The 71,790-nt window shown below is 45.3% G+C and overlaps 1 protein-coding gene across 1 annotated transcript; it reads left to right on the top strand.

Annotated features, from left to right (window-relative positions):
• The first annotated feature begins 38,740 nt into the window (after positions 1–38,740).
• On the top strand, positions 38,741–67,028 carry FAM170A (family with sequence similarity 170 member A). The gene is made up of 6 exons (XM_062189965.1): positions 38,741–38,810; positions 41,720–41,866; positions 42,637–43,414; positions 43,623–43,762; positions 44,359–44,439; positions 66,901–67,028. Exons 1-6 carry the CDS (start codon positions 38,741–38,743, stop codon positions 67,026–67,028), a joined length of 1,344 nt encoding a protein of 447 aa, XP_062045949.1.
• Positions 67,029–71,790: the final 4,762 nt, after the last annotated feature.

Here is a 71,790-nt window from a genome sequence, read left to right as displayed (position 1 = left end):
GCTTCATAATCTCAGGTCTTAAATTTAGGTCTCTGAATAAGATTGAGTTGATTTTTGTTTATGGTGAGAAGTAGGGGTCTAGCGTCATTCTTTTCATGTATACCTCCAGTTTTGCCAGCACTATTTATTGAATAGATTATCCTTTCTCCAATATAAGATCTAGGCACTTTTAGCAACAATCAATTGGCTGTATGTGTATGGGTTAATCTCTAGGTGCTGTGCTATGTCCCAATGACATATGTCAGTTCCATGCTGTTTCAAATACTATAGCTTTGTAATATTCTTTGAAGTCAGGTATTGTGATGCCTGAAGATTGATGTGTGTGTGTGTGTGTGTGCGTGCGTGAGCTTAGAATCTCTTTGGTTATCCTATGTCTTTTGTGATTCCATGAGTTTTAGAATTTTTTTTAATTTTTGTAAAGAATGCCTTTGGTATTTGGATAAGGATTATATTGTAAACAGCTCTTGGTAGCACATTTTATTTATTTTAGAGTTACAGAGAGAGGTCCTCCATCTTCTGGCTCACTCTCCAAATTGGCACAACAGCCAGAGCTGAGCTGATCCAAAGCCATGAGCCTCCCTGGGGTCTCCTGCATGGGTGCAGGGACCTGAAGACCTGGGCCGTCCTCCACTACTTTCCCAGGCACACGAACAAGGAGCTGGACTGGAAGTGAGCAGCTGGGACTCAAACTAGTGCCCACAGGAGATGCCGGCACTGCAGGCCAGGTCTTAACTCACTGCACCACAGCACCGGCCCCAGCTATAGAGGTTTTAATGATATTAATTCTTCCAATTTATGAGCAAAGACTATCCATTTTTTTGTGTCCTTAATGATTCCTTTCATCACTGTTTTATAAAATTTTAATTAAAAATCCCAATATTAAATTTATTGCTATTTGATTTTTTGTGCGTCTCATTCATAAATTTCTTTCTTGATTTCTCTTTCAATGAATTAATCATTAGAGTATAAAAAGACTTTTTTGTATGTTTAATTTGTAATCTGCAACTTTACTGAATTGGTTTATCAGTTTTAACCGATTTTTGGAGGAGTGTTTTAGGTTTTTTCCACATACAAAATCATGGGAAAAAGTCATTTGCAAAAATTGACATTTTTGACTTCCTCTTTTCCAATTTTGATGTCCTTTATTTCTTTCTCCTCCCTATTTGCTCTTGCTAATATTTACAATAGCAAATCTAAATAATATGATTGCATCAAACTCAGATGTTTCTGAACATCAAAGGAACCAGAGTGATAAAGACATCCACAGAATTGGGAAACATTTCCAAGCTACTGTCCCACGAAGGGTTAACATCCAGAACACATCAGCAGCTGAAAAACCTCAACAAGAAAATCAATCAATCAAGAAATGGGCAAAGGGTACTGACAGCTCTCAAAAGAAGAAACACAGTCCACACACACATGAAAAAAAATGCTCTACATTACTAGCCATCAGGAAAACACAATTCAAAGCCGTAATGAGGGGGACCAGTGTTGTGGCATTGTGGGTAAAGCTGCTGCCTGCAACACCAGTGTCCCACATGGGCACAGGTTTGTGTCCCGGCTGCTCCACTCTTGATCCAGCTCCCTGCTAGTGGCCTGGGAAAAGCGGCCTAAGGTGGCCCAAGTGCTTGGTCCCCTGCCACCCATGTGGGGACCTGGAAGAAGCTCCCAGTTCCTGGCTTTCTTCTGGATCATCCCTGGCTATTGGAGCCATATAGGAAGTGAACCGTTGATGGAAGACCTCTCTTACCCTGACTTTCAAGTAAGTAATTTTTTTTTCAAACCACAGTGAGATATACCCCAGTCCTGTTAGAGTGGTTACTAAACAAAATGCAGAGTAATGAATGTGGGTGAGGATGTAGAGAAAGGGCAAATTTCATATACTTTTAGTGGGAATGTCAATCAATGCAGCCAATGTGGAAAACAATACAGAGATTTCTTAAAAAAACAGAAATAGACTTGGCATTTGATCCAGCAACCCCACTACTGGATATATGCCCAAAAGACAAGAACATGGTATATCAAAGAGATACCCACACCACTGGACAGCAGCAATGCTCACAATAGCCAAAATATTCCATCAACCATGGTGTTCATCATCAGGTGAATGGACAAAGAAAATGTGACAAATTAGTTTGTATACATATGTATACACACACACTAGAATAATTCTTTGCAATAGCTGAATAATAAATTCTATCATTTGCATCAAAACAGTTTCACTTTGGAGAACATCATGTTTAGTGAAATAAAGCCCAACGCAGTAACAGGTACCACTTGTTCTCCCTTATATGTGGGACTCAAAACAACAACAAAAAGCCTCTTTATCAGTTTTGCTGCACATGCAGTACTCTGCCAATTTTTTAAAGATCTATTTTATTTATTTCAAAGACAGAGTTACAGAGAGGTAGAGTCAGAGAGAGATTTTCCATCTGCTGGTTCACTCCTCAAATGGCCATGATGGCTGGAGCTGAGCTCCTGTGAGTCTCCCACATGAGTACAGGACTCAAGGACTTGGGCAGTCCTCCGCAGCTTTCCCAGGCACATTAGCAGGAAGCTGGATCAGAAGTGGAACAGCTGGGACTCGAACAGGTACCCATATGGGATGCCGGCACTGCAGGTAGAGGCTTTAACTCAGTGAAACACAGTGCTGGCCCCTCAAACGTTCTTTTAAATCTTTGTCAAATTCTTCTTCAATATTTAAGTTTTTAAAATTCATTTGAGAGGTACAGTTAAAGAGAGATAAAGAGACAGACAGAAAGATCTCCCATGTGGGAGACGCTCAAGAAGCTCCAGGCTCCTGGCTTCAGACTGGCCCAGCTCCAGATGTTGTGGTCATTTGGGGAATAAATCAGTGGATGGAAGACCTCTGTTTCTCCCTCTCTATCTGTAACTAATCTTCTTAGATAAACTTTTTTTTTTTTAAAAAGAATGATGTAGTATAGTTTTAATGGTCTGTTACTATTTTAATATTTATTGTATTAGTGAAATTGACATTTTTTCCACTTGATTACTATTTACAGTCCTCACCCATGTTCCTGTTGAACTATGGTCTTTTAACCATATTTAATTTTTTTATTTGTTGAACTCCTTAATTAGTGCAGCATTAAACCTTTGATTATAAGTAAGTTAAAAATGTTGTCTCAAAATAGAAACAGGAAAAAAACCATGTAAAACTTCATTGCTTAAAAAAATACAAAATTTGGCAGGTGCCGTGGCTCACTAGGCTAATCCTCCACCCGCGGCGCCGGCACATCATATTCTGTCCCGGTTGCCCCTCTTCCAGGCCAGTTCTTCCAGGCCCGGGAGTGTAGTGGAGGATGGCCCAAGTGCTTGGGCCCTGCACCCCATGGGAGACCAGGAGAAGCACCTGGCTCCCGCCATCAGATCAGCGAGTTGCGCTGGCCGACAGTGGTCACTAGGGAGTGAACCAACGGAAAAGGAAGACCTTTCTCTCTAACTCTGCCTGTCCAAAAAAAAAAAAAAAAAAAAAAAGCAAAGTTTATATGTCCTTTTCTGTCCTTTTGTTTTCAAAGACAGTCACAATGTTTGATTATGACAAAATAAAACTAAGAGGCAAAAAAGGTATACTCTGGCAAAAATAAAAAACAGAACAAGAAGCTAAACTATCACCAATACATGCACCTAAGAATAAGCCTTTCAAATCATAATTTTGACTGAACTTTAGGCAGAGGTAATAAATCAAGACTTGTAGCTGGACACTTTTTCAAGCTTCCCAGCAATACACACCTTACAAAGACAAAAAACAAGAATAAAAGCAATTATGTGCTCAAAGTTTTAGGTATTTATTGAGATCCATACTCACAGGACATTCATTCCTTTCAAGGCCTCACAAACATTTACAAACTAAGGCTCTAGAAGACCATAAGCAAACCCTTGATAACATTCAGAAAATCAATAACATATAGACCATACCCACAAAATACAGCGATAAATTGAACAAGAATGGCCGATACAATTCTAGATGTATGAAAACTTAGTAACTCAGCACTAAGTAACATGAGTGAAAAAAGGAAATTTTAAGAAATGAGAAACTCTTAGCACTTAGAAGCAGCAAAGCCTTCATGGAGGATGCAGCTAAGTAATATTCAAAAGGACTTTTGGGCCTTTAAAATGTCTTACGGGAAGAAAGTGAAGTTTTTTAAAAAGCTAAGCATTCAATTTCATTATCTAGAAAAGGAGCAAATAACAAACCCTCCACAGTAAGTAGAAAGAAAATAACCTAGAGAGAAGCCAACTTAGTAGAAACACACTCACACACCAGACCACAGTGTGACAGAACATGGGTGACCAGAGGTGCCCAGTGTGCTTCCCTCCAAGAAGAGACACACACACAAAGCAGAAATGAAGAAGCCTACCCCACTGCAATGTTCCACAGCAGAAATGCCATGGAACACAGACACCCAGGATGGCCTCAAAAAAAAAAAAAAAAAAAAAAAAAAAAAAGGAAGCCAAGGTAACAGCACCAGCACCAGCACTTCGTCTCCATCCTCCACCCCAAACCAAGAACTCTGCCCAGCGGGGAGCAGGTGATCAGGAGCTCCCTACCGGTCACCATGAATGTCATGGTCAACCCACAGGCATCCCTGATGTTGATCACAACTGAACAGAGGTTACACGTTCTATGCACCTGAAACCAAAGCCCATGCAGTTTATTTAGTCAACACCAGGAGGAATTTTTTTTTTCTTACAAAAGCCACTCTATACAACTGGTAAAAGCATGATTTTCCAGTTATGTAAGTATTAAGATAGGGACACAAGAAATACGAAAAGGCAAAGTAACAAAACACTTCCAAAGGAACATAATCTCTCCAGCAGAAGTCATAATAGAAAATTGACAAACTGAAAAACATTCAAATTAATGATTTCTAAGACAAAATGACAGGGCCGATGCTATGGTGCAGTGCATTAATGCCCTGGCCTGAAGTGCCGGCATCCCATATGGCCGCCGGTTTGAGACCTGACTGCTCCACTTCCGATCCAGCTTTCTGCAATGGCCTGGGAAAGCAGAAGAAGATGGCCCAAGTCCTTGGTCCCCTGTAACCATGTGGGAGACCTGGAGGAGGCTTCTGGCTCCTGGCTTTGGATTGGTGCAGCTACGGCCATTGCGGCCAATTGGGGAGTGAACCACCAGATGGAAGACCACTCTCTCTTTCTCTCTCTGTGCAACTCTGACTTTCAAATAAATAAATTTTTTTTTAAAAAGACTAAATGAAATACAAGAAAATACAAAGAATCAGATAAAATCTAGAAAAGAATTCATTATCTGGAGGATAAATTTAGTAAAGAGACATAAAGAGAACCTAACAAAACATTTAGAGCTAACCTCAGTAAATAAAAAGTACAGTTCAAGAACATCAACAATAGATTAAATGAAAGAAAAATATTTCTGAGCTAGAAGACAGTTATCTTCTAAGTAAAAGATAGAAGAAAAGGAAAATTATACAGAATGAAGAACGTCTGTAAGACTTATGAGAAATTACCAAGTGAGCAAGTGTTTGCATTATGGGTTTCCCAGAAGAGAGGAGAGGATGCTCAGCAGAAATCGTGTGGGTCAGAAGAGGCTATTACATCTGAAACACAGTAAAGGGAAAAAACCTGAAAGCTTTCAACCAAGCAAATCACGATGGCGCTTCAAAAGTACATAGAAAATGCTCATTATAAAAACCATCCATGGGTTTCAAACATTTGACAACAAACGCATGTATTTTTTAATTCTATTTTCAATGCACTTTTTGAAGCCCCCGTCTTGTATACTAAGCAAAGCTATGCTACAGAAATGAAGGAGAAATAAACACTCTCCAAGGCAAGAAAAAACTTAGGTCATTTATCACCACATCTCCCTAGAAGAAATTCTTGAAGGAGTCAGATATCTAGAATTCAAGGGACAACTACTCCCATAAGAACATACAGGAGGGGGGCTGGCACTTCAGCGTAGCGGGTAAGGTTGCCACCTGCAGTGCCAGCACCCTATATAGGCACCAATTTGACTCCAGACTGCTCCACTTCCCATCCAGCTCTCTGCTATGGCCTGGGAAAGCAGTGGAAGATGGCCCAAATCCCTAGGCCCCTGCAGCTATGTGGGAGACGAGGAGGAAGCTCTTGGCTTCAGATTGATCGAGCTCCAGCCGCTGCAGCCATCTGGGGAGTGAACTAGCAGATGGGAGACCCCTCTCTCTGCCTCTGCCCTCTGACTAACAATAGCAGATACATGAAAGCGAAGAGACTTACAGCTTATCAATACATAAAACCAAAGACAGAGGAAGAAAGGAACAAAGACATAAAACCAGAAAATTTAATAAAATGAGTAAATCTTTATAAAGAACCTTGAATGTAAATTGATTAGGTTCTCCAATTAAAAGATTTAGACTTGGGGCCAGTACTGTGGTGTAGTATGTAAAGCATCTGCCTGTGGCACTGGCATTCCATATGGGTGCTGGTTTGAGTCCTGGCTGCTCCACTCCCTGCTTATGGCCTGGGAAAGCTGCAGAAGATGGCCTAATTGCTTGGGTCCCTGCACCCAGACGGGAGACCCAGAAGAAGCTCCTGGCTTCAGATCTGCCCAGCTTCTGCTGTAGCAGCCATTTGGGGAGTGAATTAGGGAGTGAAAACTTGGGCAAAAGACCTCTCTCTGTCTCTCACTCTATCTGTGATTATGCCTCTCACGTAAATAAATCTGTAAAAAAATGATGTGGACATTAAACAATGTATAAAAGCCTAAGACTCAAAGATAACTGCCCACAAAGGTACTCCACTGGTAAAGACACAAATGGATTCAAAGTGAAGGAATGGAGAAAAAGATTCCGTACAAATAGAATTCCAAAGGCAGCAGGAGTAGCTATACTCAGATTAAGAAAATAAAGCCTCCTTAATTTTTAATTAATTTTTAACAGACTCAAAATGATTTGTGGATACAATTTGAAGAACATAATTATATTCACGTCCTCTCTCCTCCCAGCTTCCCTCCCTCCTCCTCTCTAAATCCAAAAACTGTAAAAAAAAAAAAAAGTCACTATGATGAGAATGACTTCAAGAAGAAATGGTTGTAAATATATGTGCACCCAGCATTAGATAATACAAATACAGGGAGCAAGTATGAGATCTAAAGGGAGACAGAATCCAATACAAAATAGTTGAAAACTTCACTCCAGTTCCATCAATGGGAGGATCCTCTGACCAAAGGCAGGAAGCCCTAATAAAGAAACGTGGGAGTTAAACTGTCTAGTAGGGGCCAGCGCTGTGGCTCACTTGGTTAATCCTCTGCCTGCGGTGCTGGCATCCCATATAGGCGCCGGGTTCTAGTCCCGGTTGCTCCTCTTCCAGTCCAGCTGTGGCCTGAGAAGGCAGTGGAGGATGGCCCAAGTGCTTGGCCCCTGCACCTGCATGGGAGACCAGGAGGAGGCACCTGGCTCTTGGCTTCGGATCGGCATAGTGCCGGCCGTTGCGGCCATTTGGGGAGTGAACCAATGGAGGGAAGACTTTTCTCTCTCTTTCTCACTGTCTGTAATTCTCCCTGTCAAATAAATAAAAATCTTTAAAAAAAAAAACCTGTCTAGTAGACCAAGTGCACCTAATATAGACATTTTCTTAAAGATTTATTTATTTGAAAGGCAGAGTTACAGAGAGACAGAGAGAAAGAGAGGTCTTCCATCTGCTGGTTCACTCCCCAGGTGGCTGCAATGGCCAGAGCTGAGCCAATCTGAAGCCAGGAACTTCCTTCAGGTCTCCCACACTGGTACAGTGGCCCAAGCACTTGTGCCATCTTCCACTGCCTTTCTAGGCCATAGCAGAGAGCTGGATCGGAAGTAGAGCAGCCGGGACTCAAATCGGTGCCTACATTAGATGTGGACACTGCAGGCAGTGGCTTTACCCACTACGGCACATCACCGTCCCCGTAATACACATTTACAGAGCAACTCCAAACATCCAACAGCTGCAAAATTCATATTATTTTCATTTGTACATGGAACATTCTCCAGGACAGATCCTATGTTAGACCACAAAACAAATTCAACAAATTAAAAAAAAATTAAATTATATCATGTATTATCTCTGACCACACTACAATAAATCTTGAAGTTATCAAGAACCACCTTAGAAATTATGACCCTGAACGAGCACTGTGTCAATGAAGAAATCCAAAAGGAAATTTAAAGCATTTCTTCTAACATGAAAATGGAAATATAACATGTACCAAGATCTGTGGGCTACTGAACAGTATTATGATGGAACTGTGTAGCAACAAACATCTACATAAGTAGAATGTTGTCAAATCAATGACTGAAAAATGCAATTAAAATAAATCTAGCAAAGAAAAAAAGTCAAACCACAAATGAGTACAAGAAGAGCAGAGCACAGAGAAATGAACTACAAAGTAAAATAAAACAGCCAACAAACCAACCACAACAACAACAACAACAATCACGGCTGGGCAAACAAAGTCTCTGCTCAGACTGAGCTGAAGTCTGCTTCCCAGGCTGAGGGAAGGGGGTGTTTCCTGAGAACATGATCAGCATGAGGTGCTCAGCTGTGAAGCTAAGTCTGAGTGGCTGAGTAGAAACAGGGCTCTGGGTCTTAGAACTTGTCACTCATCTAAGCACCTGAGCACGTTCTGGCTGTACCCAACAGGCACTGGAAGCAGGTGGAGGATGGACCAATAGAGTAAAGGGTCTTGACCAGAGGGGTGAACGGGCAGCCAGCTTAGCTTCTGCGCACAGAAATTGCTGTGGCTGGGTAGTACATGCTATTCATGTGCTGGGCAAAACTGTACAGGTTTCTTATCATACTCATAATTGCTCTATTAGTCCAAAAAGTGAAACCTACATTACAGATTGACTGTAGGCATTAATTTATTGTAAAATATACATGCTGTCCATGGAGAAAAGCTTTATGTAAATAAATGGCAAGGCCGATGATCTGAATGCAGAGAGATATTCCATGTTCTTGGATGAGATGACTTGATAGAGATTCTTCCTATACAGAATAATGCAATCTCACAAATAATAAACTAATCTTATGGCAAACAGAAGAAATCAACCCTTATCAAGTTATTACAGAATTATTAACTGTAAGCACAGCATTATCCAGCAGCTAAAAATTTTTCCATAGGGAGTCAGTCTTGCAAAAAAGCAAGTAAGATAACTTTCCCTAGCAGATAGTAAGACCCACTGCAAAGTCCTAGTGATAAATCTGTGATATTGGTGCAAGGAAAACCCAACCTGAGTAGATCAATGAAACAGAACAGAGTTCAACAACAGATTTACATACCCATCGGAAGTTAATACAGTAAGAGGTAGGTACCTTAAGTCAATGGAGAGGGGGAGGGTTGTGAAGCAGATACTATTGGAAAAATAGGCTCATTACATGGAGAAAACCAGGATTGATCTTGTGGGAACCTTTCAAGATCATAAAGGTGGACTCTAGATGAATTAAAGACCTAAGTGTGAAAGTTAGAACTATACAGTTAACCAGAACACAATGTAAGAGACTACCTTTGTGACTTTCTGGTAGGGAAGGATTTTTTAAAAACTCATAAGAAGTTGATTTCAATTACATCTGGGCAATGTTATTACAACCATCAGAATGTCAGTCGATTGAAAATAAAACTTCTTTTTTTTTTTTTTTTTGACAGGCAGAGTGGACAGTGAGAGAGAGAGACAGAGAGAAAGGTCTTCCTTTTGCCGTTGGTTCACCCTCCAATGGCCGCCGCGGTAGCGCGCTGCGGCCGGCGCACCGCGCTGTTCCGATGGCAGGAGCCAGGTGCTTCTCCTGGTCTCCCATGGGGTGCAGGACCCAAGGACCTGGGCCATCCTCCACTGCACTCCCTGGCCACGCAGAGAGCTGGCCTGGAAGAGGGGCAACCGGGACAGGATCGGTGCCCCGACCGGGACTAGAACCCGGTGTGCCGGCGCCGCAAGGCGGAGGATTAGCCTGTTGAGCTACGGCGCCGGCCTGAAAATAAAACTTCTAATGCCAACAACAGACTAATATGCAGAACACCTACATACTACATTAACAAGAAAAAAGTACAAAACCTAGTGAAAAAACACCAGTGTCCAGACAAAGTTCACTGAACATGCACAGTATTTTCCAAGAACACACACAAATAAGAGCATACATGATCACCTCTGAGGAGCAAGGGACCCGCATGTCGAGTCCGGGGATTTCAAACACAGACACACGAAAACAACTCAATTAATAAATGAGAAAGGTTCTGTGTGGATAAATGAGCCAAGTCCCATCAGCGGAGGAGTGTCCTAAGCCTTCTCCATGGGAGACCCAAAACACACAAGGACAAAGACAAAGATGAAGCCATCTGTCCTTGGTAAGCTTCAATCCTACCCTTCTCTTCCTGGCTTGATCCATACATACACCCTCCGTTGAGTTAATTAGACAACCTCAGAGGCTATCATGATTGCCTGAAATAATGTATACAGGCCATCTGGTGTAGAATACAGACTTAAATGCCAGTTCCTCTTCCTACATTTTAATGTTTTTTTATTCTGCCTGCTTTCCGCCAACAGTTCTTTATTTGAGACATTTAAAAATCCTCCACCACTGGGCTCCTCTTCCTTTTCTCTGTGTCTCTTTGGAGGTGTATCTGCTTCTGGAGACGAAGGTCTTGAACATGGCCTAGCTGCCCCCGCAAGTTTCCTCCCTACTGGGATTCTATCAGCAGCGCACGCTGCTAAAGCCCTTTCTCTCCCATCTGCAGGTGCAGCAGTTTCTTATCCGTAAGGGAAAGGAGATGGACACCTGCTGGGTTTCATTAAATCTGGCCGCAACCTGTCAATTGCCCGCAGCCTGTCAATTGTGCTATCTCAAGAGTCCCACTAGGTCTCTATCATTCCAAAATGCGATACATGTGTTGTGTAGATTGCTCGGGCATACCTAGGTGGGAAAAAAAGTATAGACAGACAGGTTTAACCTGAAGTCTGAGAGCCCCCCCAGTGAACTAGCAACCGTTCCCTAAAGGGAAACCATGGGGAGCTGGGGTGTGCATTTAGTGTGTGCTTCTCCCCAGGAGGCCTTACCCTGACCACAGCCCAGTTCCTGGTTTTCCAACCTGTGATCAGAGGGTCCCTCACACAGGATCCTGGAGGGTAGCATTGTGGCTCTGTGTCTGCCTGCTGCTGCCGCCTGACCCCCTCTCTGGAGCCAACACTTCGACCTTGCGGCCCCAGGAAAAGCTCAACTTGGGGCAGACCCTGGTTTCTCAACAGAAGGCACAAACTCGCACTCAGTACCGGGGTAAACAAGCCCAAAGCTGGTCACTTACAGGTCGTGGCCGCCATGGCTCAGAAACTGAGGTGACCGGGACCAGGTCTCCGGGGCAGGCGAGCCGGGGTGCAGTCCGGCAGAGAAAGAGAGCCGGAGACTTGAGCTCTGTGTAGGGTTCCAGGGCGTGGGCCCCTCGAAGCGCTCCAGCAGGGCCTCACGGGGGTTCGCAGGAAGCCCCAGGGAAGATGGCACCCAGCCCCCTGAGCCTCTCACTTCTGTCTCTGGCCGGGGTTTGAACCATTTGCCGGTGGTGGGGATTGTTGAACCTGCCTGATGCCCGGTGTTTCTTGCCCTTAGATATTTTATTTAATTCATCTGAGTGCCTTGGTATCGATCCCCAGGTGAGTCCAATGTGACCCCATCTCAGAGAACGCCTATGGTAAAAATAAATAAACAATTAAGCCCAGGTGGGAAAGTTGTCCTCCAAAGAGACAATTTTCTATGGAATTGGCTGCTTAAATAACACGAGAGCGAAGACAACACACTTAACTATGACAAGGCCATCAACAGGAGTCATGTATAAGGTTTTTGGTGGGTCCATATGTTGAGCTGGGCTAAAAAACTCTGGATTCTTGTAAACTTCGGCAATTAGCAAAGGCACGAAGGGCTGATTCTAAGATCACCCGTCTCTGGGCACTTGGTAATTATCTGAGGCCTGCAGGGAAGCAAATGAAGTTGGGGGGAGAAGGGAAAAAGGACAGAGAGAAGGGGGCGAGAGAGATGAGGGATCAGCCGCAGAGCCCCAGCCTGTCCTGGGATGGGGCCACTGGCGTCCCCTCATCAGAGTCCACTTTCTGTCTTCCTGCAAAGAGAACTTCTCGTGCAGTTTGTGCCTCCCTGTCTGCCGGTTCGGCTCTCCGAAGGGCGGTGTGCAGGCCAGCTGTCCATGACACTGGGCAGTGTCAGCTTATCCGCTTTTGGGTCTCTTGCCTCCTTCCAGAACAAAGATCAGGGCTTGACATTACTTTTTTACTTTTTACTTTTTTTTTTTTTTTTGACAGGCAGAGTGGACAGTGAGAGAGAGAGAGAGACAGAGAGAAAGGTCTTCTTTTTACCATTGGTTCACCCTCCAATGGCCGCCGCGGCCGGCACGCTGCGGCCGGCGCACCACGCTGTTCCAAAGGCAGGAGCCAGGTGCTTCTCCTGGTCTCCCATGGAGTGCAGGGCCCAAGCACTTGGGCCATCCTCCACTGCAGGGCTTGACATTAAAATCAGGGCTTCAGCACCTGGGAGAGGACTCCGTCCCTGGAACCCTGTCAGCAGCTTCTAGATGAATGGCCACTCTCACTCCCAAACTTTAAACCCCAGCACTAACATGTCAAATGGAGACAAGATGCATTATGTGGCCCCAAATGTAACACCTTCCTTTGAAAATTTTCCTCCTCAGATGCATTTTCCCAGGTAGGTTTGGAGGTTTCTCCCCTTAACCTGACCATTGGCCGTGGTCGCTCCATGCTAAGCTCTTGTGCTGGGGGCAGAGGGATGCAGGGAGTAAGGGAGTATCTTTTTCTTTTTTCTTTTTTTTTTTTTTTTGGACAGGCAGAGTGGACAGTGAGAGAGAGAGACAGAGAGAAAGGTCTTCCTTTGCCGTTGGTTCACCCTCCAATGGCCGGCGCAGCCGGTGCGCTGCAGCCAGTGTACCACGCTGATCTGAAGCCAGGAGCCAGGTACTTCTCCTGGTCTCCCATGGGGTGCAGGGCCCAAGCACTTGGGCCATCCTCCACTGCACTCCCGGGCCACAGCAGAGAGCTGGCCTGGAAGAGGAGAAACCGGGACAGAATCCGGCACCCCAACCGGGACTAGAACCTGGTGTGCCAGCGCCGCAAGGTGGAGGATTAGCCTGTTGAGCCACGGTGCCGGCCTGGGAGTATCTTTTTTAAGGTGCAAGTGAAGTTCTGCTCACCTTATACCTGACGGTGAGGGCTCACCGCTCTCTGGAGCCACGGCTAGCAGTCACGTCCCCTTGAGGCTGGCGCTCTGGATGAAGAGGGCGTTATTTGGGGGCAGAATCTGCAGGATGGTACAGGAGCTTTTGATTCACAGAATGCTACAATTTGCTTGAATTAGGAAAGACAGAAGTTCAAGTTTATGTGTGTCATTTTAACTCACATGCTTTCTGGGGGGACTTAGCCAATGATGGATACACAAACACAAGTGCTGCTCTGTACCCACATGTTTTCCCACAGCTTGGCTGTAAAATGTCAAGCAAGGCTCTCGACAAAAAAGCACTATCACAGTGCCGGATCAGCAAGGAATCTTCATGTTGGCCTAGTACTGACTGACACCCAACGACTTCACTTTAGAAGTCCAGTCCAGCCGGTGCTGCGGCTCACTAGTCTAATCCTCTGCCTGCTGCGCCGGCACCACAGGTTCTATTCCCGGTTTTGGCGCCGGTTCTGTCCCAGTTGCTCCTCTTCCAGGCCAGCTCTCTGCTATGGCCCGGGAGTGCAGTGGAGGATGGCCCAAGTGCTTGGGCCCTGTACCCGCATGGGAGACCAGGAGGAGGCACCTGGCTCCTGGCTTTGGATTGGCGCAGAGTGTTGGCCATAGCAGCCACTTGGGGAGTGAACCAACGGAAGGAAGACCTTTCTCTCTGTCTCTCTCTCACTGTCTAACTCTGCCTGTCAAAAAAAAAAAAAAAAAAAAAAAAAAGAAGAAGAAGAAGAAAAGAAGAAGAAGTCCAGTCCCCAAAGACAGGAGCTGGATGTGTTTATTGCCCCAGGAAAGTTCTGGGATCTTTTAGGAATTGTTTACCTCATTGTAAGAGGATCCCATCCAAGATTCAACACCCAGGCCTGCTGGAGGTCGACTGCTGGCACGGCCAGGATGGTGGGTACACCATTTCCTCTGAGCCTTCCGGAAGCCTTTCTGAAATCCATGGTCCAGTTCCCATCACCCTGGAGAAACAGGGACTATTTCCACCTCAGGGCACCCTGGTGTCCTGGCGGGATCCAGGAAGGGGCTCCTGGACCAGCACAGCTGCCTGAGCTTGAGGTTCCAGCTGTCTAGATCTTCTGGTCACATTGCAAAGTGACGGCACAGGAGCGTGCATGTAAACCAGCTCCTCTGATACAGGTGGTTGCCACCAGGAATTAAACTAGCAGATGGAAATTTGTTTTGTTGGTTATATAACTTCAGCTAAAATTACAACAGACCCATTTGATGAATACATGGATGTGAGTAGGAACAATGCCTTGGTGTGTATTTGCCTCACATCTCAATGAAATTCCACGTTTATATGATAATTGCCAGTCTCCTTGTGCTGTGATTTTTCATGAGTTCAAGTAGTCTTACAACTAGTGACTTTTTATATTTTAAAATTTTATTTATTTATTTGAGAGAGAGTGAGAACTCCCATACACTCCTCAAAGGCCCACAGTGACTAGGGGTAGGCCAGGCCAAAGCTGGGAGCTGGGAACTGAATCCAGGTCTCCCTCATGGGTGGCAGGGACCCAGTCACTTGAGTCATCACCACTCTCTCCCAGAGTCTGGACCAACACAGAGCTGGAGTCAGGAGCCCGCGCCAGGCAGCCAATCCAGGTGCTCTGATGTGGGCTTCCTGACTGGTGTCTTAACCCCTAGAGTCAACAGTGCCCTCCCCTCACCCCCAACTTGTGCTTACTTTTGTATGATCTGTTACTGAAGGACACGTGGCGCCTTAGATCTAGACCATGGTGGTCGAGGAGCTGCTTGGCCTCAGATCCTGTTCTTGTCTTCTCTGTGCTGTGTTGCTGTTTTTCTAAGGAGGGTCTGGAACTTGAAGGCTCCTTTGGAGGGCCTCTCTCTGAGCTTAGGGAGAAGCACTGGTTAGACAGTGGGCTGGAGAGAAAAGGAGAACCCAGGGCATTTCTCCTCCTCCCTCTGTGCCTTGGGCTGACTGTCTGGCAGCAGCTCAATTTATCCCATTGCTACAGCTCCACAGTACAGGCCCTTCTGGGTCCAGCACTGTGGGAGGATCTAGTTCCCCAAGCTCAGGCAAGGCCACCTCCTCTTAGTCTCCATCCTGCATGTGGTATCGGCTTCCTGTTGTGGCAGTGTCTGGGTTACTGCAACAAGCTGTCTAGCTCTGATTTTCTACGCCATGTGGTGGGTTCCATGCAGGAAGCACACCTGGCAGTGGTGTGCCATCCCACCTTCTCCTTTGGTAAAGGAGGAATTTGCAGTCCTCTCTGAAAGTCAGGCTTCTAGCATCTCAGTCACTGACGATGGAGTTAAGAATCCAGAAGGAAGATAGCTATAATGTTTTTAATGTGAGTAGCTATTTAAAAAAATCCTTGTACTCACACCCCTGCATCAGCCCCTCTAAGCCAGCTCTGCTTTGGCCAGGATTTTGCAAGTGATTATTCAAGTTGCTGTCATTACCAGGTTCTCCTGGGAGGTGGTGCCTGAATCTGCCTGATGACAGCACTGCTCCCAGGCCTTATTTCACTGAACACAGTTCTCATGGCCTAGAGTGATGGATGCCTGTCCCTGACGCCCAATTTACTATCAACTAAGGACTCACCTATTATAAAGAATCTGGATTAGGCCGGCGCCGCGGCTCACTAGGCTAATCCTCCACCTAGCGGCGCCGGCACACCGGGTTCTAGTCCCGGTCGGGGCACCGGATTCTGTCCCGGTTGCCCCTCTTCCAGCCAGCTCTCTGCTATGGCCCAGGAGTGCAGTGGAGGATGGCCCAAGTGCTTGGGCCCTGCACCCCATGGGAGACCAGGAGAAGCCCCTGGCTCCTGCCATCGGATCAGCGCGGTGCGCCGGCTGCAGCGCGCTGGCCGCGGCGGCCATTGGAGGGTGAACCAACGGCAAAAGGAAGACCTTTCTCTCTGTCTCTCTCTCTCACTGTCCACTCTGCCTGTGAAAAAAAATAATAAAAAAAAAAAGAATCTGTATCAATAATTCATAGAGGCGTAAATAGCCAATGCAGAAGGATGAAGTGAATTAGGAGTATTTTTAAAATGTTTTATTTATTTTCACACACACACAGAGCGCAATCTTTCCATCCACCATTCACTCCCCAAATGCCCAGAACATACAGGCCTCAGCTAGGCCACAGCCAGCGGCCTGGAGCTCCATCCATGTCTCCTGCAAGGGTGGCAGGGATACAACTTCTTGAGCTGTCACTACTGCTTCCCAGCATGCACGTGGGAAGGAAGCTAGAACGGAAGCAGAGTAGCCAGGACCAGAACAGGCACACCAGTATGTGATGCAGGGGTCTCAGGCTGCCACTTAACCTAACAACCATCCGTGGTTTGTCTGCTTGGGAGACACCGGGACATTCGGAACCCAGCTTAGCTTTAAGCATCTGATGGCCCTCCAGCGCGAATGACAGCTTGATAACACCTCTGGCTATCTCCCTTCCTCCAAGTTGGGATTTTCTTCATCTCCTGTGAGTTTTATTCTTCATATTCATTTGGAGATATTTGCCTTTGCTAATGAGGCTGCCATTTATAAAAACAGCTGGGAAGTCCCTCCTATCCCACAGATTTCAAGCCATCTTTAAAGTCTCACAAGAAGTTTGGTGCCTTTATTTATGGAGACCTTAATCGATCATCAAGGTGCCTTTTCTTGCAAGGATCATTTGCCTTACTTGCCAGATATATCTCTGCAAGTCTTTGTCTGTTTTCAAAATCAGATCTACCCATGAGGGGACAGGTGTTCAGCCGAGCAGTCCACACGCTGACATCCCACACTGGAGTACCTGAGTTCAACTTGTGGCTCTGGCTCCGGACTGCAGCTTCCTGCTATGCTGACCCAGGGAGGCAGCAGCGATGGCTCCAGTAATCAGTTCATGACACCCACATGCAAACCCTGCCTCCTAGATTAGATCCTGGCCCAACCTGGGCCACTGTGGGCGTTTGGGTGGTGAATCAGTGGATGGGAGTTCTGTTTGTTTCTCTGCCTCTCAGATAAAAAAAAATCCACCTATAAATGAGAACTTCCACCACTGAGGAGATTTAAAAGTCTGTGTCACAGCTAAAGGTGATTTTAGGAAACGTAGTCAAAGCCATTTTGAATGATGTTGGCGTTGTGGCACGAGACTTCCCAGATGTCTGTTTTGAAAAGGCATGGATTAGTCTGTTTTCAGTTGTTCTAACCTGAGGCCAGGTGCTTTATAAAGAAGAGGGGGTTGATTTGTGCGTGGTTTTGGAAGCTGAAAGTCCAAGGCCAGGCAGCCTCATCTTTTTGGCTTCTGGTGAGGCACCTTGGCTATCACAAGATGGTAGAGGAGCAGAAATGGAAAGAGCTCCCTGCAGAAGGGGGCACAAGTGGCCTTGTTTTATAGCAGCTCTCTTGGGAGGACCATTGGGGGTTCCCTGAGAATTACATTAATCCCTTCTAAGGGGGGCACCTCCAAGACCCAATGACCTTCCACTAGGTCCCAACCCTTAAAGACTCTACCACCTCTCAACATCTCCCCACTGGGGACCAAGCTTCCAGCACACAAATTCTAGGGCACAAACCACAGCAGGGTATTATCCTTTGTCTTTCAGGCATCAAAGCACCTCTTCCATGACTAGTCCAAATACATATTTTATCCAAATTGAATCAAATATTTTGCATATTAAATTTTTGGATAGTTATAGCCCGTATCTCATATTTTTGTTTCAATGGGGAAAATTGCAAAGCATTTCCATTCAATCTAAAAAAACAGAAAACAATTTCCCCACAATGCTCTTCCATATCTACAAAACACACTGAAGCATTCAGGAACCAACTAGTGTTTCAAATATCTTACAATATTTCACACTTAGAAAAAAAGTCACAGACTGGGCAGATGAGCAACAAGTGCGCGGCCAAGCTTATGCTGTCACGAGTTTACTTGCCATGTGCTTTGCCGTTTATCCCTTTTTTTTTTTTTTTTTTTTTGACAGGCAGAGTGGACAGTGAGAGAGAGACAGAGAGAAAGGTCTTCCTTTGCCGTTGGTTCACCCTCCAATGGCCGCCGCGGTAGCGCGCTGCGGCCGGCGCACCGCGCTGTTCCGATGGCAGGAGCCAGGTGCTTCTCCTGGTCTCCCATGGGGTGCAGGGCCCAAGCACTTGCGCCATCCTCCACTGCACTCCCGGGCCACAGCAGAGAGCTGGCCTGGAAGAGGGGCAACCGGGACAGGATCGGTGCCCCAACCGGGACTAGAACCCGGTGTGCCAGCGCCGCAAGGCGGAGGATTAGCCTAGTGATCCGCGGCGCCGGCCTATCCCTTTTCTTTTAATGATGGGCTTTTTCATGCCTTGTAGACTTACATCCTTTCTCCATGGAACCGTCTACTACTACAGCAGAATTTTCCTCCTACTGATGTGGAGGAGGGGAAGCAAGTAGCACAACACCGCTCATCAAAAAGTGTGGTAAGCACCAGACCTGTGTGAACAGCTCAGAGTGGAGCTTTTCACTTCGCAGTAAGGCTTTGCAAGCTGCCTGAATGTGCAAATGCAGATCACAGAAGGGATTTGGGATGTGGACAGTGAATTTTAAGTGTACACTTTCATAGTAGATATTTTGATGGCAAGGGTCCAACAAGTGAGGAAATGTGGGTAATGTGGCTGTAGTTCTCTGAAATTAATAAATCAAGGTTCTGTTTAGGCACCTTGAAAGCATTATCTTGAATTGCGTTGGCCACGTAATTCGTATGATTGTTTTTGGTGACAGCCCTTATATATTTTGGCAGTGGGTGCTCCTTGCTGGAAGAAGGGAAACATTTCTATGGCGGTCACCCACACTCCCGAAGCTGACTTGGGAAGCTATCTTTTGCTGTAGTGATGAATGAGGCAAGCGTTTCTCAGAATGGAATTTCCTAGAACAACTTTCTGGGAATTATTAGGTGTGGCTAAAAAGTGTTTCCTTGTAAAATAAGTATGGAGAATTATGTCCTTTCTTTGGAGAGTCATAACTTACAAGAACGTATTCAAGGCTCTGAGAAGTCTTGCAGATAAAAGAAAATAAATACTTGCTTGTTAACTTTGGTCTATTAACATTTCCTTTTTTTCCCCCTATGAAATGCATATTAATATCCTGCAGAATGCCAGCTTGGTGCGGGCTCATCCTGCATGCTGTCAGCATGAGTGGGGCAATGGTGCTCTTTGGCAAGAAGCATCTGAGACAAGTTTCGGTGAACATGTCTGTTTATTAACGATCAAGCCTAAGATTTTAAAGGGCAGGCAGAGGGGGCATAGCTAATTCAGGGCGACACTAATTTTATAGGATAGAGCCGATATTGGCACCACTATGCTTCTCCAATCAGCTGGAAGGTCACGTAGGCTATGGTAGCTTTCCAGGTGGTCCCATGGGTCTGGGACACACCCTGGAGCTGTTTATCTGATTGGCTAGGCTGGGGGAAATTTTCCCCGGGCTCTTGCTGCCAGCAGCCAGGCTGTGGGGTCCTTTCCAGGAGGCATGGTGCGCCATGCTCTCTCAAACCCCTGCATGGGCTAGGCAGGCAGACTCACGGGATCACCCACATCTGACAAACCAATCCTTCATTTTTGTCACAGATTGAGAGACTGCTCTAGGATTTGCTGGAGTCAAGAAATATTATACAGTTATACATCTCCATTTCCCAGCTCTTAAAACATGTTTCATGGAAGTTAGTTCTAAGTCTAGATATCAGAATTTGGCAAGCATAAAGTGATATAGAAGTTGGCAAGATGCTATGCTATACAAATTAGATAAATTTTCCAAAATAGGAGAGGAAAAATAATTTTCCTTCTGTCCTTTTAAATTCTCAACTGCTATCCTTGAGAGAATAACAGATTAACAAGAGAAAAATAAGCAGAAACTTATTAACATGTTTACCTGATGTATGCATGGGAAAAGAACTCAGAAAGGATAATTCTCGGCTCTGACCATGTAACATGTTCAACAAAAAACAATAAATATTTGTTATTTATCTATTTAGAAATTTTATTTGTACTTTTCATTTTACTTCACACACACACACAGAGACTTACACACACGCAGAGGCTGGGTGGGGGAGAAATCTTGTATCTGTTGGTTCAATCCCCAATGGCCCACAACATGTGTGGTTGGGCCAGGCCAAAGCCAGGGGTCTGGAACATCATCCGGGCCTCCTGTGTGGGCCACAGGGACTCAGGTACTTGCGCCTCCATCTGTTGCCTTCTGGGTGTGCATTAGCAGGAAGCTGGAGTGGAGAACACGGAGTGAGACTGGAACCCAGCACTGCACCATGGCCTGTGTGTATGTCGGGTGGTGACTTCACTGCTGTGTCCAATTTTTGCCCCAGAACAATCAATTTTGAGAGAACGGACAAGATAAAGGAAAAGACCTTGGGTCTCTAGAGGAAGTACATTAAGGGAAGGCAAATAGGTGGGAAACCCGTGGGAGAAGGCTTGGTGAAGTTTGTCGTGTGGATTCCTCTGGTGCTGCCCCCGGGCAGATGTGGTCTGAAGTCCTCAGTGGCATTCAGACTTTGTTCTCCCTGATGCAGGAGTGGGTGACAGCTTTTGTAGATGTACAAGCTTTTGTACTTGTTTCAGGTAAATTAAGCGGAGAGTAGAGAGCCTCTCTTGTATCCATTTCTCAGTTGCCTTCAGCTCAAAACAGACCTCATGCCCAAGTGGTTTATTCTGGGTGGCCCATCCTGCGGCCCTTCACCACCTTAGGTGCCAATCATTTTTAGAAAAGACCGAGAGGTATTTGTTTTGAATTCTCACAAAAGTTGAAAATATAATTACAGTTCATCCAAAAGGTGTTTCACATTCTGAATAATTTCTCAGGGTTATTATATAAATGTGGTGTTTGATTTATTCCCTCAAAATAATGCATGGCGTTGCTGTTAAAAGGGGAGATTTATACTATCTGCGTCATGTTACATCCAATGCAAGCAATCTCAAATTACCAAAGCCAAGCTAATATTCCAGAACAGATGGGCTGGAAAGTTCTGGAAATGAAGACCAAAGCCAGCCAAGGGAGTTGGTGGTCCCTTCTGGACTTGCCAGGCAGTATGGTGCCTCCCAGAACCCACTCTCCCCTCCAGGCCTCCCTGCTGCCCTCCCCCTCTGTGGGGATGCGCATTTCCCAAAGCTTTTGTCACAGAAACCACCTCCTCCAAGCAGTCCTTTCTGATTTTCTCTGACTACTGTGATCCCATCTGGGGAGTGGCATCTTTGTCCTAGGGTGTGTTCTTGTCAAGGCTCCCCTGCAATCCACACTCCCAGTTCAGCCCTTGTTTTCCCTGATGTCTGGTATTTATGGCCTTGACCTGAACAATGCAGAAAAACAACCGCAAACCTTGCTCCTTCCTTTAAGTACTCTCATGCAGACAGGACGATAAAAACAAAGCAGGCATCTGAGGCAGGCCCCAAGTGTTTTGTGTTAGCCTTCATGGTCTCCCCAGACACCATCTTGTACCCGAGCAAGAACTTTAAAGTCCTTATTTCAGCATTGTTTTTCTAGGAGGCCTCACTAATTTAATGAGCAAGATATTTTTCAATATTTTGATTGCATGTGTTGCTTTTATAGTGCTATTTTAGGGTGTGTAAATTCTTGGCAGCTGTCAGGATTAAACAAACAAACAAAAAGCGGCGGATGCTATGAAATAAGATCGTTTAGGAGGTCCATTACCTTTGGATTCTGAGCCGTTGCCTAATTACCTTCGGTTTCACAGCTAATTCATGGAATCCCACGTAGTGACACCTTAGCATTCGCCCAGTGTTAGGTTTACAAGGTGTTTTCAACTGCCGCATTCCTTCCATCAGTCAACTGCTCAATTAGCAAGTTAGGCCTTTAATAAAAATTGCTCTAAAACCAGTACATAACAGACACTGCAAGCCCGATTTAGAGATTCCTAAAACAAATAAGGCAAAGCATTGACTCCAAAGGCTTTCAGTCTGGTGACAAGAGGGAGACATACACCCCAGTAAGGGGACTAGAACTTTGTGGTGCGAATCTGTACACCCCAGTAAGGGGACTAGAACTTTGTGGTGCGAATCTGTATGGACCACTGTGGGGGCGCCACAGGAGAGGAGGGGTGGACAGGAAGGGAAATACAGACCAGGACCCCTGCAGTGAAGTCTTCCTGAAGCCTGACCTGTGCTACTCTGTCCTTGGTTGACCGGTGAGGGACCCTCTTCTCATGGGTAAAGCAACTAGAGATTTCAGAAGCACATTGTCCCATTGCACAGCAACTCCCTTGCACCTGCCCGGTTCCCAGACTGTGCACCCTCATGTTCTAGCTGAGATGGGAAAGAGAAAGTAAAGCCAGGGAGCATGAAATATGGAAGACAAGGTTTATTCAGACTTAGCCTGGTTCCCAGAGTAGCCAGAACAACAACTTGATTGAAAATGTTATTCATCCGTAAAAACAAGAATGGAAGCCAAACCCAAAGGCAGGTTTTGAGCAGGAAACAATGGCTTTGCTAGGATTTACAGGCCTGCGGGGTTTCTTGGTGGCATAGGGTATTAAGGAAAGTTATTGCAAAAATATTCAAAGTACTTGGACGTTCTATCCCCCAGGCAATAGGAGACTCACATTTTGGAGGTTGCGCTTCTGTTCGCCAGAAACTTTGAAGGAAATGAGGTTTGGAAGAATGAGTCACTTCCGCATTCGCCACCCACAACCTCAGGTTCGATTTCTTAATGTGTGCACTAAAAGCCACTGGATTTGTCGGAGAAGAACGCGTCCTCTTGGTTGCACTTGCTGTGTGTGGCCACGTGTTGGTAATTTGTGCCATAATGACCTACAAAATGCCTTAACAAGAGCATTTACATGTTTAAGACAACAAGGGTAAGAGCAACTTAATACTGGTACCTGTTTTTTTATTCTCTAAAATAACACTTAATATCAGATATTAGAAGGCAGCGCCTCTCAAAGAATTCTGGCATAAGCTGATATGATGGGGGGAAACTATGATGGGGGATGCTCTTCATTCTCTTTCCCTCTGTATTTCGTATAATCATGTGAGAGTTATGAGCTGGAGTGGCACACGTTATACGTCATCCAGTTCTAAGGATTCTAATAGAAAGCTGGCGGGTTAGCTGAAAACAGTTCCTATGCCTCCAACAAGTAGGCAGCCCCTTACCTTTTTTCAAATGTATTTTTTAAAGATATATTTATTTGTTTGAAAGGCAGAGTTACAGAGAGGTAGAGGGAGAGAGAGGGAGAGAGGGGGGGAGTGGGGGAGAGAGAGAGAGAGAGAGAGAGAGGTTTTCCATCCACTGGTTCACTCCCCAGGTGGCCTCAATGGACAGAACTGTGCCGATTAAGCCAGGAGCCAGGAGCTTCTTCAGGGTCTCCCACATGGGTGCAGGGGCCCAAGGACTTGGGCCACCTTCTTTTGCTCTCCCAGGCCATAGCAGAGAGCTGGATTGGAAATGAAGCAGTGGGAACACGAACTGGCGTCCACATGGGATGCCGGCACAGCAGATGGCAGCTTTACCCACTATGCCACAGAGCTGACCCGAGCCCTTTACCTTTTATGATCACTTAGAGATTAAAAGAGTTTTCAAAAGACCTTTTCAGACCCTCATAAAAACCCTGAGGGGGAGGCACAGGGAACAGAATCTTCAGGATTTGTTTATAACCCATGAATAAACTGCAGGCCAGAGAGGTGAAGGCAAGACCCTGGCTGATAATAAGGAGGACTGTTGTCCTCCGGGCCAGGGCTGCTCACTCCTCTCTGTTATAGTGCTGCTTTGCAGAGACACAGGCTGTGCCCCTGTTGTGCCCCACGAGTTCTCAGACGTGTGGTGTGAACAGTTGCAGAGGAAGGCAAATGAGTACCACCACGTCATACCCACGAGAAAGGATGAGAAATTATATACCCTAGTGGTACCCGGGTTTGAATTATTTGCATGTGTGAGCAGCAGTGCCTAATTAAACTGTGAGCATAAAGAAGCATGTATCTCTTCCTGGGAGCACCTGCCTCCGAAGAGAGTTAGTTTGGATGAACGCAGCCACTAGGGACCCTCATTATAACACGGTGTGCAGTTTAAATTACAGGGAAGAGAAGAAGGGGATGATAATACTAATGTAAGCCCATTTTCTCAAGCCACACGAGCCTGGAGTTGTAAAAGGGGTCACACAACTGGTATTAGCGCATATTTTTAGCTTTGATCCCTCTGGCTATTACAAACCTTCCTGCCCTCTCTGCCCACCCCTGGCACAATCCCCAGGGGCTGTCTCACGTGCTTGCTAGTTTTAGCAGCCACCTGGGGGCTCATCATGTAGTTGTTCCTCCCCTGCTTGAGCCCCCAGGTTAGCGGGCTGGCTGCTCTCCACAGGGACATAGCCTTTGGTTTCCATAGGTAGCCTCCCCGGCACTGTTCTTGCCTCAGCCTCTGATTTCTTTCTTGGACTTGTGGATGTCAGCTGGGCAGAAGTGGGTTAGTGCTTTTTCTCTATTTGAGGATATGCATGAATCTCAAAGCAGGACAAGGTCTTTGGTATAATTTTTTCCCTTTATTTTTAAAGGTGGAGCCTTTTCTCTTTTTTAGTGCTGATAACCTTGTCTCCGGGGGTAGGTAATGCCTGGACCAGGCTGGGGAAAGGATTAAGTGCTGTATCAAGACCATCAGCTAGTCATTCCTTTGGTTCTTCAGGCAAATAGACTCTAGCCTTTCTTGTTCTTTAATCTGCCCGAGGGGCCCAGAATCTCACCACTCAACAGAACCCAGACTTTAGCCTGGGGAGCCAAAAATATCAATACTCTGTGCAAACCCAGGACTGATTTTTTTTCCCCTCCTATTTTTTGTTCTCTCTTTCTTGTATTTTTGACCTCTGCTTCTTTGGTTAATTGAATTCCTTTTATGCTTAGCTCATAAACAGAAAACCGCTTTGCAAGGCAAAACTCCTGAGGTCAGATCCATCTCACGCAGAGAAAGGAAGGGAACAAAGCAAACGCACAAAAGCGAGAGGTGCTTTTCAGTGAGAAGAGGGGCTTCCCACACGCCCTGTCATTCCCAGAGCTAAGCAAGAAGGAGTCTGGAACTCATTGATGTCTACACCCACGGCAGAATAAATCTCAGCTGGGATATAAAAGTAGGGTTTAAAATTAACCAAGGGAGGCAGAGCTCGCTGGTTTGCGTTTGTGGGCGGCAAGTGTCTAGGAGCTGCTGCTGGGTTCGTGTCCTGGGGGAGGCTCTGGGGGGCATCACCGGGCAGCCGCCCTCTCCCATTCTATTCCCAGCGACTCCTCAAACCACCGGAGTCCACAAAACCCACACAGAGAATCAAATGCCACCTGCCGGTTTGCAATCTGTTAGCAGGAGGGTGTCCCTCTACCAGGTAACTCTTCTAGAAATGAGAATAATGTGGGGGGAAAATGCAGCAGTCCGAGTGGCAGGAGATCTGGAACTCTCCTCTACTGTTCTCGGTGCCATCTTTTCAGGGTTACTCCAGTCTCTCCCTCCCTCCCTCTGCTCCTGTATAAATAGGCTTTTTCGACACAATTGTCTCTTTAAAATCCTGAGTCTGTGACCGTGGACAGTGTGGACTATGCCCTTCTAAACCCAATGGGTTTCTTCTGACTCCAGTAGAGTTTCTAGTTGTGAGGGAAGATGCTTCCCCTAGCATTTATTTATCGAAGACCTCCTGTGTACCAGATACTATGTAAGACACCCTTTACATGTGCCATTGAATCTTTAGTGACGACAACGACAAATCCACCGCATTTGCTCTGTCATTCTGTTAGCAGAGATGGGTGGGGTGGGCTCTTTGGGCAAGAAAGAATTCAGAGGTGAGACAGAAAACAGTGGTTAGCGGTGGGATGGGATCTGAGAGAGAGTGCCCAGTCTCCCAGACTGGGGAGAGCAAGGTTACATGGTTAAATGGAGGCGCTACACCTGGCAGGCTGGGCAGGCAGCTCAGCAGGGAGCTGAGTGCTGGGTACGCAGGCTGTATTCAGACGGGGGCTTACAAGGGAAAGGGGTCTGCTGAGTGTGATTTAGGAACAGTTCCTCCCAAGGCAATCAGACTGGAGAGCCCACCTGGCACCAGGCAGAGCAGCCTCCCCTAGGAGAGGAGGCCTTGCAGGGAGGATGTGGCGGTTTAACTTGAGGATTCTCCTGGGGAACTGTGGCTGAGACCACCTCTAAAGTTATCAGGGTCTGGGCAGGACATTGACGTGTCCACTACTGGGCTGCTTTCAAGGTGAGCTTCTGCAGATGCTTTGTTTTCTCAGGCCCCTGTGGCACACACAAAGCTAATTTCTAGCTTCTTACCTAACAATTCTAATCAGTTTACACACACTCCCTCACTTAAATCCTCATCCCAAACCCTAGAAATTGGTACCATGACAGCGTCCACTTTGCAGATGACCATCTGCACGTTGGTGGCACCAATCAGGCAGTGAGCTCCCAACTTCCATTATCTACAAGCTGTGGCAGACAGTGGTCTTCTACTGAGAGCAGGAAACGGGGTCCTCACAGAGTGTGGATGACTAGCCTTGGCCCCAGAGCAGTAAGCAGCTCACCTGGACATCAGAGGCAGCCCGGCTCCTTCTGGAGCCCACGGCCTTTCCACTGGGCTTCTTGGCCTTCTCGGAGGCATATTTGCTTTGCCCTGCATTGCACAGCATAGCACCCTGAATGAAAGAAAAGTTTGCCAAGTGAAAAGCAAATTAATGAGATATTTGGGGTACTTTGCAGTAAATAAATCTCTTTCCCAATCCTCATCTCCTCCCACTCCTGTTGCTGAAGCCATAACAGTAACAATTTCCTTGGCCCAGCTGAGGCTGTGTGGGAGTAAAACTTCTTAATTTCACAGCTCTGGGCAGACAGTGGAGACCAACAGAATTTCCCTTTAGCTTGTGCGCCGCAGGTCAGAAATTGGATATATCAGATGGTGGCTTTCCCCAGCAGCCTGCTCTTGGCCTTCCTGTGTTAGCCATGTCTTCGAACACCATTATGTTATGAGAGAAATAGAGCTGAAAATTAGGTCAACACGAAAAACCGAAGACATGTCAACGCCAAGCTGTTTCCTGAATAGATTAGACCTAGACGTCAATCCAACATGTCTGCCTAGGGCTTGAGGAGGGCAATATTTTTGCTCTTCTGTTTTATAATAGAGGCTCCCTGGGAATGTTCAGACGTCCCCGTGAAATGGAGAGGCCAGAACAGAAATGTGATCATTGCTAGATGACACACAACTGAATTGGAAGCCAGATGCCCACGTTTATAGGCAGGAAGAGTGTGGGTAGGTGTTGAGAGACTATGAGGAATATGAAGACAAGTCTCAGGCCCGTTCTCAGAGCTAGGGATGTATTAAGAGAAATGAGATGTCAGGTGCAGCGATCTATGCTATGAGGAAGCATACTGCTGTTTACTTACTGCCTGTTCAAGGCTCCTGGCTGAGCCTTCCCACAAGCACGTGACAAGGTAGAGGGTGTTTTTTTCCCACACTAGGGTAGGAAACCAAGATGTCCCAGGGCAACAGCTGTATCTTAGCACAGTTGATATTCAAACCTAGGGGGTTCTAATGACATACATGTGCTCTTCCCCTACAGTTTGCCGTGCATTGAGTAGGGTCCCATCTGACAATTAATGGTTTAATCCATCAGGTATGATTTCAGAGGAGTTAAAGGTATGCATAATTACCTCAACAAGTCACAGGTTGATCATTTTCCAGTGGCAATAGTTTGAAGAATCTTGAACAAATCAAATGATTTTTGGCTTTTTGAAAGAAATATGCAAAACAGAAAACTTCCCCGATTTCTTGTGCCTTTATGTTTTGGGGGTGGATCTTCAGGATGGCCTTTGGGTGGAGGACAAAAGAAATGTGGGTCTCACTTGGCTATGTTACTCAGGAGTAACCAAAGACTTTCACTTCTGACTTGGTTACTTCAAAATGACTATGTCAGCTCAGCAGGTGTTATGCTGTGATGTGAACGCGAAAAAACAGACCAAATCAATAATGGAGTGAAAACCTTACTCTGTGAGCTCTTTAAAAAGATTATGGGAAATGTGTATGCTGAGAAAATGTGCATGAATTTCAAAATTGATTTGCATCAAAATAAATGTATCATTTAATTCCATATTTTACATGAACTTCTTACAGTATGCTCACCTTTGGCCCTGGTCAGGTCTTACTGGTAATTCTGTGTTTACTTCTGGGGAACATACATTAAGACAAATATAAAGCACCTAGGACACACTGGAGAACTCTGTATGGCAACCAGAAAATGAAATCTGGACAATTGCAGGGTAGGGCTGTGGAGGTGATGAAAAGTCTTGCAGAGAGCTGGGATAACAGCCTTCAAAGAGTAGAGTGCCTTCATGGGATGAGACTAGACACAACGGGCCTTGGAGAAATGAATTTTTCCTTTCCAGGAAAAAAAATTGTTACACCTGCTCAGTGATGTAGTTTTCTTTCGGAAGTGGTGGATTCCCATCCCTGAGATATGTGAGCCTGAGCCTAGGGACTACGTGGTGCAGCCGTGGTAGAGGGAACCCAGGGCTAAGCGTGCAGATTGCATTTCACAAACATACCGATTTTTCTCACCCCTGAGCATCTTGACAGCTGCTGGATTGGCCTTCCAGGCATTGCATCCGTCTTCGTCACCAGGGTTGAGCTGTGTTTTGGGGGGAATGAAGACAGATGAAAGGGAGTGAGAAGAATCTGTTGTGGCTGAGGTAGGGGTCTAAATTCCTATTGCAGGTCCTTGCCTTTTGTCTAGAGAAGCATTCTAAGTACAGGCACGAATATGATGCACAACGTGATAAAGTTTATGTAAAAGGGGAGCAAGACACACAGACACATGGGCATTGTTCAGGAACAGAATGGGCCAGGCAGGGAAAGCATGGAGGGATGAGGTATAGGGACAGTGCTCCAACAGCCTGTCTGGTCCTCATCTACAGAGGGAGAGAGAGAGAGACAGAGAGACAGAGAGAGACAGAGAGAGAGAGAGACAGAGAGAGAGAGACAGACACACAGAGACAGACAGAGAGAGAGAGAGAGACAGAGAGACAGAGAGACAGAGAGAGACAGAGAGAGGTAGATTGAAGGGCAAGGCTTTCTCAGTTGCTGGCCTCTTATGTGGATGGAAGAGGAGTGGCGGTGGTACCACCACCAATTCCCAGGTGGAGGGAGATAAATTCTGAGAAAATGGTTATTTGACTGACGGGCAGGCAGATAGGATTACATAGGGCAAGGGAGGTGTGGTTTCCAGCTCATTGCCCTGATCTAGTTCTCTGTCTTATCCCATACCAAATCCACAAGGGAAGAGCAGTTACTTCATCCATTCTAATATTGGTCTGCCATTTTTATTTTGCCTTTTCTCTGTGCTGCACCTGCCTGCCTTAGGCTGTGGGTCCCCAGAAACCCGAGATTGCAACTGCTTTGTGATCTTCCACTTAGCACTCTATCTCATCCAATTGCCTTCTGACAATGATTTTTATCAGGTATCAAATATTGTCAGACTCCAACAATAAGTTACTCTAACTTGGCTGCATATATCAACTCTAATTTTAGGTCTTCGAAACTTGTGATTGCTTCCTTTCTCTGGGGGAAGATAGAACTTGAGTTATTTTGCAAATCTCAGCAAGTTGGAAACCTCAAGTCATCCAAGAGGCAAAGGACCAAAGGGCTCCTAGCACACTTAAAAGTAGTATTAAAAATGACCCACGTGTTAGCTGCTCTGCTCCCAGCTGCAGACCTGGTAGGAATCTTTCACTGTTTCCATATTCTTGAGCCTGGGACCCTTCTTTAAAAACCTCCTAAGGGACTGAATGTGAATGACAGAAGGCTTTTGCTCAGAACCTACAACTGACTCCTGCGGTGAATCCAGTCAATATTGCAGCAGGAGGGGTGGACGCTATTTTATTCCTTTCCTCAAGGCAGACGCTGTGTGCCCATGGCAGCATCTAATCTCCAGTGGCCTCTGTTGTCACACCTAGGAGCAAGTTTCTTTTTAATTCTGGGTGGAACTATAAACAGAGGAAGGCGTGATTCCTAGACAGGAGCCGCTTTGAACACAGGGTCATGTGTTTATGTGTTCTGCTCTTTTTGGATCCTCTGCCCATATCTTGGAAGGGAAACTGAGACCTTGGCCAGGGCATGCCAATTCCATTTACTTCCGTGGATTAGTGGTAAAGGATCAGGTCCATGGTGGAAGATTGCGAAGCCCTAGAAAATGAGGTTCAAGCAAGAGGTGGCTCAGTGCAGATTTGCCCTTTGGTCCAGGGATTTTTTTCTGGGCTCCAGGAATCATTAGAGCCAGCTTTGTGAGGTGTGCTTCTGTTTCTTTTGGTTTATACACAGCAGCCAAGTACCTGGTGGGACAGTTTCCTTACAGTTGTTGGTTTTATTTGAATCTCTGGGCTCTTTTATAATTGGGTTTTAATTATTGTGTAGTTATTTGAAATCCCACGAGTCTCAGCTCATTACCGTTACTAATTTGGCTCTCTCTGTGTGTGTGTGTGTGTGTCTGTATGTGAAACATTCTTAATACATTGCTTCACACAAGGGTGGATCAGGAAGATCTAGTGTATTGAATCTTTATTTTTTGGTCTTTCCTTGCCCTCATCCTCAATGTCTATCTCCTTAAGAGCTGCCATTCCCTTTTTCCCTGCCTCCACATCTCCCATTCTATTGAAACATGGCCCAATCCCCAGCCTGGTTTCCTTAGCCCTTGCTAAAACACTGGCTGATAATGGTTTAAATTAAGGTATCACTTATCACAAAGACATTTGTATTTTAATAAAAATCTTTGAAGACTAAATATTCAAAGTACTGAAAATCTTCATGGCTAAGTTTAAAAAATTATTTAATTATTTTTATTTTATTTAAAAGATGGAGGCAGATAGGAGGAGGGTGGAGAGACAGAGAATCTCCCAGCCTGGCTGGGCCAGGCAGGAGCCAGGAGCCTGGGGTTCATTCCAGGTCTCCTATGTGGGTATCAGGGACCCAATTTCTTGAGCCATCACCTGCTGCCTCCCAGGGTACACATTAATTGGAAGCTGGAATTAGAAGTAGATGCTGGACTTGAGCTGCCACTGTACGGTTAAATTTTAAGCACTGAAATAAAGTACTCTCTGATGGAGATCCAGGGAGTTGGGTTGGTCACACAACAGGATTAGGGCTCATTGTGCTTCAGATAAGTGGGTACACTGGCAAAGCCTGGGAAATCCCACCTTTTCATAATAAACATAGCGGGGCCCTTCTGTGCTAGTATGTGGGAAAATGAAAGAGGAATTCCTTGGGGCACTGTTTGGGCTGGGGACAAAGAGATTTAGTACTTGGGCAGTTTACGAAATGTTTTGTTATTGCCGCTGTTGAGGGGCAGATGGTGGGTAGAGGGGCTTAAGCAGGCGAGGCAGGGAGCTGCTGAGTCCAGAGATGGGGAATCATAGCCTGTGGGGAAATCAGATGTGCTCATTAGTAGGTTGGCCCAGAGGTAGAAGGTGCAAGAAATGTCTAACATACAATGGAGGTGTGAGGGCCATTTTCACTGGGGGATATGCAGAAGCTGTTTATAAAAAGTGGTGCTGTGACTTAGTAGGTCAAGCCTCCAGGAGCAGTGCAAGCATCCTCTATGGGCACCAGTTTGAATCTCGGCTGCTCCACTTCTGATCCATCTGTCTGCTAATGGCCTGGGAAAGCAGTAGAAGATGGCCCAAGTCCTTGGGCCCCTTCACCCATGTGGGAGAGCTGGAAGAAGCTCCTGGCTTTGGATCAGCCCATCTCTGGCCGTTGCAGCTATTTGGGGAGTGAACCAGCAGATGGAAGACCCCTCTTTCTCCTCCCCTCCTGTTTGTAATGCTGCTTCTCAAATAAATAAATAAATCTTTAATGTAAAAGAAAACAAAGTGGAATTTTAACTTTAAGACAAATTGTACTTTGGGAGTTTGTCCTGTTGAAAGAAATGACTGAAGCATGGGCCTGTGCTGTGTTTGAAGGAAGGAAGCTTAGTAGAGTTGAGCAGAGTGTTGTGCCTTAAGCTACAAAACCCAATAAGGACCCCAATCCTGCAGGGCCTTGAATGTGTGGTTAACTATTTTAGATTTTCTTCTGCTCACAGTGGAAAGCTATTTAAGATCTGAGCAGCAGAATAATATTCTTTAAAAAAATAAAACTCTGCCCAGGATGGATTAAAGGGAGGGGGTCTGACATGCTTGTTTGTGTGCTGTTTGGGAAGGACAGGAGGGTGCTTCTAATTCACTAGGTGCACAGTGTATCTGCTGGTGCAAAATGAGCAGCGTGTCTTCTTGAATAAATCCTTCTCCCATATGTGCGTTCTTTCTCATCACGGAGCAAATATTTGGCAGTCAAGTTATCTTTAAAGTAATAAGAGCAAAAGCTATTTGGAATAACTGTTTCAGAACCATTTGTTACTCTATACAGACCTATGAGCAAATGGGATTGCACGAAGACGCTTAATGTAGGGTGCGCCTCTTCTGCAGGGGCTCTGTGCTATCACAACACTTTTATCTCCGCCAAAGCTCAGAGGCAGCTGCCACTGCTATTACTCAAAGACCTGGAGTGTCAACAAGATAATCGCAGCAGCAAAGTGGGAGTCAAAATTTTTCCGGCTGTTTCTTGAAGACTTAGGGAGATGGTTTTCTTTGTATTCCCTATATTGAGAATACAGAAGGCTCCCAGATATCCAATCTTTATCAGGTCAAACGTCTCAAAAGGGAGTGAAATTATTTTCTGGTTGCTTTTTGGCTTTAGGCAAGTGTTTTGTGACTTCTAAACCTTTCCTCCTGAAAAAAAAAAAAAAGAAAAGAAAAGAAAAGAAAAACAAACAGAACACTGAGGCCAGGCTGTGCAGTTCCAGTTGTTTTTGTGTAGAAAGTACAGCGAGATGGAAACGGTTCTGAATTCATTCTAACGGGTCTGGCTGCCAGCCCTGCAAGTGTGTAGCGGACAGATTGTATGTCACGGACAGCGATGTTTTAGTGGAAGTGACATGTGTGACTTTTGGGCCAGCATGTTGACTGCCAGTGTGAGACTGAACTGACTTTTTCTTTCCTCTGGAATAAAGCCTGACAAATTTCTGGCTAGTGCTGGCTTTGTCAGCCTGGGCCCAGGAACGAGGACAAGGAGGAAAACGCTCCACCAGCCCACAGTGAGCATGTCCCGGGAGCAGGACATCATTGTTACTTTAAGTCACTCAGATTTTGGAGAGCGGAGTTACCAGTTTCAGTAGAATAAGGAAGCCCATTCTTTATTGATAATAGGCTCCCAAGAATGTGATGAATGCAGGAACATCCCATGAGTCTTAAATTAAGATTTTTGTAGCTCTTCCTAGAGACAGATGTCAAATCTGCTTGGAGGGGAAGTCCTATTGTTGGAAATACGGAAGTGTGGACTGGACCACCTCTGGGCAGTGATGCTGTAGAACCTGAAGAATAGAAGACAGTGGGATTAGATTAGATAACTCCAAGGTCCTAGTAGTCTAAAAATCCTGAGAGTGGGTGTTGCACCTTGCACTTGTGCAGCAAATATCATGTGTGAGTGTCTTCCCCGGTGTTGACTTACTTGCTCTCTTGTGAATAGCAAGAAGTTTGATCTGCTGTGCCTTCCAGAAGGACTGGTACAGGTGCTGAGGAAAAGTTGCTTTGGAGGAGAAGCAAGATAATTCTTTACCTGAAGCCCATAGGCATTTCCTACTGTATTTAAACAAGTGCTCCTGGTTATCGTTGATGTTGTTTGAAATTAAACTTTGAATTTTTATATCATTGTAGATTCACCTGCAGTCTTAAGAAATCATCCAGAGAGATCTTATGTAACCTTTACCAACTTTGGCCCAATGGGAACACATTACCCTATCATGGTACAAGGTCAAAGCCAAGAGGTTAATGTTGATGCAGTCAAGACACACAGCTGCCCCATCACCTTGAGCATCAGTCATGTTACCCCTTTACACCACACTCCTCTTCTCTCCCTCCCCGACTCCTTAACCACCAACAGCTATCAATCCACTTCTCTAATTTTTTTCATCTAAAAATGTTTTTATATGTGAAATAAAACTGTAATCTTTTTGGATTGACTTTTTTTTTTTCCTGCTAAAGGTTTATTTATTTACTTGCAAGGCAGTTACAGAGAGGGAGAGAAAGAAAAGGGGAGATGGAGAGAAAGAGAGAGAGAAAGATTTTCCATCAGCTTGTTCACTGCCCAAATGTTGGCAATGACCTGGGCTGGGCTAACAAGCAGTATTTTCCTCTTAATATACTTCTCTGAAGACTCATCAAAGTCTGGTCCTTTTTATTTCTGAGTAGTATTCCATAGTATGAGTGTACCAGTTTCTTTAACTGTTAATGCATTGAAAGACATCTGGGTTGTTTCTAGTTTTTATGATTGACAAACAGGTTGTAACCATTCATGTGCAGCATTTTATGTGTGGTTGTTTCATTTCCTTGGAATACATGCCCAGAATGCATCTTCTGATGGTAGCTGTGTGTTTTGTTTCTTAAGCTGTCACCCTCTTGTTTGTACTGCTTTACATTCTTATCAGCAATTATGAATGACTCAGTTTATCTGCAGCTGATTCAGTGTGTGGTGTTGTCCCTATTTGCAGTTTTAGCCATTCTGATAGGTGTGTAGTGATAGTTTATTGTGGCTTTAATTTGCATTTTAATTTGTGGGCATCATTTCCGGTGGTGATTTGCCACCTGCATCTCTTCTCCAGCAGAATAGCTCTTCGTATCTTTTGTCTATATTCAATTGGGTTACTTAATAATTTTATTGTTGAGTTTTCAGAATTTTAAAAATATGGATAGTAGTGCTTTGCTGGATATGTGATTTGCAAATATTTTATCTCAGCTTGTCTTTTTGTTCTCTTAAGATTTTTCCCACAATAAATAGTTTTAATTTTGGTGAAGTCTAGGTTGTCTACTTTTCCTTTTATGGGTGATATTTTTAGATTCAAGTCTAAGGATTCTTTGCCTAACCTTAGATCCCAAATATACTCTCCTGTTTTTTTTTCAGAAAAGTTCCATCAGCTGGGAACATAAAGTAGAAAGAGTAAAAACCTCTTTCCCCATCCTTTCCACCTGTCTCTCATGGCTCACTCCTTGACACACAGGTAAATGGTTGTTACCAGTTCAGGGTGTGTCATCCCAGGACTCTGAGTCCTACTGCTGCTTTGCTGACTGGTGGACACTTTCTTCAGACATCGTAAGACATTTTGGTGGTGAAATTGGAGATGAGGGAAGTCAGAGAGAGGAACAGAGGGAGGGCGGCGGGGGTGGGGGGCAAGTAGATGGTGGAAGATGATTCTCCAGTGTTAGTTTCCATCCTTGCTGTCTTGCTCCTTCTAGGACACACATGTTTGCCATATGAATGGAAACGAACACCAACTGATGTAGCCTTGGCTGGGCTCAGAGTCACATGATTATCTACTTTCCTCTTGGTTTTGAGTGATGCCTTCCACTCATGGGCTTTCTGTTATTAGCAGAGAATTCTTTTCATGGGTGAATTAGGTGATATCCTTGAAAGAAAAACAAAAGACATCTTGTGATTCCTTAAAGCCTTAGAAACTGCCTGTTTCTGAGGATGAGCGGTGACCTCCGGTAGATGTGCCATGACCTAGGTTTCTTCTCCAACCAAAAGTATCTCTACAGGTTCCTCAGGCTACTATTAAAAGGGTGGGGCTATCAGAAGGAGTGCCAGATATAGGAGTCGAGGAGGCTGGCTCCTTGAAAACATTGAATCTGTCAGCAAATCCTCTTCCTTCAAAGTATGTCTGGAAAATAGGCATTGTTTTTTACTTTCACAACCAACATTGTCACCCAAACCACTCTCATCTCTCTTCTGGATGATTGCATCACACCCATTGTTCTCTCTGATTCTGCTTTGGACTTCCAGCACCACCTATAAATGTAAAATAATCTTGCAAGACTGAAGGAATTCAGCCTAGACCTAATCAGTTTTCTAGATTTACCTAGTTTACGAGGGAATACAGCCAATAGGAGAACATCTTACATGATAGCACAGAGATACAATCAACCTATTCCAATGCGTGTGCATTTCTACAGAATAGAGGACTTAGTTTCTTCAACAGATCAATCCTACTCCAGAGGAGAGAGGAGTGTTGCAGACGGAGACACTTCAACCAAATGCAATGTGCGAATCTTGTTTGGATCTTAATTGCAATGAACCAATTATAAAAAGACATTTTTAAGTTGTAAGACATTGAGTTGGCTTGGTTATTAAATGCTTTGAAGGAATTATGGTAAAATTTGTTTGATAAGATTATAAAAAGAGCTTTCTTCTGGAGATACATACTGTTGCATTTAAGGGAAATGACATAATGTCTGGGATTTGCTTTAAAATATGCTGCTTCCACACTTCCTGCCCACCTCCTGGCCTAACACCTAAGCTAAAAGAAATGAACAAAACGTTAAAAGGATGTATGTGTCATGGTTGAAGGGAACAAGACTGGCAGAATATTGATAGCTGTAGAAACCAGGGGCAGCTGCACTCACATTATGCATTTGTTTGCATTTGAAGATTTCTACCACACAAAGTTTTTATTTTAATTTTTTAAAAAATCCTCCTTGCCCCTTCTTTTCTAGGAATTCTCTATTTAACAGGAAGATTTAAAATTTCATAGTCACATTTAGCCCTATCTTCCCTCTCCTCCCTGAGGACTTGAACGCATTGTGCAGTGCCCTGTTACGTTTGGGCTGCTCATCTCATACCTGCTCACCAATATTCCCCCTGGGTCCTGACAACTGCTGCGACATGAGGTGTCTCCAACTTTAGGTCAAATCAGGAGAATCCAGATGGGTCACCACTTACACATTTCAGCGCAGGAGTAGAGATGTGCAAATAGTAGTACGTAATTTTTTATAACTCCCCTGAGTTTGTCTTTTTTTTTTTTTTGACAGGCAGAGTGGACAGTGAGAGAGAGAGAGAGACAGAGAGAAAGGTCTTCCTTTGCCGTTGGTTCACCCTCCAATGGCTGGCGCGCTGTGGCCGGAACATCACGCTGATCCGAAGGCAGGAGCCAGGTGCTTCTCCTGGTCTCCCATGGGGTGCAGGGCCCAAGGACCTGGGCCATCCTCCACTGCACTCCCTGGCCACAGCAGAGAGCTGGCCTGGAAGAGGGGCAACCGGGACAGAATCCGGCGCCCTGACCGGGACTAGAACCCAGTGTGCCGGCGCCGCAAGGTGGAGGATTAGCCTAGTGAGCCGCGGCGCCAGCCCCTGAGTTTGTCTTTTAAGACTTCGTTCTGCTGGTATCCTTTTGGAATATTTCTGTGCATCCCTATTTGGACCTTATTCAGTACCGTTTCATGGTATCAACTCCAAGAGTCCCTCAAAGGATGCTAAGTCCTCTTGGGATTTTCTTTTCTTTTTTTGCCATGTTTACCTCTCTAACCACTGTGTGTGTGTGTGTGTGTGTTTTAAAGATTTTTTTTTTTATTTGAAAGACAGAGTTACCGAGAGAGGTAGAGCTAGAAAGTGAGAGGTCTTCCATTCCGTAGGTTCATACCCCAAATGACCACAACAGCCAGAGCTGAGCTAATCCAAAGCCAGGAGCCAGGAGCTTCTTCCGGGTCTCCATGTGGGTGCAGGGGACCAAGGACTTGGGCCATCTTCTACTGCTTTCCCAGGCCACCACAGAGAGCTGGATCAGAAGTGGAGCAGCCAGGACTGGAACTGACACCTATATGGGATGCCGGCACTGCAGGCAGATGCTTAACCTGCTACACCACAGCGCTAGCCCCTCTAACCACTTTAAATGTCCCTCTCCTCCATGGTCCGTAGATCTCTCTCTGGGACCTAATCCACACTTCTCAACCAGTCAGATAAGAGAGCAGGTGGCGCCTAATCTCAAATATTCCATCTGCTATCCTCTTTTTTATGGAACTTGGGATTTCAGAAAACTTTTAAGATCATCAGCATGTTGTTGCCACCTTCAACCGCTCTGGATTGAGCATAGAGCCTGCACCTGCTTGAGTGCGAACGGGAGAGAGTGGAATTCCCTAAGTCTTCAAAAACTTCTAGGAAAATGTGTGTTATGGAAGAAAACTGTGCCTAGATTTCATAGTTTTTGTCCCAAAATAAATACCTTTTAATTCTATTTTCCACCAACTTTTTCAAATACCCTTGGAGACAAGGAAAAAAGAATAAAACAGAAACATGCTGACATCTTAAAGTATTCTGCTGCATTTGAAAGACGGGAGAGTTGAACTTGCTAGAGAGCCCCTGCCGGGAAGGGACCATGCTCTCGGAAGTGGGGTCTCTGTGGCTGCAGGGACTGTGCTGGGTCCACAGAATGCTCTGATGTCATCACTGAGGTCAGAGAATGCTGCTGCGGGCCTGGTGACCTTTGAACCTTAACAGCCCTGCGTGTAGTGAGGGCTGGGCAGCACTTCTAATTCTCTGCGTGGTGGTCTGGGTTCTTCAGTCATTGAGGGCACTCGGCTATTTTTGGTTGGTTCTGAATCTTTTTAACGGACTACCCAAGAGCGAAGGAGGGCCTCCCTGTAGGCAGAGGGGAGCTGGCACTTAGCATCCTTTGAGGGACTCTTGGAATTGATACCATGAAACGGCGGCAGAAGAGGAAACACCTGGAAAATGAAGAGTCCCAGGAATCTTCTGAGAAGGGAGGAGGTAGGTGCTGGGCAATGTGTCTGGGGTCCAGGGCTGCCAGCCAGCCTGGGCCTGTCCTCAGAGGGAGGGGCTGTGGACTATAAGCATCATGATGTAGGCAGGGAAGAGAGGTGGTATCTCGGATGCCCGGGAGCCATGCCCAGGGTACTGGAAGCATGAGAGGGCATGGAAGGTCCAGATACCTCTGGCAGACACAAATGCAGCCCCAGTTGTCTGGGAACTTCTCTCCTGGGGTTGCTGGTACCTGGGGCCCCGTGAGACTCCTCCTGGCAGGATGTGATCCCAGTGGTCCAGACGCAGAGTTGCAGCTTCTCTGAGCCCCCTCGTTCTCTCTCCTTCTCTTGACTTGCTGTCTCCCTGGTGTCACTGGGTGGGGGCTGCGAAGGGTGCTGGTGGCACCAGGGGCTGTACATTGCATTTTGTTTTAGCAAGGAGGAAACAGTACTGTGATGAGTTAAAGGCCTTCTTGAAAGATATCTTGAGACATGAAATGCTCACTGGAAAGTCGGTTAAGAGCCTGTCTAGGGATGTTGTCACATAGAAACTATGGAGTTGTAATTCCTTCACTGGAAGAATTCTCCAACTGGCCCATCAGAGTTTGTGGGTGCACAGGTTGTGAGCTTCCCAGGGGACGCTGTCAGCACGCTGAAGGAAGCAGAGAACACTGGAAGCCATTGACTCCTTTCCCAGGGCACCCACAGGCTACGCTTGGGGTCAGTGTAAATGTGGCTTGCCTAAAAGGTGGGGGTCACAGGAGGAGGCGGGGCAGAAAGGAATCATGCCAGGGAGCCAGCTGGGGCACATGCCCAGATTAGACCCAGCAGCTTCTGTGAGGCCCAGGGCCTGGAAGACCGGCCTAAAGCCCAGAGTGGAAGCGGAGCTCCAGGTGGGGGCTGGGACAGGAAGGGGAGGCATTGGTTTTCCTCTCCACCATCCTCACACTACAGTGTGTTGTGTGGGTGCGTAAGTGTATGTGTGTGTGTATGTGAGTGTGTGTGATGGTGTGTGATGGTATGTGAATGTGTGTGTGTATGTGAGTGTGTATGATGGTGTGTGAGTGGAAGTGTGTGTGTATGTGAGTGTGTGTAATGGTGTGTGAATGGAAGTGTGTGTGTGTGTGTGTGTGATGGTATGTGAATGGTGTGTGAGTAGATGTGTGTATGTGTGTGTGTATCTTAGTAGGGGAGCATGCCATCAGCATGCCTGAACCCAGGAGCCGTTCCGTGCAGGTAGCCACACAGAAAGTTCTCGTGAAGGGTCTTCCGTGAGGCACTCACTCACACCCCAGGTGCCCTTTGACCCAGGATAACCGTCACCGTCTCTTCAGACACCTGCTTTCTTAACCATCTCACGGCGTATGCAGTTAAATGCACACACCACCCCCACCACATGCACACACATCCTGAGATTTTCTTTTGTGTGTGTGTGTGTGAACCCTCCTTTAAACTGTCTCTAAACACCTCTGAGAACCAGTCACACATCACAACACAACACACCACACCATATGTGTAACTATATAGCCATATCAGACTCTCTTTGCACAAACCACAATAAAACAGAGATTCATACCACCTTCTTCTTTTTTTTTTTAAATTTTTTGACAGGCAGAGTGGAAAGTCAGAGAGAGAGACAGAGAGAAAGGTCTTCCTTTGCCGTTGGTTCACCCTCCAATGGCCGCTGCGGCCAGTGCGCTGCGGCCGGCGCACCGCGCTGATCCGATGGCAGGAGCCAGGTGCCTATCCTGGTCTCCCATGGGGTGCAGGGCCCAAGGACCTGGGCCATCCTCCACTGCACTCCCTGGCCACAGCAGAGAGCTGGCCTGGAAGAGAGGCAACCGGGACAGAATCCGGCACCCTGACCGGGACTAGAACCCAGTGTGCCGGCGCCGCAAGGTGGAGGATTAGCCTAGTGAGCTGCGGCGCCGGCCCATACCACCTTCTTATTAAGGGATTCCAGATGGAATATAAGATATTCATGTAAACTTGAATTTCAGATAAGCCACAGATAATTTTTAGTATGAGTTTGTCCTGAATATTATGCAGCACACACACTGAAAAATTATCTATAGTTTATCTGAATTTCAAATTTAACAGGGCATCTGGTATTTTTGTTTGCTAATTCTGGCGACCCTGCTGTATTCATCAGGAAATGACACATGACGTACCTATCTGTGTTTAGTGCTGTTCTTCCCTGGTACAGTGGGAGATCCAATCAGAAGGGGGTATTTATGGGGCGGGCATTTAGTGCAGCAGTTAGGTAGCCGTTTGGGATGCCTGCATCCCATGTTGGAGTGCCTGGTTCAAGTCCCAGCTTCTTTGCCTCCAGTCCGGTTCCCTGCTAATGGGCACCCTGGAAGGCAGCAGATGATGGTCAAGGACTTGGGTCTCCTGGATTTGGTCTGTTCTGGAATAGTCCCAGCTGTTGCAGGCACTTAGGAAGTGAATCAGGAGATGAAAGATCTCTCTCCATCTGTCTTTCTGCTGTTCAAAAAGAATGATAAATAAATAAAACTAAAAGGAAGGGAAGAGAGTCTTTGTTTTCTTCTGAATTCCCAAATTCTAGAATAGTAGCCCGACACAGAGTAGCTGTTTGCTAAATATTGCTGAATGAATGGATGGAAAACATATTCAGTGCATCAACCCCATGCCTGTCAAAGGCTCCCTGGCACACATCCCACTTACTCTTTGGACATATTCTCAGTCGCCACCCAGGCCTTCATCCCTAGCCAGATACCGACAACATGACTGTTGGCTGTAACGAGTACCCCACCCTCCCCAGAGCCACACTCCAAGCCGCTGTACTCCCCCTGCTTGACTAGTGTCTGATACTCAGGAAGTGCTTGTTGTGTGGATGAGTGATGGACAGACTTGCTCAACCTACCATGTCTCTGAGCTCTCCTCCTTTCTTAGGGATCTCGAAGCCACAGGAGGATGCCCCGCAGCCTGTACCCACGGGAGGGGACAAAGTCTGGAATCGGGAGGCAGCAGAGGTCTCTTCTGCCTCTGAGTACTTCTCCTGTGTTTCTTCTCCACGCAAGCTCATCCATGCTGGTGAGGGTGTGGGGCTGTGCAGGTGCAGGGCGCGTGGGGTGTGGGGTCCTTGGTGCAGGGGTCCTTGGGTACAGAGCTCCTTAGAAGTGGGGGTTTCCTTGAGTACGGGGGCGTCCTTGGGTGCAGGGGTCCCTGGGCGCTGGCCTGCTTGGGGGCAGTGTGGGGCAGAAGGAAACTGGGCAGTTGGCGGTGGTCTGGGCTCTGCAGAGCAGCCAGGCAGGATGCAAGCTGGCAGAGCAGCTGGGAAAGGGCCAGGTCTGGATGGTAGGGCAGAGGGTCGAGATGAAGCACCTGGTGAAGAACCATGCGGGCTCTACCTGCCCGCAGAGAGGACAGAGTTTGTCGGCACAGGCTCCACGCACACTGCACATACAAACCATCTACGCCTACACATTCTCAGCACAAACACAGCCCACCCTGCTGTTCTACACCACATCTCCACCTTCCACAAACAATACACTGATGATGTCATGAACTCACATCCTCACGGCACACACCCACGACCCTCCCACACAGGCCACAGCCCTCACACAGGCCCACACGCCTACCCAGGGACACCTCTGATATCCCCCCCTGCCACCCGCCACACACAGAAACAATGACTGAGAGATGTCACTCCATGGCCAGAACAGCCGATGGCAGCCAAGCCCATCACCTGACTGGACTGTTTCCCACTGCAGCCCCTGCCTCCTGGACCACGCACCCTCCTAGTTTTGTGCCCCCAGCCCACATGTGGGCCCTATGCCAATCCTTACGTTTCTCATTTTGTTTCCCAGGAACCCGGAGGTCACCACGAGACAGTCCCCAGCCTAGATCGCCCCTAGCCCAGGTTGAGGAACAAGGGGAGACTGCTCTCCCCACACAGCCCATGTCCTTCTCGTCCCATTCATCCTACAAGACCTGCGTGTCCTCTCTGTGTATAAACAAAGAGAGGAGGGGTATGAAAATTTACTACATGCAGGTACAAATGAAGAAAGGGGTGGCTGTCTCCTGGGAGACAGAGGACAGCTCGGAGTCCCTAGAAAAGCAGCTGCGGATGGAAGAAGTGACCCTTCTCGAGGACGTGCGGGTAGGGACTCCCCCGTCGGATGTGTCCACCAGAAACCTGCTGTCTGACAGCGAGCCCAGCGGGGAGGAGAAGGAACAAGAGGAAAGAGCCGATTCGGACAGCCCGCCCGGCTCGCCCACTGCCGAGGAGAGGCCCCGGGCCAAGACGCCCGACTGGCTGGTGACCATGGAGAAGGGCTTCCGGTGCATGGCCTGCTGCCGGGTCTTCGCCACCATGGAAATCCTCCAAGAGCACGTGCAGTCTGGGGTCAGGGAGGGCTTCAGCTGCCACGTCTTCCACCTCACCATGTCGCAGCTGGCAGGCCATGTGGAATCGGACAGCGCCCAGGAGGAGGAGGAAGAGGAAGAGGAGGAGGAGGAAGAGGAGCAAGACAAGCCGGAGGAAAAGGAGAACGAGGAGGAGCAGCCCACGGGCAAAGACCTTGACCTGAGGAGACCTTGGAGCCAGTGTCCGGGCTGCGTGTTCCATTCTCCCAAGGACAGGAAGTGAGCAGGGCTGGGTGTGGGGAGGGGCTGCACCTGCTCTGAGCCGGGGCCCCTGGTTCAGGCTCAGGCCTCCCTGAGGGGGCCGGGGGGCTTTATGAGCTCAGGGAACAACAGGAGAGGCGGTAGCTGAGCCCCTGCTTCTTGCCCAGGCACCTAATAAGGTGGTGCCTGTAAGAGCGGCCGGTCCTGAGCTTACCGGTTCCCACAGAAAGTCCAGACGCTTTCTGGGGCTGGCAAGCTCTTTTCCCCGTAACCTGAGAAGTATCTTCTCTGCTTTGGTTTCTGCACAGCAACTGAAATTCATGGGCCAGAGATCCTGGAAGATCATGTGGCCTTCTCTTGGGAGAGGTGAGGCCTGAAGCTCGCAGGGTTCTCTAAGCCTGTGTCCCGAGGTCCTGGAGGAATCTAACAGAAGGGCTGCAGGGAGGCATGCACGGGGCCACCTGCTGGCTCTGCAGCCCCATCAACTATGGCAGATCAGTGCTGCAGGGAACCGGCCTCTGTTCATTTACATGACTGGGAGCCTTCTCAGTGTCTCCACGACCGGCCTCCACTCTATCAGGACGTACTGTTGCCCATTTATGCAGAGAGAGCTTAGCATAACCTCAAGGGCTGGGACCGGCCTGAAGAGAGGATGTGGGGTGGGAGATGTCAGTGGGATCAGAGGTTTGGGGTTTCAGAGCCTCTGCCTGAGCTGGGATCTCCCCCCGGCCCATGGGCAGAGTCCTCTGGCAGGAAGAGGAATGTGGAGAAGGAACAACATGAAAGAGGGTCTCAAGAGACCGAAAAGAATTCCAGAACATTCGTGCTGGTCTGGGGACAACTCCCACTGTGGTGTGCATAGCCCTGGGCTTTAAGATAGAGGTGGAGGGTAACTCTGAGCAGAGAGCACCTGTCACTTCCTGTCTCCTCCTCTTCTGCCTCTTGTGTTTTCTCACCTCCAGGGAGAAGAACGGACCATGGAGAAAGCAGCAGGCAGAATGCCAATGGTAAGAAGGAGGAAGAAGGGATCAGCCCTCAGTCCAGTACAAACACCATATGCAATAAAGGCTGTGTTCCAAACCTTGTCCAAATATGTTATTTAATTAACACACGAATCTACCTGCCTGCATTATGTACATCTGTCTCAGTTTGTGAACCAGACCGAATCCCTCCTCAGGGGGAGGTAGCCTCAGAGCTTCTGTGGGTTTGCGATTGAGGTCTCCTGTCAGCCCTAATGATATCCACCAGCAGTTTCCAGCCGCAGCAGTAGCCAAAGCCCTGCGATTGATTAGGCTTCCGTGTGCAAACTTTGTTTTGACGGGTGGCCAGATACCACTCACATGACACCATGACCAGCTGCTCCGAGTTCAATTGAAGCAATCGGAAAATCGCAGGTGCTGTGGAAACGAGGCCCACTGGGTCATGGCGGGAAGCGCTGAGCAGGATTCGGCTGAGAAAGGAAGCTGCAGACGCCAGCACGCAGGTCTGTTGTGGAAGAGGGACTCTGTTGGCCGTGCGTTCACAGGGAAAACAACAGGACAGAGGTGGGCTTTTTCATCTGGGAGCCACCTTTGGAGCAGGTTCCTTCCGCAAGGCTGAGACTCCATGATAGAGCTCAAAACAAGGGCAGACAGCTGTAATCAGGAGTTTGGGGGAGAAACTGCTGTGCTAAGAGTCTGAGCCAGTGAGCTCTGTTATTTCCAGGTAAGACGTTAGCATTTCTTTTTTCAAATAATTCTCATTCTGGCTTCCCAAGGATCTGACCCCCTTGTCTGTGAGCTTCATCCTCTCACCTGCTACCCCCACTGGGAGGAAAGGAACTGGTGGGCGCTGAGCACTGCTTTTGGTGCAGAAGGCTGTCCATGGTCATCTCAGAGGGGAGGAGTGGAGGTTAAGTGTTCTCCTAATCAGAGGATTGAGGGAGTTAGAAGGAAACAATCTGAAGTCCAAAGACTTCCTCAGTTTAAGCAAAGTCCCTAGGATGTTTTGAGAGTCCACAAGGGACCTTCAGCAGGGCTTTGTTGAAGCAGCGGTGGTCGCTCTGATCTGGTGGTGTTTCCTAATTCCCAGCTTCTCTGGGATAGAAGCTGTGTGTCCAGTGGACTGCTTGCCACAGGATCCCTACTGCTTGCTTCAACCCTCATTCCAAAGAATTCAGAATTTGAGGCTCACCCTGGTCTTCTGAACTCACCGCACCCACAGGGGATTCCACTCACTCTAAAAACCACTGCACACCCTGCAACCTTCTCCCTAGCAGTGGAAACATCTTCAGTTTGCTTTTAACTTCCACAGATCATCTTGTTTAATGATTGCACATTCACATAAGGTGGTGTGGCATTCTTTCTGTGCTTGGCTTACTTAACGTAATGACCTCTAATTGCACCCATGTTGTTGCAAATGACAACATTTCTTCCTTTTTTCAATGGTCAAGTAGTATTCTATTGTGTATATATACCATGTTTTCTTGACTCACTCATCAGTGGATAGACACTTGTTTCCATTCCCTGGCTATCCTGAATAATGTTACAATAACCATGGGAGTGGAGAGGTGACTTCTACAGACGAATTCATTTCCCTTGGCTTTATACACAAAAGTGGGATCATATGTAGTTCTATTTTTAGTTTTTTGAGGAACCTCCACACTGTTTCCCACAGTGATTGCACTAGGTGACATTCCCACCAACAGTTTTGGAGGATTCCTTTTACTTTACATCTTGCCAATCCTTGCTGTCTTCTATTTTTCTGATAATAGCCACTTTTTTTTGAAAAAATTAATTAATTGATTGATTTGAAAGGCAGTGTGAGAGAGAGGGGAAGAAAGAAAAGAAGAAAGAGAGAGAGATCTTCAACCTGCTGGTTCACTCCCCTAAATGCCTGCAGCCGTTGGGCTAGTCCAAGTCAAAGCCAGGAGTCCAGAACTCCATCTGGGTTTCCCAAATGTGTTGCAGGAGCTCAAGTACTTGGGCCATCATCCACTGCTTCCCAGGCACGTAAGCATGGAGCTAAATTAGAAGCAGAGTAGCTAGAACTTGGCTTAACCCACTGTGGTGCAGTGCCTTTCCCTGATAATTGCCATTCTGACTGTAATAAGGTGATATCTTGTGGTTTTGATTCTTGTTTCTCTGCTGATTAGTGATGTTTGAGCATTTATGTACATTGGCCATTTTTATGAGAAATGTCGAGTTTTACTGCCCATTTAAAAATCATGTTATTATTACTATTGCTATTCAGTTGTTTGAGCTCCTTTTTTTTTATTTTTTATTTTTGTATTTTATTTTATTTTTGACAGGCAGAGTGGACAGTGAGAGAGAGACAGAGAGAAAGGTCTTCCTTTTGCCGTTGGTTCACCCTCCAATGGCCGCCGCGGTAGCGCGCTGCGGCTGAGCTCCTTTTATATTCTGGATATTCGCCCATTGTCAGGTGTATAGCATGCAGATATGTTCTCCCACCTGTAGGTTTTATCTTCACTATTAATGTTTCCTTTCCTTTGTGGAAGCTCTTTAGTTTGGTGAAATCTCATTTGTATATGTTTGTTTTTGTTACTTGTGCTTTTGGGATCTGACAACACAAATTTTGGACCAGATTGTGCATCCCTGCTCAGAGTAGGGTAACCTCAGAGCTCCAGGTGAGCTCACATTGTAACTGTTGGGTAGAATTGTAGTAGAGCAGATGTGACCAGACTGTCTTTGTTGAAATCACTAACATGAACTCCAGTGGTGAAAGAAAACAGGAAATTTCTCACAAAGGGGGGGATGGCCATACCCCATGTTTGCCCGACTCCCTAGGAAGGTATGGTCAGCCCCTGTGACTCTGCAGACTTGTACTTCTGGCCCAGGGGGGCCCGTTCACAGGCATCTGTCCTCAGAGACCGCGGGGGAGCTCACTGTTTCAGTCCCATGGTCCCCATGCGGGGGTGGGGGCTGGCCTGTCTTCAGGCCTGTCTTGGGTCACATCTGCGGGATTGGCTGACTCCCTGAGATGCAGGCAGGGGAAAGGACCCAAATTCTCGCCGCCCTCCTACCTTCGCTTTCCTTCCTGTGTGAACCCTGTCTGGTCTTCTAAGGCTGGTATTTTCTGATTCCTAGTTATGCACTTCAGTCTAATTTGCACTTCAAACATGGTATCTCTGTCCCTGCTCATGGACAGGCAGAAAGCTTCCCATATTGTGGAACTTGGTATTGAATCCCTCGCAGGAGGCAAAAGTGCTTGCATTTTACTGGCCAGTTTCATTACTAAAGGGCTGAGCAGTTTTTAGACACCAGTGGGGCTGGTGGGGCAATGAGAGTGGGCTCTGTTCACCTGCACCTGGGCCTGGTGGGAGGGGCACGCCCCCTCACACCTGTGTCCCTCTCCATGGGCCATGTTCCAAGCCGTTGACCTGGAGGCCAGCACTTGTCTGGTGACTTTGGGTTCTTTGAATATGTCTTGCTGGGAAATATATTAAACACATGCAAAGTTTTTGTTAATAAAACAAATTTCTAGGGACCCATCATCCAGCTTGATTAAGGTTGCTTTTTTTTTTCTCTACCATATTTGCTTCAGGTGGTTTAAAGTATGAACAATGACACTCAGGTGCCCCATTTGCTTGCTTTGCTCCCTCTAATTTTGAGGTTTTTCTTTTTCTTTTTTTTACTCCTGAGCATGTTTTATAGTGGTATTACATATATATTTATAAAAACATGTAATGTTTTGAGTATTTTAAAATAGTTTACATAAAATACTGTACTTTATGCAATACTTTGAAACATATTTAATCATTCAAAAATACATTTTCCGGATTATCCGTCTTCCTACATGGATCTATGGTTCAGTAGTTTCTGCTGATGGATTTTAGTTCATTCTCTCAATATGCCAAGTTTTCATTTGTTCTCTTTCTGATGGAATTCTGGTGGTATCCAAATTTCCTCTATTACAAAAGAGACTGATTCTGTCTTCCTGCCTGGGAGTAATTCACTGCTGATTGAGAGCAAATATATTTTAACATTTTCTTGTTATTGATATTTCTTTTTTCTTCAATGATGATTCAGGTTCTTCTATACAACTTTTACTCAATTTATTCCAACATATATTATGTCATATTTAATAAACAAAAATAAAGAAAGAGAAAACTCCAACCATCTGACTTCAAGGGAAAATGAATTATGAACAGAAATAAACAATATTAGAAACAAGGGTGGCCGGCGCCGTGGCTCAATAGGCTAATCCTCCACCTTGCGGTGCTGGCACACTGGGTTCTAGTCCCGGTCAGGGCTCTGGATTCTGTCCCGGTTGCCCCTCTTCCAGGCCAACTCTCTGCTGTGGCCAGGGAGTGCAGAGGAGGATGGCCCAAGTGCTTGGGCCCTGCACCCCATGGGAGACCAGGAGAAGCACCTGGCTCCTGCCATCGGATCTGCGCGGTATGCCGGCCGCCGTGCGCCAGCCGCGGCGGCCATTGGAGAGTGAACCAACGGCAAAAAGGAAGACCTTTCTCTCTGTCTCTCTCTCTCACTATCCACTCTGCCTGTCAAAAAACAAAAAACAAAACAAACAAACAAAAAAAAACAAAAAAAACTTGCACATGTGAGGCTTCTGTGTCTGGTTTATTTCATGTAATGTTGTGACCTCTAGTTCCAGTTTGCTGCAAATGTCAACTTTGTGTTCTTTTTTATGGCTGAATGGTATTCTCTAGGGTGTGTGTGTGTGTGTGTGTGTATATATATATATATATATATATATATATACATAGATAGATAGATATATCTATTTATCTATACACACACCCTAGAGAATAGATATCTATCTATCTATCTATCTATCTATATCTATCTATTTATATACATCACATTTCTTTATCCATTCCCCCACTGTTGAGTACCTAGTTGACTTCCTAGGCTGACCCTGAGCTGGGTCACATCCGAATCTCACAGTTACGGAGCCTTATGCAATGTCAAGGTGTATGCCAGGCCTCTGAGACGTGAGTGGTGATACAGGCCAAGATGATTTTGTTCCACCAGAGCGCAGGTCTATGTTTGACCCTGGAGGAGATCCAGACACTGCGTTTGTGAGCACTGACCTGGTGAGAGAGGACTTTGGGCTTCATCCAGTTCTGGGTCTCACCAAGGCAAAGCAACTCTAAGCATCCAGCCAAAGGGCTAGGTTCACTTTCTTACCTTTTCCCCTAGGAACTGCTGTCTTGCTCTGCTGTCCACTAGAGGTTGGTGGGAGGAGTGCTGGAGGCAGTCCCTTACCCCCTGGCATTGGAGGGTCCAAAGGCTCAGCCTGTATGTGCTGGATGGGGGCACAGGCCTCGGGATTCTGTTAGATTCCATGCTTCACCATAGGCAGCCTTGAACTGGGTTTCAAATCTCAGGTCTGAACTTAAATCTCTACCTCACCCAACCAGTGTCTTTCCACATTGTGCTACCAGGAGCTGGAGGAGGGGTGCCATGGCAATTATTTCTGTTTTTTTCAGCGTATCTTGTTATTGCACTGAACCTGGGCAGTATGGTGTCTCACCTGGCTTTCTCGGCTCTTGTGAAGGTGACTTGTGCATGAGTAGCTGTTCACACTGGTGTGTCTGTGGGGAGTCCACAGCCAGAGCATCTTGGCTGCCATCATGCTCTGCCTCCTGCTTAGTGATGTTAAATCATTCATATTTGTTAAAAATGCATTTAAGACTGTGTAATTTTTTGACACATCATTTTAGTAGTATTGCACAAATCTGATGTGTTACACATTGATTGTCATTTTTTTTTGAAATACTTTAGAGTTTCTATTCTATTTTTATCTAATCATTTGGAAATTCATTTTGGAGGTATCAAAATATCATTTTTTTAAAGATTTATTTTATTTATTTGAAAGACAGAGTTACAGAGAGGGAGGGAGGGAGGGAGGGAGGGAGGGAGAGAGAGAGAGAGAGAGAGAGAGAGAGAGAGAGGGAGGTCTTCTATCCGCTGGTTCACTCCCCAGATGGCCGCAACGGCTGGAACTGTGCCGATCCGCAGCCAGGAACCAGGAGCTTCTTCCCGGTCTCCCACGTGGGTGCAGGGGCTCAAGGACTTGGGCCATCTTCTGCTATCCCAGGCCATTGCAGAGAGCTGGATCAGAAGAGGAGCAGCTGGGACTGGAACCGGCGCCCATATGGGATGCTGGCGCTTCAGGCCAGGGCTTTAACCTGCTGTGCCACAGTGCCAGCCAAAATATCATTTTAACCAGCTACGTGGTCAATTAAAAAATGTTTCATGTGTACTTGGATATGTATTCTGTCTTGGATACAAGTTTTTATGAAGATTAATCAAGTTTGCTTGTTTTGTTCAAATATGGCTTAATTTTTTTTTATTAATTTAATTTTATTTACTTGAAAGTTAAAGCAAGAGAGAAAAAGATAGAGGCGGGGAGGGGGTCTCCTGTCTGTTGGTTCACTTCCCAAATGCTGGCAACAGCTTGGGCTGAGCCAGGCCGAAGCCAGGAACTCAGTCGAAGTCTCCCACATGGTGGAAGGGACCCAAGTACTTGAGTCATCACTAGCTGCCTCCCAGGGTGCATACTGGCTGGAAGCTGGAATGGAGAGTGGAGCTGAGACTTCAACCCAGGTACTGTCTTAAGCACTATGCCAAATGCCTGCCCCTCAAATATGTTTTATCCTGATTTTTTTTAATGCCTGACCTTCCAGTTTCCAGTACAGGCTAAAATATCCCCCAGTCATGCAAACTTGTCAATAACTATTTTTTAATTTTAAATTCTGTATATAATTGTACAGGGCTAGTGAGTAAATTTTGCAGCATAAAAATTAATGATTTATATGTTTTGTGGGTTTTCTTATTAAATGCTTCCTCACATTGCATTAATGCTCTTGCTTGAAATTCTATTTAACCTGATACTAATATACTAGTTTTCAGAGTTTTTTCCTAAGATTTATTTTGCTGAATTAAAAAAAATCTCATCTGTCATTTAATACATGAATTTAGCTCATTACACTTTGGAAATCTGTAAGTCTGGAATGATTTTTGCTTTTCAGTCTTGTATTTTCTGCTTCACCCCCTCCGGCAGACCGTGCTGGTTCCCATCATGTTCTGTGTCTAATATCATTCTCTGCTTTCTCTTGCTAGTAGAACCCTGCCTGATTTTATTTAGGTTTCAAGTTTTACTGGGCACAGCCTTAGCAGATAGATCTTATTAAGCCACTCACATCGTTCCATTCTGCTTTCCTCATGATTGATTTTCACCAAATAAGTAGCAGGGGGAAATTTACTGGGAGATTGTCCCTTTTGATAAAAAGGAAGAGGCTCATGGTGGGAGACCTGACCCTTTCTTTCTTGTCACTAAATGCACTCGGTTGAACATGAATGCCAGGCTATGGCAACCACCCCTCAAACAAGAGGGACCAGCTGAATCACAAAAACCCCACCCGAGGACCATCCTCCCTGAGCGACCTACTCTGCAAATGTAAGGTTTATGAAACAGGGATGGCATTTGCTTTAAGAGCTTTTTAGAGGTTACAGCATACTGATATTCCATCAATGGGTGTCAAAGTCCTTGTTTCTTTACCTTTGCTTGTTCACCTACGCTATGTTTCCCAGCCCTTTTGCAGTTAGGTGGGGCTGTAGGAAGAATTCTCTGAGGTGCTGGCAGTGATACCTGCTGCATTTCTGGGCATGGCCTCTAAGATCTTCCATGTAACCCACCAAACCTTCTTCCTTGGTTTTGTGGTGTGGAGGCAGGTGACACATGGGAAACTCGAGGCTTCTGTGCGTGGAGAATTCAGCAATGCTAGGGGTTGAAGGCAGTTTGTTCCCACCAAAGCTCAAGTTCCAACTTAATTCTCCAGGCCTACTGTGCTGATGTTGGGGCCTTTAAAAGAGATAATTAGGGGGACAACACTGTGGCATAGTGAGTAAGGCTGCTGCCCGCAAGGCCAGCATCTCAATGGGCACCAGTTCGTGTTCTGGCTGCTTCACTTCCGATCCAGCTCTCTGCTATGGTCTGGGAAAGCAGTGGGAGATGGCCCAAGTCCTTGGGCCCCTGCACCCATGTGGGAAGACTTGGAGGAAGCTCCTGGCTCCTGGCTTTAGATCAGTGCAGCTCCAGCAATGCAGCCAATTGGGGAGTGAACCTGCAGATGGAAGACCTCTCTCTCTGCCTCTCATTCTCTCTGTGTAAATCTGACTTTCAAATAAATAAATAAATAAATCTTTTAAAAAAAGAGAGAGATAATTAGGCCTTTGAAGGGAGATTGATGCTCTTGGGAATATGTTCTCATTCCGTTGGGACCTGAATACATCTCTCTTTACGTGGGTCACTCACCATTCCAGTGTGCAGAGTTCTTATGAGATGCAGCCGGAAGGTCCTCACCAGAGCCTGAACAGATGGAGCTGCCCAATCTTACCTGTCATCTTCCAAAATCATGAGCTGAGTAAACTTCCTTCACAAAGCACTCATCCTCAGATGTTTTGTTGTAGTAACACAAAGTAGACTAAGAGGCCCCCGGTGTAGTTCCTGCTTGCGTAGGCATAAAACGTAGTGGAACAGGTTCTGAACGAGCTGCATTGTAGGCATTCTTTCTGTGTATTCCTCTAGCATCTAGATTGACACTGGTGGCTGCAGTCCATGGTCAAGTGCAGGCTGAGTGTCCCCAGGCAGAGTCTTCCAAGTAGTTTCCCTTATCCCTGACCATGTAGATCTCTCTCTCCTTTCTCCCTCCCTCCCTCTCCATATCTCCATCTCTCTCTCTGCTGCTGCCCCCTGCAGGGAAATCTTTTGGTATTTGAGACAAGACCTTTTCTTTCTGCACAGACATCTTTCCTAGTCTACTGTGGCTTCCACTTCTGACGTGCCAATGCCAGACATTTTCATCTTTTCTCCCTTGTTTCTGTCGGGTCTCTACGTTCCTAATGCAATGAACTTGGAGTGCATAGCTGATTGGATGAGGGAAAATCCAGCAGCGAAGAGGAATACTAAAATAGTTCAGGTAATTTTTCAAAGTAGTATTCAGTTTTTTTTTTTTATACTTTAGGGAGTAATAACAATATTCTCATTTTTATAATTCAAATGCTACTTAAATATTGAATGTACAGGATAAAATGAAAATTCCCTTCAGTACATGCTCCAAATCTAATTCATTAGCAGAGATTTGTGGTATTAGCTGCTTGACTACAAGACGTTTTGTCCATACTTATACATTTATAAGAGTTTATATGATATATGTAGCTTTAAAGAGATTTTTGATTTTTAAATAGTCTCATACCATATTTATTCTAAAACTAACGTTTTTTTTTGTGCAGACACCTTTTAATTCTTTGATATAGATCCACCATATTTTTACAGTAAATGTAATTTTTCTTCAAGTGAGAAGTCATGGACCTTATTGACAGGTGTTGTGAGAAAAGTGTCTCCTCCTCCTACAATCACCGCACCCCTGCTTACTAACCAGATTGCATGCTGTGCCTGCCCTGGACACTTCACTTTCCCACTGCATTAGTGAAGCTTCCAGCACCTCAGGTTTCCTGCAAAGCCTGGACTATTGTACTTGCTGTCACCTTACTACAGGGGGAGGGGCTACCTGATTGTGTGCTTTTCTTTTCTCTAGGTACTGACTTCCATTGTGTGTTTTGAGCTAGTGAAGGAAGCTAGTGTTCTGCTCAGGATGTGGGCTCTTCACCAAGCAGGTTGCCCTCTCTCACCTCTTCTGGATTCTTCGTGTGTAATTAAGAGGCTTGGACTAACTGACCTTTAAAAGGCTGCACGACCTTGATTCACCTTTACACATGCAGCTGCTACTTGACAAGGTCTTGTGAAGCGAGCGCTCTGTACTGTTAACAGGCTTTGGGTTTTTTTTTTAAAATTTTTATTTAATGCATATAAATTTCCAAAGTACAGCTTATGGATTACAATGGCTTCCCCCCCCCCCCATAACTTCCCTCCCACCCGCAACCCTCCCCTTTCCTGCTCCCTCTCCCCTTCCGTTTACATCAAGATTCATTTTCAATTCTCTTTATAGACAGATCAGTTTAGTATATATTAAGTATAAAGATTTCAACAGTTTGCACCCACATAGAAACACAAAATGAGAAATACTGTTTGAGTACTAGTTATAGCATTAAATCACAATGTACAGCACATTAAGGACAGAGATCCTACATGAGGAGTAAGTGCACAGTGACTCCTGTTGTTAACAATTTGACACTCTTGTTTATGGCATCAGTAATCACCCTAGGCTCTTGTCATGAGTTGCCAAAGCAATGGAAGCCTTTCTCACTGTGTATAACTCTGTCTCTCAAATAAATAAATAAAATAGTTTTTAAAAATATCTATTTTATTTATTTGAAAGACAGAGTTACAGAGAGAGGTAGAGACAGAGAGAGGTCTTCCATCTGCTGGTCCACTCCCCAGTTGGCTGCAACAGCTGGAGCTGCACCGATCCGAAGCCAGGAGCCAGGAGCTTCTTCTGGGTCTCCCATGTGGGTGCGGGGGCCCAAGCACTTGGGCCATCTTCCACTGCTTTCCCAGGCCATAGCAGAGAGCTGGATTGGAAGAGGAGCAGCCGGGTGTCAAACCAGTTCCCATATGGGATGCTGGCGCTTCAGTCCAGGGTGTTAACCTGCTGTGCCACAGCGCTGGCCCCCATAAATAAAAAATTAAAAAAAAGAGATGTATTTATTTTAAAGGCAGAGTTCCACACACAGACAGAGACAGAAAGACAGAGACAGACAGAGAGAGACAGAAAGAGAAAGGTCTTTCATCCACTGGTTCACTCCCCAAACTCAGTGGCTGGGGCTGGGCCAGGATGAAGCCAGGAGCCAGGAGCTTCATCCAGGTCTCCCTTGGATGCAGGGGCCCAAGGACTTGGGCCATCCTCCACTGCTGTCCCAGGCACACTAGCAGGGAGGTTGTTCAAAAGTGAAAGAGTGGGGACTTGAACTGGTTCCCATATTAGATGCTGTCACTGCAGATGGAGGCTTAACCTTCTTCTTCTTCTTCTTTTTTTTTTTTTTTTAAGATTTATTTTACCGGAGTCCTGCGCTGTAGCATAATGGGTTAACGCCCTGGCCTGAGGCGCCGGCATCCCATAAGGGCCCTGGTTTGAGTCCCGACTGCTCCTCTTCCAATCCAGTTCTTTTCTATGGAAGATGGCCCAAGTCTTTGGGCCCCTGCACCGGTGTGGGAGACCCAGAAGAAGCTCCTGGCTCCTGGCTTTGGATCGGCACAGCTCCCGCCATTGTGGCCAACTGGGGAGTGAACCAGAGGATGGAAGACCTCTCTCTTCGTCTCTACCTCTCTCTGTAACTCTGTCTTTCAAATAAATAAAATAGTTATTTTAAAAAACAAAAAACATTTATTTTATTTATTTGAAAGAGTTACAAGAGGCAGAGGGAGAGACAGAGAGAGAGGAGTCTCCCACCCGTTGGTTCACTCCTCAAATGGCCTCAATGGCTAGAGCTGGGCCAATCCAAAGCCAGGCCCTGGCTTACCCTTCTATGCCATAGCACTACTGTGCTTATCTTTAAACACTTTATATAGTTCTTGGTATTGTTTTAAACAGTATCTTACCTGCTCTTATATTTTCCAATTTGTTATTGCAGTATAGAAGGCCTTTGTTGATTTTTAAAATTGTGTTGATTATATATCTATTGGCCTGTGTGTGGGGGTGGGTGAGGAAAGACCTGAGGGCCCTATGATTTCTAGTTATTTATCCAGATAGGTTTAGTGGAGACCCACAATAGCTGCAGGACACCTGACAGGTGCCTGTTGTTGCTGGCATGGTTTTTGGAACCACCTGGTATGCAGAGGCCTGCGGCTCGCTTCTGTTCTGGGATTTCTGGGCCTCCTTGGAGTACTACAAAGAATCTTTCCTGAGTACCTGCTGCTCTGGGTCCCCCAATCCCGCTGTTATTCTTGTTCCTGGGGAACATTTGTCCTAGCCTGTTGGCCAAGCCTTTCCTTATCCAAGGCATTCTACCTCTTCCTTAAAACTGCAAAGCTCTCTATTTTGTAATCATAGACTTTGGTGGATTAGTAAACCTAGAGCCAGAATTGCTATTGATGAAATAAAAAATGATCTCATCCTTCTTAGGAGTTGAGTGTTTAAACATCTCTAATGTGGTGCAATATAATAAATTTGAGATTACTAAGAACTTGTCATAAGCCAGGCATTCCAGACATTTGTGCAGGTTATCTAATTAATCTGCAGAATGGCTTTATGAGGCAGAGGCCATTATCATACGGTAGGATGAGCCTTATCTGGTGCAGGGGAATGGGGATTTGGGTGTAACTTGATTCTGAGCATCTGTTAACTTGATTCTTATTCTGTAGCTCTGAGTTCAGCTGGGAACAGAGCTCATGAGCTTGGAGCATATGCGGGTGTGGAGAAAGAATTTGTACACTGTACTCATACCAGGTACTAAGGTATGGTGCACAAATTCAGACTTTCTATGTGCAGAAAACCTCTGACTTGGAGATTCTGAACTGGTTCTGTTTCTACCAAGTACAAGTACAGGGACGCCCCTTCCAAACCCATGTGTTTATGGGTGTCCGGGCAGAATGGATGCAGAATACATTGGATGGGATGCCTGTGGGTAATAGTCTTGCTGTGGAGTCATGGTGAAGTGCTGGGTGCTGAACATAGTGCTTGCTCCAGGAAGGCAAAGTGGCCTCACAAAGCTGGCTCTGCACTTGTGCGTCCCCTTCTGGCCAGTACCATTGTCCGACACCTCTGGCCTCCATCATCATCAGTGCAAGGAATGCTTTCTGTCCCAAGGGTAGGGCATTTGCCTCAGCCTGCCTTGCACTCTCCTTTCTCCAAAATGCTGTCATTGTGAGTTGTTTTAGACTCCCCTTTTCTCATTTCACTTTTGTTCTATTATCTCTTCCCTGCAGAATGTCCCTGCAACTCCATGGGGGTAGATCCAAAGATAGAAGGAAATGCAGTAATTCCAAAATAACAACACAGACATATCAGGGAAATTTCAAAACATTTATCCTGCCACATTTTAAAAAATCACACAAGCAGTATATTAAAAGTATCCCTGTAAAACCTCAAATGATTTAGAAATGGAGTGAAACATTTTCCCCTTACTTCTTTCCAAATTTATTACGAGTCCTCAAAGTTAGTATGATTAACCACTTACTATGCAAACTTCCGAATATTTTTCTACACGTATACACACATGATTTTCTTTTTCCACATAGGATATGAATTAGGTCACCTCCAAAGTGCTGTAATTATATGATTCACTGTCTCTCACTGAGTCATCCACTGGTAAAATCATGCTTTTCATGGAGAAATATTTCCAAAAACCTAACAGTTAATATCGACTGAGTACTCACGGTGTGGCAGAGCCTCTTCTAAGTGCATTATATGTAATTATCATATGTAATTTTCACAACATCCCCGTGGAATAGGTACAGTTATTAACCCATGTGACAGATAAGTGCACCTAAGTACAGATAAATACGCAGAGGCCAAGTGATTTGTCTGAGACATCAGAGCGAGCCAAGATCTGTGCCTTTAATTATGTTTCTCTGTTGCCTCCATCAGGCAAACCTGATGATTTTGTCACTAAAATCTTTAAAAATCATTGGTTTCTTATACTCCTTTAGACAAGCATGGGATTGTTATATGGAGAGGGTTAATAAAATGGCTATCTTTTCTTAAAATCCTATGCAGCTGCATCAGGTAAGCCAGGGACAATAAGCTATAGATACACGGTCCTCATCCTCATTTTGTTTCATGGTTTCTGGAATGCAATTTATGTAATGTCATCTAGAATATAGTCTGATCACAGATACATGAAGACACATTAGAAAGGTACTTAAGGTTGGCATATTCTGGGAGCATTATATCATGGCTCAAGCTGCAGATCCAAAGTTGCCCTGGTTCTGTTTCGGCCTTCGGGAGAGACCCACTGCCACAGTGCCTGGGGCGGTTGGTCTGCTCACCTCTTGCTATAGCAGCGGTTTCAATTTGATAGAATCATGAAGAGGCCTTAAATTTGTTTAGTGGTTCTGCATTCTTGATGCAATAATATTTTCGGAGTGTGGGAGGACATCAAGCTAGGAAAACATCCTGGGAGAGAGATTTGATTATTAAGTTTGATGTGTTTTCAACTTTCCTAGTACTTTTTCACTGAGCACCAGGAGGTTCTCTTCGTTGTTCAGATTCATGTTGTTTTTCCTTTGTCTAATGAACTTTCAAATACTTTTTGATGAGCTATTAAGGATTGGAAAGAAATGAGCTTCTCTTTAAGTTAAGGGAGGCAATGATAATGTTAATTGGAAAAATCCCTAGAAGTGAGGACATATTTCATTACAGTCTGGTCATTGGAAGGGAAACTTTATGTGACTAGTTCAGCGTATATGAATAGAAGTCAAAGATTCTCTGGGGCATCTCTGGGGTCCCTATATCTGAGCCTGATGAGTCTCCATAATTTTTATTTATTTATTTGAAAAGCACAGTTACAGAGAGGCAGAGACAGAGAGAGAGAAAGAGAGATCTTGTACCCACTGGTTCACTCCCCAAATGGGCACAACGGCTGGAGCTGCACCAATCTGAAGCCAGAAGCCAGGAGCTTCCTCTGGGTCTCCCACATGGGTACAGGGGCCTGAGGACTTGGGCCATCTTCTACTGCTTTCCCAGGGCATAGCAGAGAGCTGGATCAGAAGTGGAGCAGCCAGGTCTCAAACCAGTTCCCATATGGGATGCTGGCACTGTAAGTGGCGGCTTTACCCGCTATGCCATAGCGCCAGCCCCTCCATCATTTTTGATGAGTAGAGTTGACACATGAAATGTAGGATATTTGGTTAAATTTGAATGTTGGAAAACAATAAATACAGTTTAAACATAAATGTGTCCCCAAAATACATATGACATACTAAAAATAATTATTTCTCGCTTATATAAAATTCAAATTTAATAGGCTGTCCTACATTTTTATTGACTGAATCTGGTAACCTACTTATAAACCACAGTGGAGGCAGAGAGAAGTCACCATGATTAACCATTTACTGTGCAATTTTTTAAAAAAGATTTATTTATTATTTGAAAGGCAGAGTTGCAGAGAGAGGCAGAGAGAGAAAGAGGTCTTCCATCCACTGGTTCACTCCTCAAGTCGCCACAATGGCCAGAGCTGAGCCGATTCAAAGCTGTTAGGCAGGAGTTTCCTCAAGGTCTTCCACATGGATGCAGGGCCATGTTTCACTGCTTTCCCAGGCCACAGCAGAGAGCTGGAGTGGAAGTGGAGCAGCCGGGACTCAAACCGGCACCCATATGCGATGCTGGCGCTGCATACAGGTGCTTTAACCTGCTGTGTGCCACAGCGCTGGCCCCTTCAAATTTTGAAAAATTGTCTATATATACACACACACACCCACCCACACATAGATTTTCTTTTTTACATCGGAGATGAGCGAGGTTACAGAGGCTCTTAAATAGTCAGGAGATGCTTAAGGAGTCTCGAGTACAATAAAATTCTTCATGCCGATAGCTCAGAAGCTATCATTATTTCTTGACTGCAAATACTTGCTTGGGCTTTCCTGAGCTGGGGTGCCCTTCCTTGACCTTCATCATTATGGCTTTTTCACAAGCCTGGAAGTTCATACCCAAGGGAAGTCCCAAAGTCAGTTTTAGTCTCATAACTATGTTTTCAATTCAAAATGGAATTAACCTAGGAATAGCTATGTGTGATTGACAAGAGATGAGGAAGTTTGTGAAATTTTGGATTAACAGATTTTGCTCTTCGTGTCTAAAGCTTTGCTGTCTAGGGAGCTGTAATAGGAAGTACGTGAAAGAATCCAGACCCTCTGGTTGACAGAAATAGTCCTGCTATACTTTTAGATGCTCTGTCAGGCTCCGGAGGTTCAGAGAACACAGGTCTAGACTTAGGAAAGACAGAATCAAACTCGAATGTTTTTTTGGATTTTTTTGGGATCAGTTTCAAGATTACAGTTTATGGCTCATGGAAACAATGAGCCACACATAGTTTCCTTGGCTTCATCTTATATTTGGTTCTAACTGGATGGTGTTTCAGAGGTAGAGCTTATTTACAACTATGGAAACAGAAACTTCTCTGATGTTCTCTTTGGATCCCTGCTCCAGGAGAGAAAACAGGGTTGAGGCTGTAGAAAAGATAAAAGGTTTCTGGGCTGGTATTGTTGGCCAGGCCCCCAAGACATGGCACTGCTCTCAGAACACAAAGAAATTTTATCCAATTGTTGCCCTTTGTAGCACTGTGAAATGAAGTTCTGCATTTGGCTTCTGAGGATTTCGGATGTTTTTATGCAATGCTGGTATTACCAGAGCCAAGGAGAGCAAATTAACAGGGGTGGAACTGTCTGAAACGGGGAGAATATTGCTAGAATGTCACAAATGCTGCAGATCAGGGGTAATAACCAGAAGCTCTGGGCTGTGATTTGAGTTGCTGTCAGGAAATGAAGAATGCGTAGGGGTTGACCTATATGGTTCATTCAGTAGGTATTTACTGAGTTGTCATTTGTTAGGTAGTGGCTTGGCTTTTGAGACTCAACAATGTAGAAAACAAATTCCCTGTGTTTAAGAACCTTATAGTTGATTCAGAGAAACTGGTAAGAGGCAATCTGGGAACAGGCATTTGGTACTGTGGCTAAGATGCTGCATGGGATACCAGCATCCCATTTTGTAGTCCCTGGGTTTGAGTCCTAGCTCCATTTCTGATTCCAGCTTCCTGTGTGCCCTCTCTCTCCTCCTTTCCAACTCCTTGCTTAAGATGAGTTTATTTTGATGTGGAAAATTTTGAAATTCATGCAGTTTTCGTAACATGCATTTTCTATGACGTTTTGGAAGACCCCCTCATCTGCATGAATTCCAAACTTTTTTTGCACCAAGATAGACTTATCCTTTAATTCCATTTCCATGAACTTTTTGAAATAACCTTGTGTGACACATGTGAGTTAGTAATTTCTAGTATCTTTCCAAAGCTTAACAATGTACATCAAACAACAAAAATTTATATTACATTACCTATGTGTAACATATGCAGAATTTTAGAGTTTTTATGAACATAGCTTGAAAATAAATCCTAAAATGAGGTCCAGGGCTTTGGATGGCTATTTTAGAAATGGAGGGAAAGAAAACAAATAGGTAATTATAAAGAAGGAAAAGTCAAGAGGATTTTAGCTGATTTAGCCATGATTATATCATAACTCAGTGTGAAAAGGGGAGCTCAATTTTCTTTGCAGAAGTCCAGGAATCAAATGAACTAAACTTCCAGTAAGTAGGGCATAGCACTGAAGTTCCAGACTAGAACTATGTTACTGAGCTTGTTGTAAGATAAAATTAATTTTACTCAAGTGGGAACTACTAGTTGTTCAAAAATAATGGTGGGGTGTAATTTCCCATTACTTTGTCTCTGAGCCTGGTCTATGTCTGATGGCTGGGTAATGGTGAAAAATTGAAGAATAAAGCTGTGTGCAGGTATAATCATTATGCTACGAGGAAGGAATTAGTACTGTAAAAGAATTATAAGCCACTCTCTAAGACTACAAACTCACCCATAATAATCTTCCAATGGGGACATCATGTCATGTTGAATATTAGGTATTGATTGACTCAGCTTATAGATTGTAAAGGGTCCATAAAAAAGTCATTTTCTTTTCCCTGAGGTGACTCTAAAGTACATTTCCAATTAATTAACATGTTAAATAACCATCATTTAAAGAAATCCTTTTCCTAAAAGTGTGAGATTCAGAACAATCTGTGCTGGACTGAAGGGATGGGTGGCAGTGTGTATCACCTGGTCTCATTTTCGTGGGATGTTTTGAACCCCCTTCGTGGGAATTTACGGAGAATCCAGACAAGGTGCTCACCTTGGGAATGTTTGACAAGGTTTGGGTAGTGGAGGAAGATGCAGGGGTGAGTATTCCCAAAGGCCATTTAGTTTGCACACTGAGAAGGGAAGTCCAAAGGATGGGAAACAATCTAGAAATGGAAGACAAAAATCAAGAGTAGACAGAAGATCGTGTGAAATAAGATGGACATGGAATGAGGAGAGATTTCTATTTTTTTATTGATTTTCATGTATGTGGTCTATTAGTTTTGAAGGGCAGATGTGCATATGTGCTTTATGTATGTGAAACTGTCTTGTGTCTTTTGCAAAGAATCCCTGACATAATGTAGAAATTAGTACCAGTGATGGTCAATGAATGTGAATTAGCAAAGGGGTAGATATGAAAAAACAGTTCAACTGGAAAATATTAATAAGCAATAATCACGATAAGGCATCTTTAGGCCAACACATGCAAAGGGGATAAAGAAACATATGCTGTCTCTGTAATATGCACATGCACCCAGTTGGGATAATTCTGAAAGGAAAACGGGATGATGCAGTGAGTTAGGTTGCTACAAGGTATCTAATGCTCTGCTCCCACACATGATTTTCTTTTCTTTCTTTTTTTCCTTTTTTTTTCCTTTTCTTTCCCATTCTTCTTTATGAGAATACCTACAAACTGCAAAGAAGAGACAATGACTTGGAACAAGAGAAGTCTTCAAAAGTTTCATGGAAATGCACATCATGGAAAAAATTTTGCACACATTTCAAAAATTTTTTGCACCAAAATTAAATTTTTAATTAATTTTTAATTTTTAAATTCCACTTTTTCTGTTCACTTGTTGAAGCACCCTCCTATATAATCTTCATAGACAAAATAAATGGGTTAACCAATTACTTAATGATGGGACAGGACCAAAACAACCACTTGTTCATTTTATTCCAGCAAGGTTATAGGATAAATGACCGTGGTTCCAGACCAGCTGTTGTTGATGAACAATGCGAGACAGTGGCACCGAGACTTGCTGTCACTTCAGAAAGCCCGTGTTGACTCACATTGTCACTCTTCCTGTGGGCAGCCTTTCTTGTAACTTGCCACAACCAAGAGGGCAGGATCTCCCACAAAGTTGTGTATATGACAGGTGCTTCCTGCCTAGCAGCTTTGGGTTAGCTACCTTTCTAGTCAGTTCTTTCCAGCTCCAGCTTCAATTTCAGGAAGCATTCAACAACAAATCAACGCTGACTGGACCAGCTGGTACTTCTACGACATATTGACACTGTTTAACTTGCCTGAATATTGTATAATTTATCTGCACAGTTGCTGCAAGTGGAAAGCTAATAAATTTGCACTTATATTGGCATTTCACTAGGGGCATTCAAGCCCCCAAGAGCTGGAAACAGTTAAAGGGCTGGGATTCATAGGAAGTTCAGATCTTATGGAGAGAAGCAGAGGCATTCAGGTAGTGACCCTGCTTGTTCATAGTGTTTCCTTGGTTTCTGCTCTTGTATCTTGTCCTAACCCCATCTTGCTATGCCAGATTCATTAGCTGGTTAGCCTTCCTTTGCCTTTTAATGCCAAAGTTTTCTAATGTCCAAATATTAAACTGCATTTACCAGTGTGCTTCTGACCTTGGTCACTGGACTTGAATCTGCTTGTTGCCTCCAGCTTAAACTTCAAGGCTCACCTGAAGTTAATCTTCTGTGATGCTATATGAATAGAGCTCTTTCAAAAGTGTCTGAAATACTAGGCCAACAAATTAATGGATAATTTTTGTTTTCATCTGAACACAGATGGAATAGATGCAAAGAAAATAAATACGTCCTAGTTTGGGGCTTTGCATGTCTCAGGGAGTGTAGAAAAAATCTGCTAGTATTTCCATTAGAGACTGGGGTAAAGTGACATCTTTAAATAATTTTAAATTTACTTGAGAAATGATCTCACTCTTGAGTCTTAAACGCAGTAGACCCCTTTGGGTACCTTATGACATACTGGGCGTCTAGCATGATCTCATCTCAATGAGATGGCTGTAGAAAATGTGTCTTTTAATCCAGTCTATGTTTCTGCATCAGACAGGACCTTAAGTCAATAGCTACATATCTTAGAGGACTTGTGATATGGCAGTGCATTGTGCTGTGACTCTCCCCATCCTCCTCCTCCTTAGAGCACCTAGAAGAAGGCAGATATTTCCTAAACTCCTTTTCCTTTCAATTTTTAAAACATGCCAGTGTTGTCATACGGTGGATAAAATTGCTGCCTGCAATGCTGGCATCTTATATGGGCACCAGTTCATGTCCTGGCTGCTCCACTTCTTATCTAGCTCCCTGCAAATGGCCTGGGAAAAGCAGTGGAAGATGGCCCAAGTGTTTGGGCCCCTGCTACCCACAAGACCTGGAAGAAGTTCTTGTTTCTGGCTTTGGCTTGCTCCGGCCCTGCCTGTTGCAGCCATCTGGGGAGTGAACCAGCAGTAGATGGAAGATTTCTCTTCTTCTCATTCTCTCTGTCCCTCTCTCTCTGCAACTGTGACTTTCAAATAAATAAATAAATCTTTTTTTTTTATTTACACTGAGGCTGCCTCTCTGCTTAGCACATAGCCTTCATGACCACATTTAATACAACAGCAGCAGCAGAAGTAAACATTTACTGGTTTGACTTTGCAGACAGGTCCTGTAGCTAATGATAGAACCAAAGGTCATGTCTATTTCTCACTGTCAAAGCCTCCCAATCCCCACGTGACTGATCTGCATCAATTCTGAATCCAGGTTTTCTTTAAATCAGTTTAGAGAAAGAGAGACCAAGTTCTCGATTCAGGTTAAAAAGGAATTTCATACACCAGAATCTCAGAATGCTTTTAATTTAATGAAATAAGAAACAATATGCAGACCCAGCCTTGTCCGGGACGGGAAGAGCTATTTCCATAGTCTTGCTCCTGTTTCTTCAAATGTGAGTGGATTGTGTTTCAATAAGAAAAGCTCAGTGAGACCTACAGCTGGAAAATTTGAAGTCATCTTTAGAGGCTTGGCAGTCAGTGAATGTTTGATTCTCCTGTCATGCTGTGTCACAAGGGCACATATAGATTTAATTACAAAAGGCAATTTTATTGCTCTCCACTTTCTAGACAGAAAGTGCAGCAAGCTATGGTGACCTCTACCCAGGAGAAACATGGCTGGTGAGTCACAAGCAGTGTGGACAAGAAAATGCTCACCCAGGAAGCACTGTTCCTGTGGACTGATCAATACTTCTGGATAGAATGTAGTCATCATCTTGGAGAGTTTAGGAAGGTGGAATGCTGAGAACCCACGGTCCTATGGATGAGTGTTGTGTAATAGGTCATCATTTTGCAGGTGGAGATTTACTTAAAATGCCAAACACTGAAACAGCTATCTTAAAGAAGTACACAACTTTATGATGCAAATATTCTATAATTAGAGGTCAAGAGAAGTTTCACTGAAAAGAGGAAAAGCCCACAAGTCAGTCACATTTTGTCACCTGAAGCTTGGCGTGTCTTTGGACACAGTCTCTCTGGCAGTGTGGACAGATATTTGGTTACTGCTGTGCTGCTAGCGTGTTGTTGGGTGGTGACTCTTGCTGGTGGAGCTTGCTGGTGCTCCTTGTGTGCCTTCAGGCTGCTCTTACTTGAAGGAGTCAATGCCTTTATCTTATTTCTTCATTGCTCACCTCAGGCGCAGCAGGTGCTGTACCCCTTGGCACCACCGTGAGCCTGTAGCACAGCATCTTCTCTTGAAGTTGGCTGTATCAAACAGCCAACATTTGTGTACTTAAGGTTTGCCAGAAGCTAAATTGACATAATGTTTTCTTGAAGATTATTCTTTACATTTGTAACTAATTTTCAAAAAGTATTCCTCATGGGGCCGGTGCTGTGGCGTAGCGGGTAAAGCCGCTGCCTGCGGTGCCAGCATCCCAAATGGACACCGGTTTGAGACCTAGCTGCTCTACTTCCGGTCCAGCTCTCTGCTATGGTCTGGGAAAGCAGTGGGAGATGGCCTAAGTCCTTGGGCTCTGCACCTGCCTGGAAAGACCTGCAGGAAGCTCCTGGCTTCAGATCGGCACAGCTCCAGCTGTTGCGGCCAGTAGGGGAGTCAATCATCGGATGGAAGACCCCCTCCCCCACCTCTCCTCTCTTTCTGCAACTCTTTCAAATAAATAAATAAATTGTTAAAAAAAAGTATTGCCCAGTTTTTGTTGTTATTTTCTCTCATTTGTTGTGCATTTGCTGTTAATTCCAAATTCATAAAAGTGCCATTTTAAAAAAAGATTTATTTATTTATTTGAAAGAGAGAAGAAGGAGGAACCGAGATTTCTATCTGCTGGTTCACTCACCAGATGGCTGCAACATCTAGGGCTGGGCCAGGTTGAAGCAAGGGGCCATGAGCTTTTTCTGGGTCTCCTACAGGGGTTCCAGGGTCTAAGGACCTGGACCATCTTCCACTGCTTTCCCAGGCACATCAGCAAGGAGCTGGATCAGAAGTGGACCTGGATCGGAAGTGGAGCTGGATTGGAAGTGGGACACCAGCACTCCTGATGGTGGCTGAACCCGCTGCATCACAGCAGCAGCCCCCGAAAGTGCTGAATTTATCAAGTCCTTCACCCACGGATAACTTTGCATTATTATGTATCTGGTGAGATTTAAACTCCTTAAGCATGTTTCATGGTTGCCCTGGCCGTGAAGTAGGAAAAATGAAAAAAGCTAATCTTCTCTTTTCCGGAAGTAGGGCCAGACCTTCCTGAAATGTGTGAAAGCACTGTTTCCATGAACGTGAGACTTGTCCAGTGTCCAGGAGGCAGTTCTGTGTCTTACAGGGAGCGCCTCCAGTCTGTCCGCATCACGTTCAGTGTCTGATGGACAGTCCCTGGTGCCTGCACATCCTTCCCGTCAGTCTAAGGACTTCCTTCTTACACATTGCACTTGCTGACTTGCATTTACCTTGTTATAAGAAGTAGTTTGATGGCTGTTATAAGTAGGCTTGCAGGCTGGCGCTGCGGCTCTCTAGGTGCCTGCGGCGCCGGCAACCCGGGTTCTAGTCCCAGTCGGGGCGCCGGATTCTGTCCCGGTTGCCCCTCTTCCAGTCCAGCTCTCTGCTGTGGCCCGGAAGTGCAGTGGAGGACAGCCCAAGTCCTTGGGCCCTGCACCCGCATGGGAGACCAGGAGAAGCATCTGGCTCCTGGCTTCGGATCAGTGCGGTGCGCTGGCTGCAGCACGCTGGCCACATCGGCCATTGGAGGGTGAACCAATGGTAAAGGAAGACCTTTCTCTCTGTCTTTCTCTCTCACTGTCCACTCTGCCTGTCAAAAAAAAAAAAAAAAAGTAGGCTTGCAAGTATCACTGTAGAATCATCTGTGTTGTACTTTGACTAGAATATGTCTCCTGAACTCAGGCAGAGGTTTAATCCCCAAAGCCATGAAACAATGGCACTGAGAAGTTGGAGAATCCAATTATGGTATCTAGGAGGTGGCCCTACTGGGGAGGTCCTTAGGTCTTTGGGAGTGTGTATTTGGGAGGTATTTCTTACAAGAGAGGTTGCCCGTATAAGCCTGTGCTGAGCCCACCTGTGTTCCTCTTCCTGGTTACTGAATGATCCCTCCTCCAGCCTCACCAGATGGTTGACCCAGGAAGACCCACCCAGTCTTGCAAACCTCCAAAACCAAGAGCAGAAATAAACTTTTAGTGACCTTTTTGGTATGCTGTATGTTTATACAATTTATAAGCAAGTTCAGAAATGGGTATTTATCTGTGAAAACCAATTTTTCACCTTGAGATTTCACAGCTAGGTTCAATGACTATATTTTCTTTCAAAGTCTTCTATTTACATATGTTTATTTGCCTTTCTGTACCTATTTCATAATCTTAAAAAAAAACAAGGCTATTTCAGCGATTTTGGCTTTACTATTCCATGTGATCACATAGTGCTATAATTTGAATGTGATTTGTTCCCTCTGAAACTCATGTTGAAATTTTATGAGATATTAAGAGTTGGTACAAGGTGGGACCTTTAAGACATGATTAGGGCTCATGCATAGATTAATCCATTTATGGGATTAATGGATTGACATGTTAACGGATTGTCTCAAGAGTGCATCATATGTCTCTGGCTGTCCTGTCTCTCACCATGCGATGCCCTGAGCTGTCCTGGGACTCTGCCTGCAGGAAGCCACCACCTCATGTTGCCCTTTGACCCTGGATGAGAACCAAGAGCCTAAAGAAGCCTCTTTTCCTTATAACTTTCCTAGTGTGTGGCATTTCTCTGTTAGCAACAGAAAACTGACTTATATGTAAGGCTTACTTCAAACTAGTTTCATCAACAGAAGGTGTAGAATTCTAATTTAGTGCTTCCAAATCCTCCCCATAACACATTTTTTTTTCCTCTACCTCTTCTGAAACTGGGCAGTGTTTTGCCCACTAGAGAGTCAGCAAGAAGGTCGAGGAAGCTGATATTTTAAGTATGGTTTTCCCTTACCTTAGCTTGAGCCCACCCTGTTCATGTGGATTATTACTGTTCATGAGCTTGTTCATGGGTATGTTCTTACTTTTGAATTTTTCCAGTTATTCTGCCATTCTCTTTGATATATGCCATTAACACATATAAGTGCTTAGTTTATTCAGAAATGGTAGAGTTGTTTTTTTTATTCATCTGCTTGTTCATAGCTGTCTGTCTTCAAAAGCACTTGAGACAGATGTGGTGCAGTGCCATTGGCTTCTGACTCTTCCTGTCTACACCCAGCTCTGTGGCTCGCCAAGGCAGAAGTCTCCCTTGCAGGCTCTGGCGAGGCCCCATCCGGTTTCCTGATGTTGGTTAGGGCATGCTGAATATGCAGGTAAAAATTACATGAGGTCATGGCTGATCTGAAAGAATTCTCCGCCTACATCATCATGTGTCCTTGAGATAGCTGAATCCCAGGGAGAACTTTATCTCATGTGAGAACTTGTCAGCAATGCACATTCCTAGGCCTCACTCCAGGCCTACTGCATTTTGCCAGGAACTCTTGGGAAGTTTGGAGGTACATTAAAGTTTGAGAAACACTGGCTTGGATCACTTAGTGTCAACAACTTTGACATCGTATAGGACTGTTTCAAGTTTGAAATTAAATTTTTAGGGAGTAGAATTGTGGGATAGCATATGAAACCACCACTTACAATGCTGGCATCCCATGTGAGTTCATGTCCTAGCTGCTCTACTTCCTATCCGACTCCCTGCTAATGGCCTGTGAAGGCAGTGGGAGATGGCCCAAGTGCTTGGGTCCCTGACACTCTTGTGGGCAACCTGGAAGAAGCTCCTCACTCCTGGCTTTGGCCTGGTCCATCCTGGGCTGTTGCAGCCAACTAGGAAGTGAGCTAACGAATGGAAGATCACTCTCTCTGTCTCTATAACTCTGCCTTTCAAATAAATAAATCTTAAAAAGAAATTTTGGTAACTTGCAGTAATTCTCTGATGATTGCCATGATGGAGATATGGTGCTATTGGGGTAAGGTGATACGGAGAGGCAGAGTCGTCACTGAATGAGTCCATGTGAGAACGACACTGGCTATGACATAACTGCCAGCTCTATTTAGAATGTCCCTTTAAATAAGTGACAGCTTTCTAGAATTGAGAAATAAGTTTATGAAAGTTCCATTCTCACTTGTTAGCTACATGCCCTGCAGCAGCACAGGATGGTTCTGGAAGTTTGTGACTATGGATAGCCATCAAAGCTTCAGAAAGGGAAGCTTTCATCTCTCCTGAATGTTTCCCTGCCAGGCACAGTGGCCGTGGCCGGTCTTTGAGAGTCAGTGGGCATGAGTCACGCCTGGTGAGCAGGTGTTCTCTGAGCTGGTTGCCGACTGTGCCAGTTCCTTTTAGCCTGGCTTTATGGCCTTGTTTCTGACCTCAGATGTTGGCTGCTCTCTTAGATCCTCACTTACGGTTGGTACCAGCATGTCTCTTGCTCTGATTTTCCTCTTAAGTTGTTGCCATCTTCAGTTAGGTTTTGCAAGTAACCCCTTTCTTGATTTTGAACTCAAGTAAATTGTACATCCCATGGTTAGATGGTGGGATGTCTAAGCTGGAGCTTTTACTAAGCCACAGCTTTCTGCATTCAGGTGTGTCTTCATGGAGGACTCTGGTTCCCAAGGGAAAGTCATTATGATTAGGTCACAGGATCACAGGAACAGAAGTCCCTTAAGTCCTTTTCAGAACATTCTGGAATGTAAGGACATTCTGTCAAATAGTGAAATAAAATGCACAAGATGCCCCCGCAGAAGTGTTTTATCTGTGAGAACCTGAGACCACAGAGTCTTGGTAGTTACTAGGCTGTAGACTGGGCTGGGGGCTGACTTCCGTCATGAGTAGAGAGATTGTTATTTGAATGTGAAGAGAGCTGTGTGGGGTTTTCCATCTCTAAGCAGGGAGCATGAAATCTATTTAGAGATGTAACCGTCAGCCGAAGGTGGAATCTCTTAAAACAAGCAAAAAAGGCACTGTAATAATTTTGACTCCTGTACCAAGAGTATTCTATACCACTGGCATTAAACATACTCCTCTTTAAAAAGTCTATTTCCTAAGCCAGTCCCCAAAAGACAGATGTCATATGTTCTCCCTGATCTGAGGTAACTAATAAAATACCTGAAATATAATGTATTGGAGTGAAATAAATGTCTTGAGAAGCAATGATTGTAGCTCTTGTCTCTTACATTGAGGAACAGTGTTTTGTTTTCTCTTTATAGTATTTGCTGCGCTCTTTTACTTATGGTAGGGTTAACAATATGATCATTAAGTGTACTGAAAAAAGATCATTGTAAAAATTAAGAGTAGAAATTCAAGAGGGAAGGAGATGAAGAGTTGGAGTGTGGGTGGGAGAGAGGGTAGGGTGGGAAGTGCCACTACGTTCCTAAAACAGTATAAAGGAAATATATGAAACATGTATAACTTAAATAAAATTTATAAATAAAAAAATTTACCAAAAATTCTATCTCCTTATATTTTACAAAGGGAAAGAAAGTTTTAAAGTGAGAATATAATTTTCCTCATGGGCATTGTCTACCTTAGAAAAACTACTACAGAACATGCCTGTGACTATAGACTTGTAGTTCAGGCCACCAAAGATTAGAGATGGGACACGGGCACTCCCTTGACTTGCATCGTCTGGTCTGCTTTAACACAAACCAGGAGGAAAAGAAAGCTAGGCATCAGAAGCAATGGGTGGCAGGCCTATTAATGGCTGATCTGTACAGTGATCTGCCCTCAAGGAGACCCAACAGGCCAGTGCACTGCAGTGGCTTTCAATGTGGTAAGCCTGGGCTTCAGCAGAAGTCAGCTTGTGAAGAGCCCTGGCAGCTCTGCCAAGAGTTGCATCACTGGAAATGGACCTGCCCTGGAGTCGAAGGATGCCCAGGTCAGAGCCACAGATCTTATTGGCTCCAAGCTGAAAAGCCCTTCACTCAGCCCAACTTCCAAAGTGACCACTGCAGCTGAGGGGACAGCCAAGTAGGGTCAGCAACATTGCAGGCAGAACTGTAAATTTCTTGTTAGAGATGCCCCTGCCTTTACCTGGCCAGCTCTCCTCCCAGCCCAGCCAAGTAATGAAAGTCAACAGAGTGCCTTCCCCTAGGAGGTTCACACCTCCCTTAG

The sequence above is a fragment of the Lepus europaeus genome, chromosome 4, assembly GCF_033115175.1.
Source record: "Lepus europaeus isolate LE1 chromosome 4, mLepTim1.pri, whole genome shotgun sequence".
NCBI classification, from domain to species: Eukaryota; Metazoa; Chordata; class Mammalia; order Lagomorpha; family Leporidae; genus Lepus; species Lepus europaeus.
Note: the sequence above shows the minus strand (reverse complement) of the source record. Positions and strands in the feature narration are given on the sequence as shown.

What these genes read in the sequence shown, in the direction of transcription:
- FAM170A (XM_062189965.1), top strand. Translation starts at nt 38,741, where the DNA reads ATGAAACGGCGGCAGAAGAGGAAACACCTGGAAAATGAAGAGTCCCAG. An exon ending in GCTCATCCATGCTGGTGAGG is followed by an intron (nt 41,867 to 42,636) that starts GTGTGGGGCTGT and finishes TTTGTTTCCCAG; the next exon opens with GAACCCGGAGGTCACCACGA. An exon ending in AGGGATCAGCCCTCAGTCCA is followed by an intron (nt 44,440 to 66,900) that starts GTACAAACACCA and finishes TTCCGGAAGTAG; the next exon opens with GGCCAGACCTTCCTGAAATG.